This window comes from Cyprinus carpio, chromosome B19, assembly GCF_018340385.1.
Source record: "Cyprinus carpio isolate SPL01 chromosome B19, ASM1834038v1, whole genome shotgun sequence".
Taxonomy (NCBI): Eukaryota; Metazoa; Chordata; class Actinopteri; order Cypriniformes; family Cyprinidae; genus Cyprinus; species Cyprinus carpio.
In genome coordinates, this window is record NC_056615.1 from 25,289,147 (window position 1) to 25,350,094 (window position 60,948).

The following is a 60,948-nucleotide window of genomic DNA, read 5'->3' on the forward strand; positions in this document are numbered from 1 at the left end:
ATTTGTTTTTCAATTTTTTACCAAATCTGTCTTTGAACCAATTCTGTAGAATGGCCCATATACTACATAGGGCAACAAAATAGTACTCAGTCTATTTTCTCAGTTACACCATGTGACTTTCTAGCAATGCCCCAGCTACCAGTCCTGTTTGTTGGCACTCTGCCTGGCAGCACCTTTTTGTTATTGAAGTAGTTACACTGATTTGAATAAATGCCTATGTCAATGCAAAACACATGTAACACATACAAAATATATGTAAATGTTATTTAAAGTTCTTAATATGTGTTTTGGTCAAAACACAACTTTATATAATCATAAAATAAAAATGATTAATTTAATATTAATAATAATCTTGAGAATTTTAGTGCATAGATTTTAACTGATAGCAATTCTACAGATTAGCAACCCAACATAAGCTCTTCCTGCTTTATTTGAAAAAAAAAAATAAGGTCATAAAAAAAAACAATCTGACCTCATTTTATCATCATCACCAAAGTCAACGGTGCCCCATAAAATTAAAGTTTAAACACCACAAAGGCAGAAGGCTAAAGACTTCTGTTTTCTTACCTAACACAAGGATGCTATAAAATTAATGAAAGGGTGGAGGGTTAGTTTGTCTTGAAAACAAAAAAGAAAGCGAATGGCCATGAATGAGTTAAGCATTGGCACATTGTACATGCCAGTGAAGGCACACAATTGGTGGTTTCATGAAACCACATGACTTTCATGAAATGCCCAGGTTGCCAGTCCAGATTATCTGCACCATTTTGTGATTGTCGGCCATTTTGTGAACTGAAAAAAAAGATGCTGAGCTCAGGGCCTGGTTGCATGAAAGGGGTCATATGATGCTGCTAAAAAGAACATTATTTTGTGTATTTGGTGTAATGCAATTTGTTTATGCGGTTTAAGGTAAAAAACCTTATTTCCACATAATGTACATTATTGTTGCTCCTCTATGCCCAGCCTTTCTGAAACGCTTCAATTTTAACAAAGCTCATCGTTCTGAAAAGCGAGGTGTACTCTGATTGGCCAGCTATCCAGAGTGTTGTGATTGGCTGAATACCTCAAGCGTGTGATGGAAATGTTATGCCCCTTAACACAGTGGTTAAACCTCAAACCTCTCCAAGAAGTAGCCCCAGCATTGCACATTTTGTATGTCTCCCTATATCTGACACACCCACTTCAGGTCCTGCAGTCTCCACTAATGAGCTGATGAGATGAATCAGGTGTGATAGATGAGGGAGACATACAAAATGTGCAGGGCAGGGGGTACTCGCCATCTCCCGGCACGACAAGACAAAACCAATAAAACCCATTACAAACGAGGCATTTGTTACATCCAGTGGGGACATAATCACTGATTATAATGACTTGTACTGTGTTTTTACGCATTGCGTTGCGTATCGCGCCACGTAAACATAAAACCATGTCTGGAGAAATGACAAACAACAAGCGCTACTCTACTCTGCTCAAAACTCGCGTTTGAATCCTCAGTGGCAAATTCTTTAAATATAAAAAATGTACTTACAGACTGTGAGTCAGAAGCGCCAGACTGTCCTTGCAAAGTTGTAACTGCCGAACTTTATAGAAACAGACACCAGCCTTGTAGGCTACTCTCACATGAAACAGTCCTTGTCCTCCGCAAAATGCGCTGCACACATCTGAATATTTGAACTGAACTGTTCAGGAACAGTGTTGTAAATACAACTTAACCACTGAATTGTAGTTGTGTCCTCTTTTCAATTCAATTCAATTCAATTCAAGTTTATTTGTATAGCGCTTTTTATGATACAAATCATTGCAAAGCAACTTTACAGAAAATTAAGTTTCTACAATATTTAGTAGTAGCTTATCAGTGATGACTGACAGTTTATGTGCATACGGCAGAAATGTTCGGAAAAATCAATAAAAGATGTAAACAAACAGATGATTAACACTATTAACAGCAATTATGCAATCAAACTTATAGCAAAATGTGGTAGTTCTGTATGTTGTCTCTGGATTAGCATCATCTGAGGTCCTCTAAGGGGTTGGCATCATCTCTTCTCAGGTGTTCTGGATCCAGACTGGAGCTTGTGTAAAACAGAGAAACAAATAGAGACATAATTAGCGTAGCTGCTGTTCCAGCCAAGTAAAATTAATTAGTTTAACCCAAGCTAAAGAATAATAATGTACATTTGATCAGATATAACTGCAATCCAAAATTATGAGATGCATTATTTGAATGCTTGGCCAAAAAGGTGTGTTTTTAATCTAGATTTAAACAGAGAAAGTGTGTCTGAACCCTGAACATTATCAGGAACGCTATACCAGAGTTTGGGAGCCAAATGCGAAAAGGCTCTACCTCCTTTAGTGGACTTTGCTATCCTAGGTACAACCAAAAGTCCAGCGTTTTGTGACCTTAGGGAGCGTGATGGATTGTAGCGTGGTAGAAGACTAGTTAGGTACGCAGGAGCTAAACCATTAAGGGCCTTATAAGTAAGTAATAATATTTTGTAACTGATACGAACTTAATAGGTAGCCAGTGCAGAGACTGTAAATTTGGGATAATATGATCAATTTTTATTGACCTGGTAAGGACTCTGGCCGCTGCATTTTGGACTACCTGTAGCTTGTTTATTGAGGATGCAGGACAACCAGCTAGCAGTGCATTACAATAGTCCAGTCTAGAGGTCATGAATGCATGAACTAGCTTTTCTGCATCAGAAACAGGTAACATGTTTCGTAGCTTGGCAATGTTTCTAAGATGGAAGAATGCAGTTTTTGTAACATGGGAAATGTGATTTTCAAAAGACACGTTACTGTCTAATATAACACCCAGATTTTTGACAGTAGAGGAAGTAACAGTACATCCGTCTAATTGCAAATTGTAATCTATGAGATTCTGTGTAATGTTTTTTGGTCCAATAAGTAATATCTCTGTCTTATCTGAATTTAATAGGAGAAAATTATTGGTCATCCAATATTTTACATTTTTAACACTCTGTTAGCTTAGATAATTTAGAAGTTTCATCTGATCTCGTTGAGATATATAGTTGAGTGTCATCAGCATAACAGTGGAAACTAATCCCATATTTTCTAATGATATTACCAAGGGGCAACATGTATATTGAAAATAGCAGAGGACCTAGGACAGATCCTTGTGGCACTCCATATTTCACTGGTGATAAATGAGATGACTCCCCATTTAAATAAACAAAGTGGTAGCGATCGGACAGGTAGGATCTAAACCATCTTAAAGCCTGCCCTTGAATACCTGTATAGTTTTGTAATCTATCTATGAGTATGTCGTGATCTATGGTGTCGAACGCAGCACTAAGATGAAGTAAAACTAGCAATGAGATGCAGCCTTGGTCTGACGCAAGAAGCAAGTCATTTGTAATTTTAACAAGTGCAGTTTCTGTGCTATGATGGGGTCTGAAACCCAACTGAAATTCTTCATAGAGATAATTTTTTTGCAGGAAGGAGCACAATTGAGCAGACACAACTTTTTCTAAAATTTTAGACACAAATGGAAAATTTGAAATGGGTCTGTAATTTGCCAGTTCACTAGGATGTAGTTGTGGTATCTTAATAAGAAGCTTAATAACCGCCAACTTGAATGGTTTTGGGACGTGACCTAAAGATAACAACGAGTTAATAATATTGAGAAGCGGTTCTTCTGCTACAGGTAACAACTCTTTCAGTAATTTATTGGGTACAGGATCTAATAAACATGTTGTTGGTTTAGATGCAGTGATAAGTTTATTTAGCTCTTCCTGTCCTATAGTTGTAAAGCACTGCAGTTTATCTTTGGGTGCGATGGATAAAACTGAAGTATTAGACGCTTTAGAATCTACATTTATTATTGTATTTCTGATGTTATCTATTTTATCAGTGAAGAAATTCATAAAGTCATTACTATTTAACTGTGAGGGAATATTTAGATCGGGTGGCATCTGGTTATTTGTTAATCTAGCCACTGTGCTAAATAAAAACCTTGGATTGTTTTGGTTATTTTCTATGAGTTTGTGGATATGCTCGGCCCTGGCAGTTTTTAGAGCCTGTCTATAGCTAGACATACTTTTTTTCCCTCGCAAATCTAAAAACTTCCAAGTTAGTTTTTCTCCATTTGCGCTCAAGTCTACGCGTTTCTTTTGGAAGGCCAAACAAAGTAGTTTCACTTTCACAACGAAACACACAGCATCACACTGTGGCCTAGAGTGAGGAACGGCCAGCGGTCTTGAGAATGGCGCGACTGACAGATTTGACGAAGGAGCGGCCGGCGGGTTTGCAGCAACCACATGTGATGACCCCGGGCTGGACTCTGCTTCGTCCACAGTGAAAGCCGATCTGGCGATCCACAGCGCAAAATTGATGTATTTCCTCAGCGACCAGCACGGATCAGCTCTAGGCATGACGAAGCGGATATCATCCTCTTTTGGACGGCCAAACAAAGTAGTTTCACTTTCACAATGAAACACACAGCATCTCCACATCATGGCAGGGGCAGCAACAATACTACAGTGAGAATAAAAGTTATGCCTTCTTTGCGTGAACATTTGGGCGGCGTTATGCAAATCTTCCCACATCATGAGCCGTTTTAGGGGGGTGTGGTTGACTCTTAACTTTTCTAAAGAATATCTCTTTGGATTTGAGGCTTTTGTCTTTGCAACTTTACAGATCTTCTTTATACACCAAGAGCTTGTAACACTCCAAAGAGAAAGGAAAAATTTAAATCGCATCATATGACCCCTTTAAAGTGGATTTGTTTTTGATTTTTCCAGGACGATATGATCTAAGCATGCCTGAGTTGAGATGTGAGGCATGCCAAGCCACTTGGGCTGCTGCAGTGGTCGACCTAAATCGAAGTGACTACTGGCCTGCGACCCTTCAGTTTGCCACAATTTATGCCACAGATGTCTTTTTTTTTTTTTTTGAAGAAATGAAGATGGCAGCACCAGGACTGTCCTGCCAAGCATTTTTAAGATAGCTGGATCAGCATACTGTCCGCTTTGGTCGTATGAGTATTGAATTTATTTATCCTACAGTGTTGTTAATCTCTTTGTATTGTGGGTTAAAAAGCTGTTTGATGCTAATGTATTTGTTGTACATTATTAGCTGTTGGTTTCCTTAATTTTAATAGACTGGCAAGATCTCCACAGATAGTTTTCAGAAAAGTTTTTTTGAGTGGGAGGCTGTGCGATATGAGGTGGACAAAATCTGCATGGAAGAGCCCTTCATCTGTCCTGTGTGCAACCCAGTTATGCTGGCAGTTTCAGTAGATGGAAACCGCAAGCATTACCATTTCAAGAATGCAGCTAGGTATTCCAAATTCTGTATATTGTCACACTGTTGAAATCATATTAATAAAAAAAAAATCTCTTTAATGTGCACCAAGTAAAATAAGATTGCAAGGTATCATAAACTTTTGTGTACCTGTTCTGTACGTTTTTTTTTTTTTTTTTTTTTTAGATCTGAGGAACAGGCCATCTTTGAAGACATCTTTATGGCTAAGAATGAAGATGTGACCAGATTTGTGGACTACATTCACAAGACATCCAAACATGTAAATGGGGTTTAAGGGTTTGCCTATCCCCTGTACCTGCAAGAAAAGCTGGCCATTAGGCAAATCACTTTTTGTATGGCTGTGACCTGCAAATATTGGCCCTACCTCCAAAGAGTTGCAAAAAGACTCCAGCACCTTCTTAACATTAAGCCCTTCCTTTCAATATTCCATACCAAAGCACATGATTTTAAATGCGAGGTAGGTGAAATTTGCTATGTGATTATCAGAACTGAACATCTGCAAATGAATGTCAAAACTTTCTCAGCATTATTATTTTATTTTATTTTTTTATTTCTAATCAGGTGAAATGGAGTGGGGCATATCAGGATGGGGCTGGTATAACACTATGGGAGGAAGTGCTCTCTAGGATTGCAGTGACCACAAAACACATGTCCAAAGCAGGTAAAATGACCACATACTGCACTACTTACATCATTACATAATAAGTAGGGGGAATATGGTAACATGATATTTTCTGTGTTTGCAGGACGCACAGACATGCTGACTCTTATGGCCATGCACTGGAATCAGCAAAAGTTTAATAATTTGGCCACTGCACTGACCCGCCAATATCAGAAGGTAATGACACCAGTAGAATTTGTTTTAGATGATCAGAAATGTATGTTATTAGTGTTTGAATCTGTGCATTGAACATTTGGTTCTTGTTTTTGTACTATCTGTGATTGCTTGTCATTGTGGACCACAAACGCTCTGCAAAGCCTGTTTTAAATTTGATATTGGTTGTGCAACTTGGTACTTGCAAGATGGTGCTGGTGTGTGCGGCTAGTCGTCTGCGACTTACTTGGCTGTTTGTTATTGTACTGTTTTATGTACAGTGGTGTGAAAAAGATTTCTTATTTTTTTGCATGTTTTTCACACTTTAATGTTTCAGATCATCAAACAAATTTAAATATTAGTCAAAGATAACACAAGTAAACACAACATGCAGTTTTTAAATGAAGGTTTTTATTATTAAGGGAAAACAAAATCCAATACTACATGGCCCTGTGTGAAGAAGTGTTTGCCCCCCTGTTAAAACTGTGGTTTATCACACCTGAGTTCAATTTCTCTAGCCACACCCAGGCCTGATTACTGCCATACCTGTTCGCAATCAAGAAATCTCTTAAATAGGACCTGCCTGACAAAGTGAAGTAGACCAAAATATCCTCTAAAGCTAGACATCATGCCGAGATCCAAAGAAATTCAGAAACAAAATGAGAAAGAAAGTAATTGAGATCTATCAGTCTGGAAAAGGTTATAAAGACATTTCTAAAGCTTTGGGACTCCAGCGAACCACAGTGAGAGCCATTATTCATAAAACATGGAACAGTGGAGAACCTTCCCAGGAGTGGCCAGCCGACCAAAATTACCCCAAGAGCACAGCGACGACTCATGCAAGAGGTCACAAAAGACCCCACAACAGCATCCAAAGAACTGCAGGCCTCAATTGCCTCAGTTAAGGTCAGCGCTGGGATTCGCAACAGACTGAGAAAAAGAGCACACAGCCCTCCTCTGCTGAGCATTCTGCTCGCCAATGTCCAGTCTCTGGAGAATAAGATGGACGATCTTAGAGCCAGGATACAGTGGGTACGGAAAGTATTCAGACCCCCTTAAATTTTTCACTCTTTGTTATATTGCAGCCATTTGCTAAAATCATTTAAGTTCATTTTTTTCCTCAATAATGTACACACAGCACCCCATATTGACAGAAAAACACAGAATTGTTGACATTTTTGCAGATTTATTAAAAAAGAAAAACTGAAATATCACATGGTCCTAAGTATTCAGACCCTTTGCTGTGACATATATTTAACTCAGGTGCTGTCCATTTCTTCTGATCATCCTTGAGATGGTTCTACACCTTCATTTGAGTCCAGCTGTGTTTGATTATACTGACTGGACTTGATTAGGAAAGCCACACACCTGTCTATATAAGACCTTACAGCTCACAGTGCATGTCAGAGCAAATGAGAATCATGAGGTCAAAGGAACTGCCTGAAGAGCTCAGAGACAGAATTATGGCAAGGCACAGATCTGGCCAAGGTTACAAAAAAATTTGAATGTGGCCAAGTACAGGGATATCCTGGACGAAAACCTTCTCCAGAGTGCTCAGGACCTCAGACTGGGCCGAAGATGTCAACAATTCTGTGTTTTTCTGTCAATATGGGGTGCTGTGTGTACATTAATGAGGAAAAAAGATGAACTTAAATGATTTTAGCAAATGGCTGCAATGTAACAAAGAGTGAAAAATTTAAGGGGGTCTGAATACTTTCCGTACCCACTGTAAGTTTCCAACGGGACATAAGGGACTGTAACATCCTTTGTTTGTCTGAAACATGGCTCACGCCCTCGGTCCTGGACACTGCTGTAACGCCGTCTGATAACTTCTCTGTTTTACAGATGGACAGAACAGCTGAGGCCTGTAAATCCAAAGGTGGAGGAGTGTGTTTCATGATTAACAAGAAATGGTGTGACCCCAGGAATATCTCCACTCTGTCGTGCTCCTGCTCGCCTCATCTGGAACAATCATCCATAATTCTCTTCACATCCCACCACAACCTGAAGTTTTCATCGATCATTGTTACTGCTGTTTACATCCCACCACAAGCTGACACCGGCTTGGCTTTGTCTAAGCTCCACGATGTGCTCAGCGGCTACATCCTGACGCTGCTCTTGTCATCATTAACAAAGCCAACTTTAGGCAGGTCATGCCGAACTTATGTATCCTGTCCAACCAGAGGACCGAATACACTGGATCATTGCTACTCTCAGTTTAAGAATGCCTACAAAGCTCGCTCACTACCAGCTTTCGGCAAATCGGATCATGCTGCCATTTTCCTCACACCGAAATATTAACAAAGGCTTGTTCAAGAACCCCCGGTGCAGAGGGTAGTGACACGTTGGTCCACCCACTCTGAAGCCATGCTACAGACGGCTCTTGATGACGTAGACTGGGACATGTTTCGAACGAGTTCCTCTGAAGTCAGCAAGTTCACGGAAGTAGCATTAAGCTTTGTAAACATGCTAACCGAACAAGCTACGGATACAATAATTATAAGGACATTCTCAAATCAGAAACCGTGGGTGGGCAGAACAATCCGTGCAGCAGTAAACAAACGCACTGCTGCGTACAACGCCAGTCTCTCGTCGGGGAACATGAGTGAGTACAAAACATCGTGCTATGCTCTCCGACACGCGGTAAGAGCCGCCAAACACCGATACAGGGAACGCATAGGGTCACACTTCCAACAAAATGACTCCCGACACATGTGGCAAGGACTAAGAACCATCTGTGCCTTTGGAAACAAATCCTCTGCAGCTGTGAGAGCAGAACCGTCGCTGGCTGACGAGCTAAACTCTTTCTACGGTGCTTTGAATGCAACCGCGACAATGCGAGTCTGCCGATCAGCGCGTCAGGAGGCAGCAGTCAGAGCAGCGGTAATCATGTTCGACGAGGTTCGGAGGGCCCTAAAGCGAGTGAATGTCAGGAAAGCAGCAGGTCCTGATGGGATTTCTGGCCGTGTTCTGAGGACCTGTGCTGATCAGCTCGCTGGTTTGTTTACATCTATTTTTAATGAGTCCCAATAACCCCTCTTGTCTGAATGACTATCGTCCGGTTGCCCTCACGTCAACAGTCATGAAGGTCTTCGAGAAACTTATAAAGAACAACATCTACTCCTCCATCCCTGATACTTTGGACCCTCTTCAGTTTGCCTATCGCCCCAATAGATCCTCTGATGATGCCATCTCTCACATCCTGCACTCTTCTCTCATGCACATTAATAGCAACAATGGGAACTATGTAAGGCTGCTATTTATCGACTATAGCTCAGCTTTCAATACTATAGTCCCCATCAAGCTAGCTTCTAAACTCATGGACCTCGGCCTGAATTCCTCACTATGCAACTGGATTCTTGATTTCCTCACCGGCAGACCTCAAGTGGTGATAGTTGGCCAGTTAATCTCCAGCTCCATCACCCTGAACGTGGGAGCCCCACAGGGCTGTGTCCTGAGTCCCCTGCTCTACTCTCTACACACATGACTGCGTGTCTTCCCACAGCTCCACATCTATTATCAAATTTGCTGATGATACTGTGGTTCTGGGCATCATTTCCAACAACAGTGAAGCCGCATACTTGGATGAGGTAGAGAAACTCACATCATGGTGCCAGGACAATTGTCTCTCTATGAATGTGGGTAAAACTAAAGAGCTGATTGCGGACTTCAGGAAGAGACAGCAGAAGCCTAACACTCCTCTTATGATCAGAGGGTGAGCAGCTTCAAGTACCTTGGTGTAAACATCTCCGAGGACCTGACTTGGATTACCCACATTCAAACTCAGGTTAAGAAAGCCAGGCAAAGACTGTACCATCTGCGTCAGCTGAGAAAATTCAGGGTCTCACCAGCAATCCTGAAAACGTTCTATTAACTCACCATAGAAAGTGAACAGCTCCAGTGTGTATCTCAGTGTGGTATGGGAACAGCTCCAGTCAAGACTGCAAAGCCCTGCAGAGAGTTGTGCGCTTAGCTGAGCGCATCTCAGGGTCTGCTCTCCCCTCTCTGCAGGACATCTACCTCAAACGCTGCAAAAGCAGAGCTGTTAAAATCATTAAGGACACAAATCACCCTGGTAACTCTCTTTTCATTTTGCTGCCATCTGGTAAGCGCTTCCATAGCCTGATGGCAAAAACTGAGAGACTTAGGAGGAGCTTCTTCCCCCAGGCCATCAGGCTCCTAAACTCAAACCCAGTCTCTTAACCTCTACATGACTTCACTTAATTATCAGTAAGATACTGAATATACTGACATTGACACTTGCACACAGCAATTTCTATAATTTTTATTTTTATTTATTTACTTTTTTAACATCTATTGCTGCTATGTAAACACCTTGTACAACCTGTTTGCACATTCTCCTCTTGTACATTCCTGCTCATCTTAATAATTATTAAGTCTAAAGTACACTGTCCTGCACATTTTATTTTATAAGCTTTTTATTTTATTCTTATTTTTTTTATCTTTTCCATATCTTATTATTTTGTATAATTTTCTTGTGTTTGTATTCTTTAATAATTGCACTGTCCATGGAGCGGACCTGACTTACATTTCACTGCTGGTCATATGCTCTCCATATAACCATGTATGTGACAAATAAAAATCTTGAATCTTGAATCTTGTGTTCATGACTCCACCATAAGAAAGAGACTGGGCAAAAGTGGTCTGCATGGCAGAGTTCCAAGACGAAAAACGCTGCTGAGCAAAAAGAACATAAAGGCTCATATCAGTTTTGCCAGAAAACATCTTGATGATCCCTAAGACTTTTGGGAAAATACTCTGTGGACTGACGAGATAAAAGTTGAACTTTTTGGAAGGTGTTTGTCCCATTACGTCTGGCGTAAAAGTAACACAGCATTTCAGAAAAAGAATATCATACCAACAGTTAAATATGGTGGTGGTAGTGTGATGGTCTGGGGCTGTTTTACTGCTTCAGGACCTGGAAGACTTGCTGTGATTAAATGGAACCATGAATTCTGCTGTTTACCAAAAAATCCTGAAGGAGAATGTCCAGCCATCTGTTCGTGACCTCAAGCTGAAGTGAACTTGGGTTCTGCAGCAGGACAACGATCCAAAACACACCAGCAAGTCCACCTCTGAATGGCTGAAGAAAAACAAAATGAAGACTTTGGAGTGGTCTAGTCAAAGTCCTGACCTTAATCCTATTGAGATGCTGTGGCATGACCTTAAAAAGGCGGTTCATGCTCGAAAACCCCTTCAATGTGGCTAAATTACAACAATTCTGCATAGATGAGTGGACCAAAATTCCTCCACAGCGCTGTAACATCATTGCAAGTTATCGCAAATGCTTGATTGCAGTTGTTGCTGCTAAGGGTGGCCCAACCAGTTATGAGGTTTAGGGGGGAAACACTTTTTCACACAGGGCCATGTAGTTTTGGATTTTGTTTTCCCTTAATAATAAAAACTTTAATTTAAAAACTGCATTATTTACTTGTGTTATCTTTTCCTAATATTTACATTTGTTTGATGATCCAAAACATTGAAGTGTGACAAACATGCAAAAAAATAAGAAATCAGGAAGGGGGCCAACACTTTTTCACAGCACTGTATGATTATTCAACATGCTTCTACTGGACTTATCTACGATAGACAAACACTCTTTGACATTTGAATTTCTGTTGAGGAGTTGATTAAGCAGGATCTAAGTAAATCAAGCACCTGTCTTCCTCCATTTGTGTCTTCTATACTGGAAAGTTTGCGCCGACTGCTCTGTGCCTTTTCCAGAAGAAGACAGTGCCGTAGACGTGGGAAGCGACTTGGTGCACATCACAGTCAGCTCATGATTCAATCTTGGTCAGAATAGCTCTGGTTAATTCAAGATCATTAGTTAATAAGACCTTCATAATGAATGACTTTCTCACTTCACGAGATCTGGATTTTTTATTTGTGACTGAGACTTGGCTTAATGTTGGAGACCTTAGCTCTTTTACTGCGCTTGTACCACCGGATTGTACCTTTTTTAATTCCCCCTGCACTACTGGTCGTGGTGGTGGACTTGCATCAGTTTTTTAAAAAAAAAATTGATGACCTGAGCTTGCAGCCTGATGTCTATTCTAGTTTTGAATTACAATTGATGCATGTTAACTCAACAAATCGTGTGCTATGTGCGTTGGTTTACAGACCACCCAAAATAAACAAGAAGTTTATTACTGAATTTACCGAATTTTTAGGAGGAATTATGACTACTTATGACAGAATACTCATTCTAGGAGATTTTAACATACATGTTTGCTGTCCCTCGAACGCACTGGCTAAAGACTTTTTAAATCTTATTGACTTATTTAATCTCGTTCAGTCTGTGACAGGTCCAACACATGAACATGGCCACACACTGGATCTTATCCTATGATTTATCTGTATGTGAGGTTGAAATTACTGATAATGGCTTCTCCGATCACAAGTCTGTTGTTTTTGGAGTTTCCTTTCCAAGACCTGATGTTAAACCATGTATACCTGCACGCCGGCTCCGTACAGTGAATTCTGTGACTGTTCTTGATTTTTGTAATTTGTACAGTAATGGTACTTTTTTAATGTGATTCATGGAAGCTCTCCTTCTCACTTAAGTGCTGAAGAGTTACTTTCTTCTAACTCTGCATGTACCGGTATTCTTGACTCTATTGCACCACTAAAGGTTAGGCGCATTAAATCTAAATCAGAACCATGGTTAAATGATTCTACTCGTGCACTCTGACGGGTCTGTAGGCGCGCGGAGCGCAAATGTAAGAAGGACAAGCTTCAAGCTTCTTATGATATTTTTAGGGGTTCGCTGTCAGAATATCAGATAATGGTCAAAAGAGCGAGGGCCAATTATTTTTCTGATATTATTGAAGAAAATCGTTGCAACCCCAGAGTTTTATTTAGTACCTTGAACTCTGCCATTAATCCTCCTGAATCTGACTGTACTGATGTCTCTCTGCAGACATGTGAAAACGTTCGTAATCACTTTATTGAGAAGATTGCCAATACTAGATCTTCTATTCAGTTACCTGATTATGATCCATCGGTCTCAACTGTTTCATGCTCTGCTCTTTTTTTATCAGTTTCTCTCACAATGTTAGCTGAGATTGCTGAAAATTTGAAGTCTACAAACAGTCCTCAAGACATTATTCCTACACGCATTTGTAAACAGGTTTTTAATGTTATTGGCCCAAGGATTTTGGCTATAATAAATTGTTGCCTGTCTACGGGCTTTGTACCATCTTATTTTAAACATGCTATAGTGCCTGTTTTGAAAAAAAACTAATTTGGACCCTACAGAGTTTTCTCATTTCAGACCGATTTCAAAACTACCTTTCCTTTTGTTCTGGAGAAGGTAGATTTTATCCAATTACAGACCTTCTTGATGAGAAATTCAGTGTTTGAAGTTTTTCAGTCAGGTTTTTGAGCACAACACAGCACTGAATCAGCAATTTTAAGTATATAATAATATTTTATTAAGCATTGATTCTGGAGTCTCAGCAATCTTGGTATTATTAGATATTAGTGCGGCATTTGATACCATAGATCATAGTATCTTGGTTTCTCGTCTGGAGCATTATGTTGGCTTTCGAGGAGTTGCCCTTCAGTGGATTAAGTCTTACTTATCTAACAGAAGCTTTGCAGTTAATCTGGGTGAATTTTTCTCAACTCCAGCTCCACTAACTTGTGGGGTTCCTCAAGGGTCCATTCTTGCTCCTCTCTTGTTTTCATTATATATGCTTCCTTTGGGATCTATTTTCAAGAAACATGGTGTCTACTTTCATTGCTATGCTGACGAAATGCAAATTTATCTACAACTGCAACAAAATAATATGAGTGCTTTAACTCCCTTTATAGCCTGTCTGAATGACATAAAAAGCTGAATGTCCCTAAATTTTTTAAAACTTAATGATAAAAAAACAGAGAACATCATGTTTGGGCCATCTGATAATTTTGTGCCTCCTAACCTCAATCTTGGTCCACTGGGCCCATATAATTAAGCAGTTGTGAGGAATCTGGGTGTATTATTTGACAAAACTTTTAAATTTGATAAACAAATAAACGCTGTTGTCAAATCCAGCTTTTTTAATCTGAGACTTTTGGCGAAAGTAAAGACTTTTCTTTCTATTAAATGATCTCAAGAAAGTCATTCATGCCTTCATTTTTTCACGGCTTGACTATTTTAACACTCTTTATGTAGGAGTCATTCAGACAGCACTGCAGGTTTGCAGGCAGTCCAGAACGCAGCCGCTAGACTCCTGACAAGTACACGCAAACATGAGCATATTACACCAATTTTATTGTCGCTTGAGTGGTTGCCGGTATGTTTCAGAATTGAATACAAACTTTTATTATTTGTTTTTAAATCATTAAATGGCCTGGCTCCAACATACTTTGCTGGCTTATTAAAATGGCATACATCTGCTAGATCTCTTTGGTCCTCTGATCAACTGCTCTTGACAATTCCCAAATCCAGACTATAACTTAGGGGTGATCGGGCTTTCTCAGTTGCTGCACCTAAACTGTGGAACACATTACCTCTGCACATCAGAATGGCTCCATCAATATCTACTTTTAAAGCTCAGTTAAAATCTCATTTATTATCCCGTGCTTTTAATCTCGATTAGGTCCGGAGGCATGTTTTATTTTGAACTTGGACTAATTGTGTATGTATGTTATTTTTGTATTATTTGTTTTATGTATGATTTATGTATGATTTTATGTAAAGTTAAGAATGTTATTGATGATATTGCTCCAATAATAGTCAGTAAGAAAACAAACAGAGAGAAATCAGTTTGGAGAAGATCAACAGCAGTTCAGACTATGAAAAGACAATGCAGAAAAGCCGAGCGGATGTGGCGGAAGACGAAACTTGAAATTCACTATAGCATCTATAAAGACAGCCTTCATGCTTTTATGTGAAACTAGCAACAGCTAGACAGAATTTCTTCTCAAACCTTATAAACAGTAACTTAAACAACACTCGTACTCTTTTTGCCACTGTTGAGAGACTGTCAAGCCCCCCAAGTCAGATTCCCAGTGAAATGCTCTCAGTTAGCAAATGCAATGAGTTTGCTTCCTTCTTTTCTGAGAAGATCCTCAATATCAGGAAGGAGATTAGCACATCCTCAAGCAATGCAGAGGTCAGATGGATTCGACCGCAATATCAAAAAGATACTATGTCTATTTTTGAAGCAATTGATAGCAAAATTTTGGAAGAAATAGTGCAGCACCTAAAATCGTATCTTTTTTCAAAAGTGTGCTTAACTGTTTAGAAGCAGATCTCTTAGAAGTGGTGAACGCCTCACTTCTTTCTGGGACATTTCCAAACGCCCTGAAAACAGCAGTTGTTAAGCCCCTCCTGAAAAAGAGCAATCTCGATAACACCATTTTGAGCAGTTATAGACCAATATCTAATCTTCCTTTTATAGGCAAAATTATAGAAAAGGTCGTTTTTAATCAAATACTTAAACTCAAATGGATACCTGGACAATTTTCAATCTGGTTTCCGACTGCATCACAGCACAGAGACAGCACTCATTAAGATAATAAATGATATTCACTTAAATTCTGACTCTGGCAAAATATCAGTGCTGGTATTGCTAGATCTCAGTGCTGCGTTTGAAACTGTTGATCATAACATATTACTAGAGAGACTGGAAAACTGGGTCGGGCTTTCTGGGATGGTACTCAAATGGTTCACGTCATACTTAGAAGGGAGAGGCTATTATGTGAGTCTAGGAGAGCATAAGTCTAAGTGGACGTCCATGACATGCGGAGTCCCACAAGGCTCAATTCTTGCACCGCTCTTGTTTAGCCTGTAAATGCTCCCACTAAGTCAAATAATGAAAAAGAACCAAATTGCCTATCACAGCTATGCTGATGATACACAGATTTACCTAGCCTTATCGCCAAATGACTACAGCCCCATTGACTCCCTCTGCCAATGTATTGATGAAATTAATAGTTGGATGTGCCAGAACTTTCTTCAGTTAAACAAGGAAACAAAGATTAAGTTTTCAAGGTGAATGCATACGTTGACTCTAGGGGACAAACAACTAAAAATCAAGACAGGAATCTTGGTGTGATTCTGGAGACAGACCTTAGTTTCAGTAGTCATGTCAAAGCAGTAACTAAATCAGCATACTATCATCTCAAAAATATTGCAAGTATTAGATGTTTAGTTTCCAGTCAAGACTTGGAGAAACTTGTTCATGTCTTTATCACCAGCAGGGTGGACTACTGTAATGGTCTCCTCACCGGCCTTCCCAAAAAGACCATCTGCAGCTTATCCAGAATGCTGCTGCCAGAATTCTGACTAGAACCAGAAAATCTGAGCATATCACACCAGTCCTCAGGTCCTTAAATTGGTTTCCAGTTACATTTAGGATTGATTGATTTTAAAGTACTTTTACTAGTTTATAAATCACTCAATGACCTAGGACCAAAATATATTGCAGATATGTTCACTGAATATAAACCTAACAGACCACTCAGATCAATAGGATCGAGTCAGTTAGAAATACCAAGGGTTCACACAAAACAAGGGGAGTCCGCCTTTAGTTACTATGCCTCCCGCAGTTGGAACCAGCTTCCAGAAGAGATCAGATGTGCTAAAACATTAGTCACATTTAAATCTAGATTCAAAACTCATCTGTTTAGCTGTGCATTTATTGAATGAGCATTGTGCGATGTCCGAACTGATTGCACTGTATTTTACATATTCACTGTATTTTATGTAAAATCATTTTCTGTTTTTAACTGTTTTAAATTCAATTTAAATAAGTCAATTTTTAAATCATTTCCAAAGTTTTAAAATTGCTTGTTTTATTTTTGTTATTATTTTACTTCATGATTATTTTTACTTTCTTTTATGTAAAGCACTTTGAATTACCATTGTGTACGAAATGTGCTATATAAATAAACTTGCCTTGCCTATGATTGGTATTAGATTTGTTGTACAGCACTTTGGGCAACTGCTGTTGTATTAAATTGTGCTTTATAAATAAAATAAACAAACAAACAAACAAAGCCTAGAGTCCATGAAAGTCGAACTGGCAGTGACAGCGAGCCAATTAGAAGATTGGGTCAATGATGTAAAGGAGTGGGCAGACGATGAGGAAATGACTAATATATTAACATTACTAGTAATACATTTAGTCATGAATAATTGTAATTGTTAATGTTATTGTAATTTTGTCCTACCTATTTCTTCTCAGCAACAACAACAACAACCACAAATGATGTTGATGCCTTGGCCAGCAGAATTGAGGTGCTGGTGGCGAGTATCAAGAGACGTTCCCAGCGTCTCTATAAAAATACAGATGGCAACAAAGGTCATGCCAGGATCCGCCACAATATCAGGGAGGAGAAGGGGATCCTGACATCAGTTGTATAGAAATACAACAAAATGGTTCCAAACACAGAAACTCTCTGCTGGGAAACCATTTTGTCTGGTGAGACAGCTTGGCCATGGTAGCTATGCAACTTCAGAACCAATCCAAATTAGTCCAACTATGACTTTTCTGTTGCATTACTAGGACAGCCCTAATAAACATAGACAACAATGATGACTGTTTATAAAGTTTTTAAGGGAGGCTTAATGTTATTTTGTTATTTTATTCTTCTTTTAAGATTCGCGATGTGGCCTAAGTGAAGAGGGTTAGAAAGGTCTGCAGAGCATCATCCACAGAAAGCAATGTAAAATCAGAGATATGAGGGTGCAAGCAAGAGACTGTTACCTGCAAGTTTTGTCTGGAGCAGAGAACATCAACTTCTTAAACAAATCGTCAGCTGATGACTATGACAGTGACTACGAAATTTCTGATGACGAACTGTAATCCACAAGACTGACATCCTTTTTTTTTTTACAGTGACCTTGACCTTAACCCTGAATCTAAAGCGTGTAATTAAATCTGCTGTTCATTACCTTATAAATATAACCAAAGTGTAGTGACTTTTTTTTCCACATACATAAAAATGAATGTATGCATGCCTCTACAACCAGTCAGTGGTGGAAATTATGTGCATTATTGTAAGGCTAAGTACTGTACTGTACTAAAGTACAGATTTGAGGTACTTGTACTCTAGATAATTTGTTTCTTCTCATGCCACTGTTTAGTTGTACTGTACTAATAAAAAAAAATACTTTTTACCAAACTTAACAGCACATGAAGAGCTTATAAAATATGACATTTTGGTATAAATAAAACTACTCAGTAGTTTATACTTACTGTATAAGTACAGCCAAAACAATTAGTCAATTGGAAAAAAAAAAAATTGGCCACTAATTTGTAAGTTAGCTTGTTGATCATTCTAATGCAAAAACATTTCATGGTTCCAGCTTAGAAAATTGTAAGATTAGCATTTTTTTAAACATTATAATTTGCTTAATTGCTATGTATTTTTTACTAATTTTGAGGTTTGAACTGTTCACAGCATTTGTAACAGTATTTTTTGGGTAATGTGTAATTTCTCAATATTTTCATAATTCTTACAAACCAAACAATCAGTTGAGTATTGGAAAAAATAATTAGCAGATTAACTCATATTGAAAATAATCATTACATTATTACAGTTGTCTACAAAATAGTTCAAAATGATCTCCACCTCATCCAACTACAAGACTAAACAATCATGAGTTTTATGAGTAATAATAATCAAACAAAAAATGCTTCACAGGGGAAAATGGAATTTAGGTCTTCAGCCCTGGGCTGAGATAAGGCAGTGACATAACTTTTGTGTTTTGCCAATTTATCATATCAAGCCAATTTTCACGACTCCCCGGTTTATCATATCTTGTCAAGTTTCTAATCATTTAAAAATGCCCTGTATGAATGACACAGTACACATTAACTTTGCTCTACTACCCGAGCAAAATCTAACACGAGTAAAAGATTATAATTATTTGTGATGTTATTTTCTAAATATGATTACACATGAAATGTATGCATTATTCTGGGAACCCTTTGGATCGAGCACTTGTGTATATGACTTCATCTAACCATTTTTAGTTTAGTATTAGTCTCTGATGGGTTTTGATAAGTTGTCATCACTGAACTTAAATTTACAGATATTTTAGGGATTCCTTGTGTGTAACTAGTTTTGGGGGGTCCAACACAGTATCTCAAATATTTTTTGAGTTCAAACCTCAGACAATATAGTAAAATGCTACGTCTAATCATCACAATGATCAATATTTTCTAGAATCTTGTGCCTTGCTGCACTCTTTGGGCATGGTTTTATGTGAGCCAGAGATCTCAATTCAGCTTTATTGTGGCCTGCTGAGCAAAATGGAAGTGCCTGACATGAAAATAAAGTCTTTGTAATTCTATTCTATTCTATGGCAGAGGAATGAAATTTGTTGTTCAGATTGTGTGCATCAAGTCATCATAGCAAATCACTCCTGTAAAAGATAAACTAAGCGCACAAAGATGAATGCTAGCCTGTAAGTAATTGTAATCTTACCTGTGACGGATTTGGGTTGGGTCTCTCAGCCTCTGGTCCTTGCATGGTCTGGTGCTCTCCTATATCAACCACATCGTCCTCAGCAGCTGATCCATTCTGAAGTTGGCACAAAGTGTGTGGCAAGTTAGTCACTGAATCTGGTGTTATTTTGGTATTGAGTGGTATCTTAAAACACTAGAAGTAAAGCAACTTGCTCCAACTGCTCCACTCTGAAATTAGAAAAATGTGTGAGCTAGTTTGTTACGTTGTAGGAGTCAGTTCCTCTAAATACAAAATACCAATAAACTAGCATAGTGAACAAATGTGTATTACCTGTGTCCTGACCTGCATGTTTTTTTTAATTCTGCACACTATTGCCACTAACCTATAGGTTACTACTACTAGATATTTTGTTGTACTACACTCTGCCCCATATTGTATTGCACACACAAACACATATAGACAGAAACCCACTTTTCTTGGCCATCCTGAACAATTTGGTGTATGATTTATGTGAATATCATACATTGTTCCATCATGAAGACTGCAGAACTCAAAAAATTTAAGGCAATCGATTGCCTCAATTTTTTTAAGTTTTGAAATTCAAAGTTTAAGTAAGCAGATCTGGTAGATTTTAAGTTTGTACTTAAACATTTCAAGTTAAGAACAATTAAAATCAGAATACACTATTTCATACAATTAACTTAAAACCTTCATATAATCTCCATGTGAACACTTTCATTAGTATTAACTTATAGATTTAACAAGCTAGTTTGCTAACATACTATTATGTTATCATGCTAACAATAGTATGTTATACAGCACTTGCTGTATGAGTGCAACAATATAAAGATTTTATTTGCTCTCAAATCAAGCCGCATGCACCATGATGGTAACTATCCTAAAACCAACATTAACAGAAATTCTTCTAAATTAGCATAACAAAACATTAATCAATACTCAACATCCCACTTAACAATAATCTTGCACAAAAAAAAACATTATATTACACTTAATTTTAGCATTTACTCTCCCATTCAAGTGCCATCGACAAAGCATGCTGGGAAATAGACATCACAGCCGTTTCAGTTAAACTTAAGTTTGTTTAAATTAAAATAAATCATTTCATAAAACTCAAAACAATGAAACAGTTCAGTTTACTTAAAATATATCAGTTCTGTGAACTTGAAAGAAAAAGAAATTGCTAAATACTCATAAAAGTTAATTTGACTGAACTAATTCGTTTAATTTAAGTTTGTCCTACTCAAACCAATTGATTATTTTGAGCGTTAGGGTTTACAGTAAGTTTCCACACAGACATCCGGTACAGACATGGGTAGTTACAGGGTAGATCATTACATTAGCCTATAGACTGGCACACAGGCCTACTAATGTCTACAGGAAACCATCCAAATGTAAGTAATTCAGCAATTGTTGGTCACATTGTTACAAAGTAAAAAAGTAAAGAATAGACAATTAGGCTATAAGGAATGAATTATGCATTGTCAGTGTCCTGACCTTACTGTCAGCTCTCTTCCGTTTTTTTCCTGCTGTTGGCTGCAGTGGTGCATCATGGTGAGCTGGAGGCTGTAAGCAAAACAATTGTCACCATCCATGTCAGTGCACAAAATAAAATCTAACCAAGTGTAATTAATCTTATATTAAGATGAAAACATAATTTTGGTATTGTTTTTAGTATGAAGAGACTTTTTTTTTTTTTTTATTAATAATGTTTATTACAAACTCTCGTGGAGACAACAGCATAAGAAAAAAACAGGCAAGGCATCAACAAAATGCAGATTTGACAATGAAAAAAATAAATAAATAAATAAAAATAAATAAAATAAAGCATTCTCAAAAAAAATAATATGTGTTACAGGATCAAAAATATTTCAGCAGCATAACAAATAGCTTATACAGTTTGTTTAGAATTTTTTACAAGGTTCAAGGAGGATAATAACATAAGAAATTCATTTTTAAAACAGTTTACATTTGGCAATTGTTTTTTCCATTTTCTTTTGTGAATGTGGTATTTACCCATAATGATGATAAGGTTAATCAAAAGTGAAAGATAGTATGAAGAGACTTACCGTGCTCTCTTGAAAGATAATTTTGACTTAATTTAAGAAGACTTTGACTTATTTGAAGGAGTCTTATCAAGACCAATTTGCTCAACCCACCAGTCGGTTCCCACATCCAATCACTATGTAGAAGTTTGCGCGGCAATTAGCTACAGTAGCCAAATAGTAACGGTTAATGTTTGAAATTCATGATACTCAGGCGGTAACAGGGTAAAGTCAGCACAATGTATGGGTTGTTTTATTTCGTAGACGGGTCCGTTATTGCAGAGAGTACATCTATTATACAGGATGCATATATAAATGCTGGTGTTACAGTCACCTGCAAGGAAGACATCCAGTCCCAGGAAGGCTGGATAGAGGTGATTTTGCCAGCTAAACGCAGGGCAGGCAAGATCCGAAGCCGGTTGCAGCCAAACTGCTGTTCATGGCGGGTAAGTTCTAAAACATTGGAAATATTCTGAATACTCTTGTAACATTAACTAACCGACTACTGTCATGTAATTTAACGTTACTGATGATGAAGTGCTTGAAACATATGGCGTTTTTCCATTACATGGTACCTGCTCGACTCGCCTCGACTCTTACGGAAAAAAAGTACCTGGTACCTGCTAACAGGTACTTTTTTAGTACCACCTCAGCTAGGTTCCAAGCGAGCTGAGCCGATACCAAAAGGTGCTTCATTTGAAACAAAATGTGTCTTCTGGCTGTGGCAACAACAACACACCTTCGACGTTCTGTGTGTGTGTCGCGTTAGGTCACGGCAGTTACTGCGGCGCCGCTTGCTTTACAGTTCTGCGGAGGCTCCAGGCATATGGCGTGCGGGCCGGTCCAAAAATAAGGCTACCGACTTGTCGCAGGAATTCACTATACAATTGCCAGTAGCCACTGAGTTTACCACTGATAGGCCGGCGGTGCATCAATATACACACTCACCTCACGCAGCGAACGACTCACTTTCCTCACGCAGCGAACGACTCACTTTCCTCAGCTGGCGACTCACTTTCCTCACGCAGCGAACGACTCATTTTCCTCAGCGAACGACTCACTTTCCGCAGCCGGTGACTCACTTTCCTCACGCAACGAACGACTCACTTTCCTCAGCGAACGACTCATTTTCCTCAGCTGGCGACTCACTTTCCTCACGCAGCGAACGACTCACTTTCCTCAGCGAACGACTCATTTTTCCTCAGCTGGCGACTCACTTTCCTCACGCTCCTCAGCGAACGACTCACTCACGCAGCGAACGACTCACTTTCCTCACGCAGCGAACGACTCACTTTCCTCAGCTGGCGACTCACTTTCCTCACGCAGCGAACGACTCATTTTCCTCAGCGAACGACTCACTTTCCGCAGCCGGTGACTCACTTTCCTCACGCAGCGAACGACTCATTTTCCTCAGCGAACGACTCATTTTCCTCAGCTGGCGACTCACTTTCCTCACGCAGCGAACGAATCACTTTCCTCAGCGAATGACTCACTTTCCGCAGCCGGTGACTCACTTTAATCACGCAACGAACGACTCATTTTCCTCAGCGAACGACTCACTTTCCTCAGCGAACGACTCACTTTCCTCACGACTCACGCAGCGAACGACTCACTTTCCTCACCCAGCGAGCGACTCACTTTCCTCAGCGAACGACTCACTTTCCGCGGCCGGTGACTCACTTTCCTCACGCAGCGAACGAATCACTTTCCGCAGCGAACGAATCACTTTCCGCACGCAGCGAACGAATCACTTTCCTCACGCAGCGAACAAATCACTTTCCTCAGCTGGCGACTCACTTTCCTCACGCAGCGAACGACTCATTTTCCTCAGCTGGCGACCACTCACTTTCCTCACGCAGCGAACGACTCATTTTCCTCAGCTGGCGACTCACTTTCCTCACGCAGCGAACGACTCACTTTCCGCAGCCGGTGACTCACTTTCCTCACGCAGCGAAAGAATCACTTTCCTCACGCAGCGAACAACTCACTTTCCGCAGCCGGAGACTCACTCACTTTCCTCACGCAGCGAACGACTCACTTTCCTCACGCAGCGAACAAATCACTTTCCTCAGCTGGCGACTCACTTTCCTCACGCAGCGAACGACTCACTTTCCGCAGCCGGTGACTCACTTTCCTCACGCAGCGAACGAATCACTTTCCTCACGCAGCGAACGACTCACTTTCCTCACGCAGCGAACGAATCACTTTCCTCACGCAGCGAACGACTCACTTTCCGCAGCCGGCGACTCACTTTCCTCACGCAGCAGACCACTGACTCTCGCTTCATGTAGGGACCGAATATTATAATTAAAGTGACTTCTATAATGTATCCAAAAGAATATTTAGATATGATATATAAAATATTCAGAAATGTGTACAATTTTTTTTTTTTTTTTTTTACTTTCATTAAAATATTTCAATAAAATTATAAATAATTGCCTATTGCAAATTTATGAATGCTTGGTTAACTTTTTTCTGCAGTCACTAGGCTATATGTATTGAGACATTTTAAAATCTATATTTTGTAAAAAATAATGAAAAATAAACCTGAATTATAATGTAAACATCTGTATTTTCATATATTATATTAGTATATATAATATATAAGTATATATAACATAAATAAGTAGGCTAATAAATATATAATGTTTAAAAAAATATGATATAAAGTATTTGTTCTCCACCACATCACTAAAATTTAACTGTGTTAAGGAAAAAATTGCTCTTGTTGTTTTTGATTGCTTCCATTGTCCTCATACGCTGTTTGTGACTGATTAAGAGACGATAGTTGAGCTGACATTTGTAGTCACCGACTTTGCAAAAACCAAACATAAACACGTCCTGAGAGTACAAAACCATTCACTGTGCAATGAAGCCTGTTAGAATTAATAAATACAGTTAGAATGTCCTTATAATTTAAGCAATTAAAAAAAAAAAAAATGTTTTACGTTTTTATATTCATTGCACATTAAGCAATGCTTGAGTGTCAGCACATGTGCGCGAGCACAAATGTGTTATTAATTTTATAGCTACAACAGTGCATAGCAACACGGTGTTTCATTCCTTGAATTAATCAGATTTTGAATGAATCAAGTGAGCCAGTGATTCAACAGTCCATTCAGATGGACTCACTTCTTTCGTTTCTAATGGAATCAGCCGTTTTGAACGAAAAGTTTGATTTGAACGATTCAATAAATACTTAAACCATGGATTTGCTGTCACCTACTGGCGGTTTTATTGTCATTATTATTTATCCATGACAGGCCTAAACCAGACAAGGTGCCAGCACTAGCCTACTACCAGCACAAAAACACATTTAGCAAAATATTGACCAAAATTCATCCATTTCAGGCCCCAGAAGGAAAAAAATCGTATAAATAATAGTTCATTTAATAAGGCAAATTTTTCAATAAAACCTTTTTAAAAATTATGATTTTGTAATTTGTAATCATTATGTGAAATTAGCTACAGGACCAACCCCCCGCCCCCCGAAAAAGAAACTGTCACTATTCCACCTAAAACAATTTTACAATTCGACCACTGTATAAATACATTTGAATATATAATATTAATATACATATAAATATAAAATAAATTAAAGTGAAGATTAATAGCTTAATAATTTATTTTTTAATTAATGTTTCCTGTCGCCAATTACGTTTCCTGGGGTCGACAGCTTATAAAAACGTAGTACTGGGGTTTTAGCTGTTTGCTGTACACCTTGACCTGACCTGTGCCTTTTTATTTATTTATTTTATTTTTTTATTGCTTAGCTTAGCTCTCACTTTAATAGTTTATATCATATTTTTTAAACATTATATATTTATTAGCCTACTTATTTATGAAATTGTATGAAAATACAGATGTTTAGATTATAATTCAGGTTTATTTTTTATTTTTACAAAATATAGATAAATGTCTCAATACAGATAGCCTAGTGACTGCAGAAAAAAATCATAAATTTGCAATAGGCAATTATTTATCATTTTATTGAAATATTTTAATGAAAGTTAAAAAAAAAACATCGTACACATTTCTGAATATTTAAATATCATATCTAAATATTCTTTTGGATACATTATAGAAGTCACTTTAATTATAATATTCGGTCCCTACATGAAGCGAGAGTCAGTGGTCTGCTGCGTGAGGAAAGTGAGTCACCGGCTGCGGAAATTGATTCGCCTTCTTTTTAAATTTATTCGTTCGCTGAGGAAAGTGAGTCGTTCGCTGCGTGAGGAAAGTGAGTCGCCAGCATAGGAAAGTGATTCGTTCGCTGCGTGAGGAAAGTGATTCGTTCGCTATGTGAGGAAAGTGAGTCGCCAGCTGAGGAAAGTGATTCGTTCGCTGCGTGAGGAAAGTGATTCGTTCGCTGCGTGAGGAAAGTGAGTCGTTCGCTGCGTGAGGAAAGTGATTCGTTCGCTGCGTGAGGAAAGTGAGTCGCCAGCTGAGGAAAGTGATTCGTTCGCTGCGTGAGGAAAGTGATTCGCCAGCTGAGGAAAGTGATTCGTTCGCTGCGTGAGGAAAGTGATTCGTTCGCTGCGTGAGGAAAGTGAGTCATTCGCTGCGTGAGGTGAGTGTGTATATTGATGCACCGCCGGCCTATCAGTGGTAAACTCAGTGGCTACTGGCAATTGTATAGTGAATTCCCGCGACAAGTCGGTAGCCTTATTTTTGGACCGGACCGCACGCCATACAGGCAGAGCTTTCGCCGTAGCCTACGTACACACACACACACACACACACATGCTGGCTCGACGCAAACACCAGCGCACAAGTATAAACATCAGGCCACTTACATAGGCTACGGCGAAAGCTCTGCGTGGAGCCTCCGCAGAACTGTAAAGCAAGCTCAAGTGGCCTGATGTTTATACTTGTGCGCTGGTGTGTCCGTCGAGCCGGCATATAAGACGACCAGCCACGCTGACGCCTGTTTCACACATACTCCGTCTGCAGTGCGTATGCAGTCCGTTTGCGTTCCGTATGCGATGCAGAAACAGCACCTACACACCGCTACTTAACACAGGACTCTTACCAAAAACACAACTGATCCGCGGCTTTTTACCACAAACACAACATTTCTCCATTATTTTGATTTAAAATCATGTAAAAAAAAAAATAAATTAAAAAAGCTTTTTCAGCATTGTGATACTCTATCACAGTACAGTAACAATCTTTCATAGACATTAGTTTAAACTCAAATATAAACAAGGTATTATTTATGCATTTGACTTCTAGGTTTGTATAATAAGTTGCTCAAGCAGGCGGCAACACATTTAAACACAACATTTAGCCTACTTTTCTTGTTAGGCTATCACAAACATTTAAAATTAAAACTCACCACTGACAGAAACAGTCGACTCTCCTGCCTTTTGCATTTAAATCTTTATTACAAGCAATCCCACGGGTCTTAAAGAACTTTGTTTTTCTGCCTCCATAAAAGTGCATATATTGTTGCCTTGTTTATCTAAAAGTGCCCTTTTGTCTTGTTTTAAAAATAGCCAAAAAGCCACGTGTTGACTGTGAAACACAGTAGACTTTAATTGTATCAATTAAATAATAAATTACTTCATTTCCTAAACAATCCATGTTCATTTTTAGCGCAAACAATGCGCTGTCACATTAATTCAGCGCGTGCAGCACAGCAAAAATAGACTCGGTACGTAAACGATCGCTGCACTGCTGCAGACGCACCGCTCCTGGAACGCACTGACGGACCGCGACCGCGTGCAGTGTGAACGCTCTAATCCGTTAACATGGGTGCGTAAAAAAATACGCAACGCATACCAAACGCAGAATGAGTAAAAATAAAAGCAGACGTGAGGCGGTACTAAAAAATCTGCAATGGAAAACGGACGCACAGTGTGGCGAGTAGAGTCGAGGCGAGTCGAGCAGGTACCATCTAATGGAAAAACGCCATAATAAGTCCTCCTGTAGAGAACGCTCCAACACTAGCGTTTACAGACCCATAGCTTATCTTTGAAGTGTTTGGCTTAGGTTCTAGTGAAGGTTTAGCTAGTAACGTTAGTATTATGAAATTCGTCGTCGCTATGCAGCATGTCCATTTAATGAAAATTCAGATAATTAGTTAAGTCAAAGTTAATAAAGTCATTCGGTTGTTGGGGACAACATATTTATCACGAAGGTGCAACTGGCGAAAATATAGAACAAATACAGTTGTGTCAAGGAGACATTTTCAATGTACAGAGGGGATGGACTCCCGCCGTAACGTGGTATGGACATTAGTGCCCAATACTGATGAAAGTAATAAAGTACAAATAAATTAAATGACAGTGACATTGCTGTCTTGAAATTATTATTTTTTATTATTAAAAGGTCACATTGAATTTGTTTTCTTCTTCACAGAAAACTACAAAGAAGTAGTCCAGAAGCGTGTCACTTTCCTCAAAGGGGGGGATATATGGTCTTCCTTCAGTCAGTCTGGCCAGGAGAAGGGGGTGGTGAAGCAAGGAATGACCGTAAGCTTGATTTATGACTTAACAGTTATGGAACATTGTGATTCCAGTTTACAAATAATGCTATGTCATCGTAGAATATGTTTGCCGTGGGAGTTACATTGTGAATTTTTGCAGACTTTTCCAAGCTGGGTGTACAAGCATTTAGCAAATTTAGCCAGCAAATATCTACTCGAAATCATAAAAATTACTTAAAAAACCAAAAAACAGCGGTGTCTACAAATTTTGTAATGCCAGGCATGTTAAGTCAAGATTCAGTCTCCTGTTTCAAATACTGCCAGAGTGATGGATGGATGGATGGAGGTGGATTCTTGGAAAGTGTGCTGTAGTCGCAATATGAAGAAATACACTTGTAGAAGCTATTAAAAAATGAGTCTCTGCAGTTACTTAAAGTGGTGGTGTGGACATTTTCAAAATCATTCTCTTAAACAAGATGTACGTTGTCAGTCTGGTTCACAGATGGCCAAGATAGGCGAACAGCTCAAGAGGGACCTCAAACGGCAACCTACAAGACAACTCAGTTCTACTCCTGCTAGATAAGTCTGATTCTGACGACACATGTTGTGATATTTTTGATCCACCCAAAAAACGAAAAATGGTAAGTTTAAAAATGTAACTGACTTCATCAAATAATGTGCAGTGTTCCCCAGATAATTTTACAGAGTTTACAGTGGTGGATTATAGCCTATTTGTGCTGAAATGCATGCACTATCGCACTTTGCGCTTGAATTGAATTATGTCCCAGTACCAAAGTCCAAACCCAACCTACAAACCTATGCCCTTGGTGCTCAGGGTAAAGCTTGTGATGTAGCAGAACTGCATTTTTGTGAAAATGAGTTACTATTCAAGAGTGTATGAGCTCTGTTAATTTCTACACACTCACACCATGAAAATTGTGTTTTGGCGTGTGTATGATTAGGAGTGTATAGCTGCCATTGTTGTTTAAGGTAATTAGGTTGATGTTTTCTGCATAGGTGATTAACACCAGTGAGGAGGAGGAGGACGCCATCCCTCAGGCGGAGTCTCAGCGGCCAGGGACAGTGCCTGCAGTTTTTGTTGAAATGGATGAGGACAGTTTGAAGGCTCTGAAAGGTGGGTGGGTGTATATGTATGCTAGTGATGCCAGGGTTATCTCTGCCACCACCTGAACCCTCCCATACACCTGCATCATTGTCATTGAGGTCATGAAGTCAACTTTATGAATTCAAGACATGCATCCCACTGTTAATTTGAAGAACATGCATGTTACGTGTTATGTCTTAGAATACAGACCTGACTTCCCACATTACAAATTTAAAAATAATCCACTTAACGCTGCCATTTTTGCCGTCATTGACTACTGTTAATACTCCTCGTTTGAATTTCACTGATTAAGCAATATGGCAAAAGTGACAGTGGGTTGGTACGGATTAGGGCTGGGATAAACGATTATTATTATTTTTTTAGCGATTAATCTAGCGATTATTTTTTTCGATGCATCGATTAATCTAACGATTCATTTTTTCAGTCTGATTCGATTTCGATTCGATTATCGATGATCCTCCCCTTTAATTGACTAATAGCAATTTATACATGTTGATTTACATGTCTGAATGAAAAAAACGTGAATTTTTTAACATTGTAATATATGTTTATTGCTCTTAAAAGTCCAAAATAAAAGACTATACAAGTGCAAAGTAATGCATTCTTAGTCAGAGGTAGCATTCGATAAAACCTTGAAGCCTTAAACACACAGGCCTAGCTTACTAAAAAAAAAGTGCATCTTGTAATTCTTCTTTCAGATGAAAATAACAACAAATTGATGTCTAGCATTCAATAAAAAAATAAAAAGGTCACCCAAAATACTTGTTTAGAGCAATTGAAAGAATACAGTAACCAATGTAAACTTGAGGGCTTTAAGCTAACACAGAGAGTGCTTTTCCAACAAAAAATAAATAAAAATTAACAGCGACAGTGGGAGCCAGCAGCCTGTCATGGCGTCCTTCCTGAACCAACAGAATTGAACATTTGTTGAAAACACATAGTCCTAGCTTACTGAAAAAAGTGCATCTTTTAATTCTTCATTCACATAAAAATAACAACAACATATAGTAATACACTCTGCCACTCACCTTTTTCTTAAAAAAAAATACTAATGTAGTTAACTAGAATTTAATAAATGGAACATTATTGTTAAGTGTTACCGATTTGTCTCGTGAGTTCAGTGTTGGACAGATCAGTTGTTTTAACCATTCATTTAAGTGAATCGGTTCAAATGAGTCATTAGTTCGCGAATCAGACGTGTCATTAGTGGACGTGTAGCCTACGGCAAGCGTTGTGTGATTATCCCGGCAGTTTATTTTTTAGCACAATTCACACTCCGCGGTAATTCATCAGAAAAAAAATCTCAGAATGCTCCACGTGAAAATTTGTTCTTCCGCCCTTTTTCTATCGTGTCTAATGATTTTGATTAATATGCACGAGGGAGAGAGAGAAAGACAAGCGCTCATGTTGTTTGAAAACGGTGAGTGCGTGCGCGCGGCCGGGACTCTCTCTCGTACTTATATATGCGCCCTGTCAAGCGCAGCAGCAGTCATTCTATTCTACATCACTCACCGATCAAATAAGGCAAAATTCAATGCAGGAAAACCCCTGGATTGGTTATATAACGTTGGATAGAATGATGGTCCGGCCATCGCGTATCAGCGCTCATAAGGTACACACTGTGAAGTAATTTGCAAACATTTTTTAGAGAAATGAAAACAGGTCGCACCACAACAATTATTTGCACTCGCACAAATGCTCCAAAATATATTTTTAGGTCACACAGGTTAAATTTCAGGAGAATACGTGACCAAAACGGTCACAATTTCGAGCCTTGCATGAAGTACTCTGTCACTCTCAGAGTAACGAGTGCGTGCCGCCTTGCACTTCTTAAAGTCTGAGGAGCCACTTGTGTTGCTACTACTCTCTGGCGCTACCATCTTTGTTTTGGGTCTGACGAATCGACGCGCATATTTTGCGTCAACGTATTTGTGCGTCAACGTCATCGATGACGTCGACGCGTTGTCCCAGCCCTAGTACGGATATAACTACAAGGCCTCTGGCAAAGTGGCGCAGGTACCAATACTGTGACCACAAGTGTCATATTGCTTTTATACATCTGTTCCCCCTCCATCGCGATTAAAGATATAAAATTGTGTTTTCAATCATTTATGTAAACTTATTTATTTATTTATTTCATCCACTCCAAGAAATAGTTATTTATTTATTTCATCCACTCCAAGAAATAGTTCTAATCTTCTATCTCTGTTGCCAAGCATCGCAACATATCAGTCAAGAGAAGGGTCCAGTGAGACAGGCTATATGGTCTTATTCACATAAGAATTTGCAGCAGTTGCTTGCAGGGTTCCCACAGGTCAGTGTTTCCCAACCGGGGGTACGTGTACCCCTAGGGGTACGTGAGCAGTCCCCAGGGGGTACGTGGGATGATTCTCAAAACATTATAATAATCATGTTATAATATGGAAACCATTCAGTTAAGTCACCCTGTCCTTCCCCCCAACTGATTCTCAGCTCACTTGTCCGTGGCCGCGCGCGCGCTCTGCCGCCGGCGGGCGTAGTGTAACCATAGCAACAGGCAGAGAGTCTAGCTTTGAGTAAAACAGAAACACTAGCTAGCTATGGATCAATGGCTAAAAAAACACGCCGCTCCAAACAGCAGCAGTGCTAGCGGCAGCTCAAGTGAACCAATGGAAAAAAAGAAAAGAAAGCTGATAAGTCAAAGTACCGTCAATTTCATGAACAGTATGTCGTTTTCGGTTTTACGTCCACATCTACTGAACCGCCTCAGCCGCTGTGTTTCCTCTGCGGGGATGTGCTCTCTAATAATAGCATGAAACCAGCCCATTTACAACGACACCTAAATACCAAGCATCTTTCCTGTGTCGGTAAGACAGCAGAGTTTTTTCAAAGAAAACTATCGGAATTTAAGGGAAGTCAAGAAAAATTAAAAAAAGCGACTGCAGTGTCAACCAAAGCATTGGAGGCTTCATATGCTGTGTCGCTACTTGTGGCTAAATCCAAAAAACCATTTACTGTTGCTGAGGAGCTAATTTTGCCTGCTGCTGTAATTCTTGCAGAAACAATGATTGATAAGAAAGCAGCTGATGCACTGAAAACGGTACCATTGTCCAATAACACAGTGTGCCGGAGGATTGATGACATGGCCGTTGATATTGTCGATCAAGTAGTGGAAAAGTTAAAACTGTCTGGTTCATTCGCGCTGCAGTTGACGAATCAACAGATGTTAGCGGGGAAGCCCAGCTTATTGCGTTTGTGCGATACAGAGACATTTCTGAAATTAACGAGCACATTCTATTCTGCAAGAAGCTAACGGGGAGCACTACCGGTAAAGATGTGTTACACGTTAACGACACCTTTTTCTCAGAGCACAATCTGGATTGGAAGTCCTGTATTCATGTGTGCACGGATGGTGCTGCATCAATGACTGGGAGGGTGAAAGGATTAATAGCGCAGATTAAGAAAGTAAACCCCGACGTTCAGTGGAATCACTGCATCATCCACAGAGAGGCACTGGCCAGTAAGAGAATGAGTCCCGAGTTACATGAAGTTTTGAATGACGCAGTGAAAGTGATAAACTTTGTCGAATCGCGGCCTCTGAATCACAGACTGTTTGAAAGGCTCTGTCATGACAGTGGCGCTGAGCACCAACAGCTACTTCTTCACACCGATGTACGTTGGTTATCGAAAGGGAAAGCACTACAGAGGCTTTTGGAGCTGCGCAACGAAGTAAGCGCTTTTCTGGCAGAACACTCACATCCCCTTGTTTTTATGTTGGAGAACACAGACTGGGTAGCCCGCCTTGCATATCTCGCTGATTTTTTTTAGCAAACTGAACAACCTGAATTTAACTTTGCAGGGTAAAGACACACACATCCTAAACATGTATGATAAAGTGTGTGGATTCATGAAGAAGATCAAACTTTGGGAGAGTAAATGTGAAGATGGGGACACAAGTTGTTTCCAGCAGCTCAACAGCTACCTTTCTGCAGGTGATGTTGACAGAGCTCCTATAGTGCAACTAGTAAGCACACATTTATCCAGACTCAACAGTGAGTTCAACCACTACTTCCCTGATATTGAAAGCAAGTCTGCCAAACTTGACTGGGTCCGTAATCCTTTCATGACTGAAAGTACGGATAACAACATTTCAACCAGACTACAGGAAAATCTGCTGGATGTGTCCTCAGACCGTGGACTGAAGATGAGGTACTCAGAAACAAACCTGTCACAGTTCTGGTGTGATGTGGAGAAGGAATATCCTGATTTGGGGAAACATGCACTGAATGAACTCCTGCCATTTGGATCTACATATTTATGTGAAGTGACATTTTCATCCATGGCCGTAATCAAGTCCAAGCACAGGAACAGACTCAACTTGGAGAAAAGCCTGATAGCTGCTGTTGCCACACTGCCCCCAAGACTGACCAAGCTTATGAGTGAGAGACAGGGTCAAGTTTCTCATTAATTGGTGAGTCCTTTTTTGTCATAGACAGGTCTAAACATATTTAGAATAGGCTGCTACTATGTAAATAAAATGTAATCTTTGTTTTTGTATAATTGGTCTGGACATGTGAAGATGTGAAAATAAAAGTCATACAAATATTGAACGAAGACAATTATGAGTTATTATAGGAAGTAAAAATATTATTATTTACAGGTAAATTAGATGTTACACTGTGCAAACCTAAAATTTACACCAAATCTAAAAATCACACCGATCACATGCGCTTGTGGGGGTACTTCAGGAAGGATAAAGTGTTTTGGGGGTACAGTCTCCTAAAAAGGTTGGGAACCACTGCCACAGGTCATGGAATTTTTGGAATATCATGGATTTTCAGGAAAAGTCAGGAAATTGGATAAATTTGGGGCAAAGTCATGGAATATCAGGGAATTTTGTTTTAGCAGTTTAAAATTGTCTTGCCAAAATACATTAATACAAATATATTTCCACACAAAATTGGTGTATATCTGGTTAATAGCTTTACTGCTTGCTTGAGCAGTTGTGGTTAACCCAACTTCAATTCAAATTTCAATGACCATTTATTCATCTCCCGCTCTAAAAAGTAAAAGATGCTTGAACGCTACGAGGGTGCTTTGAAATCCTTGGTCAGTTAGTTTATTGCACCATTCATAGTTGGTCATGGAAGTTCAATTTGTTTTTCTGGGAAAGTCATGCAATTTTACATTTGACTTAACTTGGGAACCCTGTGCTTCTCTATGCTTCACAAGCTAAACTGAACATTCGCCCTACTCCATCTTCACACTCAATAATGGAATTACTGCCCTGTGGAACATTCATGTCAGACATGCATGCTAGTGGTGAAAAGTATGCGTAAGGATCCTCATCCAGTCATAAATAAATAAAAGTTAAACCAGATGTAGCTGTTGTAAAATGAAATTTATATAGGTGCTATTTTGTGTCACAATGTGATACTTATTCTTTGTGTCATAATGTGATACTGACCCTTTTTATACTATATCCTTATTTTAGAGCTGCCAGGACTGGTGTCTTCACTCAAAACAGTCCTAAACAAAATGGAAGATTCACCTTTGTCTTCCATGATTTCCAGCCAAAGCAAATCACCGCGCACTGGCAGTCACGCTGGCAGTGAAGAAGACATGGTATGACTAAAGGACCTTAAACCAATCCTTGTTATGTTTTTATGATTGGGTGCAAAAAGCATACACAAAAAAAAAATCTTACAAGATCGTGGAGGTACTGTTTGTGTTAAAACCATAGACTGTAAAAAACATGGACGTAGTGTCCGTGACATCACCCATAGGTTTCCAAAGAGCGTTTTTGAAGCCTAGAGTATGCTGAGCCGACCGTCGCCATCTTGGCAGCGCAGCACCGCGCAACACTCCCGGATAATCGAAAATGGGCAAAAAGGCGGGAGCTGGTTGCTGAAACCACACCCACCTATCGCGACGGTGGTGACAGCAGCGGCAATCCACCTGTCACTCAAGTGGCCACGCCCTTAATTATGCAGAACTTTAAGACTTAATATAATTAAAACGGATGAGTTATAAAAAAAAAATCACCCCCCTCACAGTTGTCATGAAGGGCAAAATTAGCTATATAGACCAAAATAATTTTTTTGAACCAGGCTGTAAACATGTTTTTTTTTCCTGCTGTAATGTTGGGCATTTTAACATGGGGAGTCTATGGGACTTACTCCCTTTTGCAGCCAGCCTCAAGCGGCCAGTCGATGAATTACAGTTTAAGTCACTTCCGTATGGGCTTCACGAGAGAGAGCGGGAGGTTGCCACTTGGTTAAAACACTTGAAGCCAAGACACGTGCCAACCTGCCCTATTGAGAAGTGTTTGTAATTTACCTTTTGTGTTAATCTGCTTGTGTGTTTTCACAGTTGTCATTCGGCAACTCATTAGTGCAAGTCCCAAAACGCCTCTATCAGAGGCTGAGTGGGAGGAGGATGTCCCTCTTCACACAGGAACTGGCCACATTGGTGTTTGGCAGGGAAACTTTGGCCAAGGCAACCCTCACAGGGAAAGGAAAAAAAGGGGAGCTGAAGGAGCAGCTTGAGCCAGAAAAAACCAACGCAATTATAGGTACAGTAATGTCATAGTTATGAATCCAAATCCATTGTCATGATTGATTGACAAATCCATTATCATCAATGATTGTATTTCAAAGTTATACATTGTCTATCCTGTTTTAATTCATGCCCATGTCTCTTTCCTGTTTTCACAGATGCAGTGAGGGAGCGATTCCCCAACACCGAGGTGGCAGAGATCCGCAACAATGAGAGCTACAAGGCCTCTAGTAATTCAAGTCAGAGCTAGATATGCATGTGTAGTAAGTTGTTCGCCATTGTTCTGTTCCCGGCATTTCAGAGAAAGTCGACTGTTCAAGGTTCCTCCTTTTGCCAATATCTGCTTTTGTGTTACTTTTGTGTCAATAATAAAGATCCTTTTCTGAAATGCAATTTGTAATCTGTTGATTTAATGCACTTGAACTGAATTGTAATATAATACACTTGTAGTGTAATAGCAACATTCATGCTTAAGTATAACAAAATGGGGATAAAAGTACAGATGAAATATACTTCAAACAATTTGTTTCTACCTTACACTATAATAACTGCACTGAAAGTATGTGTCTATGATGTTTAGGTTGTAATTGAACTTCACTTCAAAAACATTATTATTGTCATAGTGGGACACTTTAAAAGCACTAAATATAGTTAGGAAGTGCATTTGTAGATCACTTGAAATATTACAGAGGCATACTAAATTAACATAGTTTATAGTAATTATAAGTATGATAGCAGTATGCACAAAATGTACTTAAACACAACTATAATTTGCGCTGCAATGCCTTTTTAAGTGTATTTCCATTAGAATGGCGATACAATGCAATTGTACTGTAAGTGTGCTTAATTGCTCATGAATCTTGATTTTCATTAGTGTATTTTAGTGCACTTGAAGTTTAAAAAAAAGTTGTTCCATTTTAGTATACTATTTACACTAGAAGTGTAGTCAAATAGATGTTAAGTTGAAGTTAATACATAATTGAATACACTTAACTATACTTGGATTTGACGAAAATAGTACAAAATGTAGAAAATATACTTAGTACACTTTATTAAAGTATATTTTTAATAGAATTCTTTTTCACCTGGGTATATAAAATAAGTGTTGAAACGTTGTAATCAGATCAGGTTTCTATTAGATGCTTCTCTAATCACCAAAGCAAATGTAATATGATATACAGTACAACCTGCTTCCCTGAATTCTACCTAGCAACCGCTGGTAAACAGTAATATGATTGGCCAAGCATGCTGGCATGCCACATTCTTCATCCACAGAATGTCATCTTGAGAGTCATAAGAACATGGATATCAGGGTTTTTTTTTAATGATTGAATTTAATAATTACAATTGATCTGAGATCCATCTCAGAACATGTTGTCTGCAAAATACAAAAATAATTACAGCTCCAGTAATTTTACTATTTTAAGAAAGGGAAGGGACACACTAGTGCAAATGATGATGGACATATGGAATTATATTTGCTTCAAAAAAAATGAACGAAACTTTATAAAACTGAACGTAACTTTTTCACAAACTATCAAATATATGCAATTACAAAAGAAGAAAACACAATGAAAATGAAAAAAATGAACTCAGTCGCACAAATTTAACAGGCTCTTCAAATATGCTTAATTCTTTGTTAATGTTTTTCAAAGATTCGTTTTCGCTAATCGTGGATTCTGAATGCATTGCCACAGATTCAGACGTCACTCAGAGGCGCTTTCGTTTGGTGTTTTGACACAAACTTCTCGTGGGGGCGGGCTTAACAGTGATCTACTCTGATTGGATAGTGAGCTTTTGATGGACAGGTGCTCTCTGACCGGGAAGTACAGACGTCACTCAGTGGCGCGCATATTGGAAAGCTCTCGCGGTGCTTTGTATTAAATAATATTTGACCTTCGATCGTCTCAGTCTGTAAAGATGAGCTCTCAGTCTCAGGAGAGACACGGAGCGGTATCATCTTCCTCCTCCGCTTGTCCTTCAAGGCAGCTTGAAGTAAGCTTGTGTAACTGAAGTAACCAACAACATCGATACAAGTTTTATTCATGTTACAGTGTGCAGCAGTTCGTTGTGGGTTATTATTGTCATTCAGTAACACAAGCTTACTTCAAGCTGCCTTGAAGGACAAGCGGAGGAGGAAGATGCTGCTCCGTGTCTCTCCTGAGAGCTCATCTTTACAGACTGAGACGATCGAAGGTCAAATATTATTTACATATTTAGTAATACAAAGCACGACGTATTGCATACAAATCACCGCGAGAAGCTTTTTTTTATTATTATTAATGCAGAGAACAAAAACATACAAAAGTATAAACATAAATCACATAATATCAACCACAAAAAAAACAATAAAGAATAAAATAGAACTAAAGAAAAGAATACCCAAAGCCAATTTAATTTGTGATGAATCATTCAAGAATAAAGCTGTATCATCCGCTAATTGACTAATTTTTATTTTAGTGTTACCAATTGTGATACCCTTTAATTGACTATTGTTTATATGTGTGCTAAGGAAATGTTGCAATTAGAAACAGGTAAGGGGAAACTGGACATCCTTGCCGAACTCCTCGTTTTAAAAAGAATCTAGGTGAAGTAGCATTACTTAATTTGATAGAGCTGTTTCCGTTTATGTAAAGCATTTGGACCATCCTGCAAAAAGCATCGCCAAAGCCAATTTATCGTAGAGCCTGAAATAAAAATTCATGTTCCAATGTGTCGAAAACTTTGTAATAATCTAAAAAGAAAATGAAACCATCACTGTCTATTAAATCTGAATAATCTAACACATCTAGAACTAACCGTATATTATTAGTAATGTGCCTTTTCTGCATAAATCCTGATTGTGTTTTCACCGCGAGAGCTTTTTTTTTTTTTTTTTTTTTTTTTTTTTTTTTTAATCTTTATTAAATCTTTACGATACAAACAATAAGAACACACAAATAGAGTCATTAATACAGAAACAAAAAATATATATAAAAGAACAGATCCAGGGGGAGTTTCAAATAAATACATTAAAGATAGAGCATAACTGAATGGTTTTAGCAGCCTTCTTATTTTTTGAATCATGGATGGAATTGATGTACTGTTCCGTCTCCTTACCAAACGCAATAAAAGAAGGTTTAGAATTACTAAATTTCGCTTTGTGAATAAGATATTTCCCTAAAATGATCAATAGATTAACTAGGTATATTTCTTTCTGTTTTTTACTCTTGTTATCATGGAAACCAAACAGTACATTTTTCCAAAACAAAGAAAAATCAGCAATAAGATTAACAGAAATGTATCGGGACAGATCTTTCCAGAAAGTGATGGCATAGGGACATTGCCAGAACAGATGCACCATTGTTTCTGGACATATTCCACAAAAAGAACAGTTAACACATATGTCAAGCTTAAACCTAAGGAGATAATGCTTAGCAGGATAATACCTATGTATGATTTTGAAAGAGACCTCTCTTACTTTATTCGTAAGGAGATATTTGTAAGGAAGGTTCCATATATTCCCCCAATTCAGGTTGTTAACAAAGTTAGACCAATAAGAAACAACATTAGGTATGCTGGTAACATCTTTCTGGAATAAAGAGCGAATATTACGATTATTATTCCTCATTGTGGTTGCGAAACATATTTTACCAACTGAAGTCAACTTAGGGTCCAAATCTGGTAGGCAATCTGGTTTTCCAGCCCCTTTTAAGAGAATTAAAATACCAGATGGGATGGCATCCATAACAATTGCAAACTCTCTTGGGGTGACTGGAATGCCAAAAGTGTTAAGGAATTCAGAATAATTCATCAATGATCCATTATCATTTATGAGTTGGGAAACTAGAATTATGTTATTATTGAACCAAGTCTTAAAAAATAAAGATTTATTCTTGAATTTAATAAGCTGATTATTCCAGATGAAGCACCTATGTGGGGAGAAATTATGTTTGTAAATTAATGACCATGCTAAGAGCATTTGTTTATGGAATTTAGATAAAATTAAGGGAATTTTTTCTATTTTATAATCACATAAAAGTAAGAATTCTAGACCACCAACCTTAGAGAAGATATAGTTAGGTATAAAATTCCATGTAGATGTGGGATTTTTTAGAAAATGCTTTATCCAATTAATTTTAAAGGTATTATTAAGGGTTGTAAAATCAAGAAAATTAAGACCACCACGTTCAAAGGTGTTCATGATAACAGATTTTTTTCACATAATGAGTCTTGTTTTTCCAAATAAAATTCGAAAAGTGACTTGTCAATAGAATTAGACAAATTTTTGTTGACAAACAAGGGGATAGCTGCATATGTAAGACGGGATAAACCTTCTGCCTTTGTCAACAATACTCGTCCTTTCAAGGATAAATCCCTCTGCAGCCACTGATTTAGCTTTTTCTTTGTCTTATCACTAATCAAATTAAAGTTTACAGAGCATCTCTCCTCCTCATTTTTCATTATAGTAATCCCTAGATAAGTAATCTTATCTTTGATTGGGATGCCACAAATCTGGGAGGTGTCGCTTTCTTTAAGGGAGAAAAGTTCACACTTCTTCAGATTTAAGCAGAGTCCAGAAGCTGCTGAAAATAATTCTATTGTTTTGATAGCAATTGGCACTTGGCTGGCATCTTTTAAAAATAGTGTAGTATCGTCTGCTAGCTGGGTGAGGATAACTTCTCTTTCCGCAATTGAAATTCCTTTTAAAGTACTATTTTTAATATGGTTGGAAAGAAGTTGAGAACATAAAATGAATAGATATGGGGAGGCAGGGCAGCCCTGTCGGATGCCTCTTTGCAGCTCAAATCTAGGTGATGTCCCATTTTTAAGTCTGATAGAGCTATTGCCTTTGCAGTACATTGTTCTAACAGCTTTACAGAAAAAATCACCAAAACCAAATTTCTCAATAGTTTGAAATATAAAGTTATGTTCTACTGTGTCAAAGGCTTTATAGAAGTCCAAGAAAAATATATAACTATCATCAGGACATAAAAATGAATAATCAATTATATCTAAGACAAGCCGAATATTGTTTGAGATGTGTCTTTTTCTCATGAATCCTGATTGGACTTCATCAATAATAGGGTCTAAAACATTTTTTAATCGTTTTGCAATAATTGAGGCAAAAATTTTGTAGTCGGTGTTCAGTAATGAAATAGGTCGCCAATTATCTATAAACAGTGGATCTTTATTGGCTTTGGGGATTAACGTAATTAAACCTTGGGTCAGCGAGGGGGGTAAAGAGCCTTTTTCAACACTTTCTAATATTACTTCAAGTAGAAAAGGAGCTAATTCTTGTGTAAAAGCCTGATAAAACTCTGCAGAGAGGCCATCAACACCAGGAGATTTGTTAGTTTTACAATGTTCAATTGCAAATGTAATTTCCTGCAAGGTAATAAGGTCATCGCAGAGTTTCCTATCATCTTGAGAGATTGGAGTGATGATGAGAGAGTTCAAGAATGTAGTGGATGATTGATGGCAATATTGAGATTTATATAAATTACTATAGAAGTCCGCACAGAAAACAGCTATGCTCTTCGGATTATCAGTTACAGTATTATTGATATTAAGTTGCTGGATTAAATTAAATTTCCCATGATATCTTTCTAAGCCAAAAAAATAGGCAGAGTTCTGCTCCCCTTCTTCAATCCACCTTTTCCTTGACCTTATAAAGGCACCTTTTGATTTGTTAGAGAAGATCTCATTTAGTTTAAGTTGTTCTGAAATTAAAGATAGTCGTTCCTCTTCTGATATATCCGCAGGGTCCTTCTGGTACAAGGAAATTATTTTAGAGACCACTCTTTCTTCCTCCAGTTTACGTTTTTTTGATAAGATACTACCATAATTCCTCAAATATTGGCCAGTTTTAAATTTTAAAAGTTCCCAATTGCTACCAAAAGCATTCTCGGACTTTGCTTTATTCCAGAATTTCACTATTAGATTCTTTATATCTGATTTTACTACATCGTGTTGCAGGAGTGAACTGTTTAGTTTCCAGTAAGCATTCCTACATCTTGTGGAGGGGGCAGAGTGCAAAGGGATAAAGATGGAGACTGCATTATGATCGGTTAATGGGGTTGTGATGATATTAACTGATACTTTATCAATATTCAAATTATCTGAAATTAACCAATAGTCCAATCGTGAACGTCTGGTGGCACTTCTATTACTCCAAGTAAAAGCACTTATGTTAGGGTTGTTAAATCTCCATACATCAATCAAGTTAAATTTTTCCATAAATAATTTTAAGTTATCATTTACTGCAGTGGAAACACGTGGAGGCCAACAGTCAATATTGTGATCCAGAATCATGTTAAAATCCCCACCTATTACAATACCTGAATTTGGAAAGTTATTAAGTGTATTTTGTATATGCTTCTCTAAGGTTTCAAGCAGTATGTCGTTCTCATGGTTAGAGTTATATCCATATATATTAATAACTATCAAAGTAAACTTTTCAATGGTTAATACTTGAAAAATAAAATGACCTGATGTATCACTGACAGATAAAAGAACAGTCCCTGAAAAATTATATTTTAGAGTCGCAACACCAGCAGAATGTTCAGATCCGTGAGCCTGCCACAGCTCATTCCCCCATTGGGATCTCCAAAATCTACCATCGTCCGGAACAGAGTGTGACTCTTGAATAAAACATAAATCAGATTTGTGCTGCTTGACAAACAAAAATAACGCCTTGCGTTTAACAATATTCCTTATCCCCCTGGCATTGAGAGTAATGATAGATAAAGACGTATTAACAACAACTGATAGAACAATATGAGGTAAAGTTCGAGAGAGAAAAAAATAAAATAAAATAGACTTTAACCTTACTGTAAGGAGCTGCACCAATAAACTTGAAGGTACATAGCAAAACTTAGTGAAACACTGAAAACTAATGAGATACCTAGGTTTTCGGTTGACAACTTAATAAATACCAGATATTTGCAACTAATAGCCATAAAATGCTATATAGAGCACTGCAAATAATTGAACATGATGTAATAGACGTTGTCTTATAAACAAACAGTTGAGTGTCATTAAAGAGCTCAACAACCTTTATAAAAACATTTGAAAAATAAAGTGTATCTCAGAACATAAAAATATACACCCATTAAATAATGAGCATTTAGGATATTATAACTTAACTCGACTTAAGGCACATATTGACAGGTGTGACGTTTACCACAGTCAGGACTCTGGAAACAGTTCAGCCCCATTAGCAAAGGCTCGACCTCCAACGAAATAAGCAGCTTTCCCTTGTTCTCGTGCTTTAGCCACCAGTGGCCACAGCTGCATCCTTCGCTCTCTGACTGCTGGGGACAAATCTTCGGCAAAACGAAGCTTGTTGTTTTGCAGGAAAGTAGACTTCTTTGCGGCCTTCCAAACAGCGTCGCGGTAAATGCGAGCACTGAACTGCATAATTATCCCTCGAGGCTTGGTGGCGCCTTTCTTTAGTTGGCCAAGACGATGCACTGAGTCAATAACATCAGGGAGTTTGTCCTTGTGTTCAGGCAGGATGGACTGACAGATGTGTATAACCTCTTGGCGGACGTTCTGGTCTTTGTTTTCAGCCACACCGAAGAGTCGCAGGTTCCACCGTCGCGAATAGTTTTCCAGCTCAGTAACCCGTTGTTCCAGTAGGCTCGTCTTTTTCTCCGCCACGCTGACACGGTTATCAATGTGTGTCACTTTACCTTTCACTTCACTGATCTCAGCGCAGGCAAAATCAACAGTCTTCTTTAGCCCCTCAATCTTCAGTGTATTGTTGGAAATCATTTTCTCCACACTTTTTTCCAGGGAGTCAATTCTCGTGTTGAAGATGACTGAGATTCTTTGCACAATACCTTCACTGTCTATATCCACAGAGCGCTGCGGCTTTATTTTTTTTGGTGCAGGAGGTTTGGAGGGAGTTGTGGAAGGAGTTATGGGGAGAGGGGGAAAATCAGAGTCCCCGAGGGAGATCACAGGTACATCTGCCATACAGTAGTCGTGTAGGTTGTTCACAATCGGATTGTCCGTCGATACCTGCATGCTGCCGTAGTTATGAGATGCTAGCTTGTGATGCTGTTAGCCGAGGTAGTTCTCCACGTGCGTCGTTAAAAAGTGAAAATTCTATACAATACCAATAAGATGACACGGTACACTTAACTCTGCATTACGGCATCTCCAAAAATATACTTTACGTGACCATGAATCACTAGTATGCAAGTCTGAAGGTGAACAGCTCCGAAACTTACGCGCGCTTACTCCGCCATCTTGCGCGAACCGCTTCACCGCGAGAGCTTTCCAATATGCGCGCCACTGAGTGACGTCTGTACTTCCCGGTCAGAGAGCACCTGTCCATCAAAAGCTCACTATCCAATCAGAGTAGATCACTGTTAAGACCGCCCCCACGAGAGGTTTGTGTCAAAACACCAAACGAAAAACTGCGAAGCGTAAGCGAAATCTGTGGCAATGCATTCAGAATCCACGATTAGCGAAAACGAATCTTTGAAAAACATCAACAAAGAATGAAGCATATTTGAAGAGCCTGTTAAATTTTTGCGACTGAGTTCATTTTTTTTCATTTTCATTGTGTTTTTCTTCTTTTGTAATGGCATATTTTTGATAGTTTCTGAAAAAGTTACGTTCAGTTTTATAAAGTTACTCTTTTTTTTTTAAGCAGATATAATTCCATATGGACAGACCCATCAATGTATGGTATTGCAAAGCTGCTAGCTAAATGAATGAATCAATCAAAATACATACATAAATGTAAAAACAAAATAAATGAGTATTTTTACTTTTTATGTATTTTGTATTTTTTCACATTTTTCACATTTTTTCATTCATTTATACAAACCCGATTCCAAAAAAGTTGGGACACTGTACAAATTGTGAATAAAAACAGAATGCAATGATGTGGAAGTTTCACATTTCAATATTTTATTCAGAATACAACATAGATGATATATCAAATGTTTAAACTTAGAAAATGTATCATTTTAAGGGAAAAATAAGTTGATTTTAAATTTCATGGCATCAACACATCTCAAAAAAGTTGGGACAAGGCCATGTTTACCACTGTGTAGCATCCACTCTTCTTTTTATAACAGTCTGCAAACGTCTGGAGACTTAGGAGACAAGTTGCTCAAGTTTAGGAATAGGAATGTTGTCCCATTCTTGTCTAATACAAGCTTCTAGTTGCTCAACTGTCTTAGGTCTTCTTTGTCGCATCTTCCTCTTTATGATGAAACAAATGTTGTCTATGGGTGAAAGATCTGGACTGCAGGCTGGCCATTTCAGTACCCGGATCCTTCTTCTACGCAGCCATGATGTTGTAATTGATGCAGTATGTGGTCTGGCATTGTCATGTTGGAAACTGCAAGGTCTTCCCCGAAAGAGACGACGTCCGGATGGGAGCATATGTTGTTCTAGAACTTGGATATACCTTTCAGCATTGATGGTGCTTTTCCAGATGTGTAAGCTGCCCATGCCACACACACTCATGCAACCCCATACCATCACAGATGCAGGCTTCTGAACTGAGCGCTGATAACAACTTGGGTTGTCCTTGTCCTCTTTAGTCCGGATGACATGGCGTCCCAGTTTTCCAAAAAGAACTTCAAATTTTGATTCGTCTGACCACAGAACAGTTTTCCACTTTGCCACAGTCCATTTTAAATGAGTCTTGGCCCAGAGAAAACGCCTGCGCTTCTGAATCATGTTTAGATATGGCTTCTTTTTTGACCTATAGAGTTTTAGCCGGCAACGGTGAATGGCACGGTGGATTGTGTTTACCGACAGTGTTTTCTGGAAGTATTCCTGAGCCCATGTTGTGATTTCCACTACAGTAGCATTCCTGTATGTGATGCAGTGCCCATCTAAGGTCCCGAAGATCACGGGCATCCAGTATGGTTTTCCGGCCTTGACCCTTACGCACAGAGATTGTTCCAGATTCTCTGAATCTTTGGATGATATTATGCACTGTAGATGATGATAACTTCAAACTCTTTGCAATTTTTCTCTGAGAAACTCCTTTCTGATATTGCTCCACTATTTTTCGCTGCAGCATTGGGGGAATTGGTGATCCTCTGCCCATCTTGACTTCTGAGAGACACTGCCACTCTGAGAGGCTCTTTTTATACCCAATCATGTTGCCAATTGACCTAATAAGTTGCAAATTGGTCCTCCAACTGTTCCTTATATGTGCATTTAACTTTTCCGGCCTCTTATTGCTACCTGTCCCAACTTTTTTTGGGAATGTGTAGCTCTCATGAAATCCAAAAATGAGCCAATATTTGGCATGACATTTCAAAATGTCTCACTTTTAACATTTGATATGTTATCTATATTCTATTGTGAATAAAATATAAGATTATGAGATTTGTAAATTATTCCATTCCTTTTTTACTCACAATTTGTACAGTGTCCCAACGTTTTTGGAATCGGGTTTGTACATTTATTTCCACTTATATTTATTTTAACATTTATTTACTTATTATTTTCTTTGTCCTTAAGGTAATGAGGGGGGCGTGTTCTGGCTAAGGCAAGGAAGAATCTTTCAGAAATGGAAGCGTCAGCGCAAGTTCTACTAGGAAGACTTAATGCCACGTCACACATTACAATTAGATCTAGCCAATCAGCACTCAACACGAGGAATATTAAAGCCCTCTACTCACCCTTCATTGTGTTTGCAGATACTGCCGCAACATTTCCCTCCATCTTCCCCACCACCACCAGGTTGGCCCCGTCCATGCGGGGGTATGCTCCGCCCTGCCTTCGTCTTCAGCAGGAATAGCTGGAATCTACAACGTCTGATTCAAGCTACAGATGGGGCCTACGCCAAAATAATTCTGTTCTTTGTATTGGTTTTGTAAATAAATACTTTTGTGTTTTATCTTCACCTCCTGAGTCTTTCTGGTAGAACTTTGAAAAGTGCAAGTCATAATGAATGTCTTAGAGGTGGGTGATATGGCCAATATCTTCTATCATGGTTTAAGTCATTTAATATCATCGTCAGGCCTCAAAGCTTCTTCCTTGCCTTAGTGAGAACGCTGAATTTTCACTGGAGTTAAAGAAAAAAAAATTATTGCTTGAAATTAAGAGTTTGACTAAAAATAACATTCATGACTTGCATGACTTTTTGTTCCATTGTTACTGAGCTTCCACAATTCTGTATTGTAATGATGCCTAGACCAGTTTTGTGTCTTATATATGTACAGTACATGGGCCTAAATCAAAAATCATTTCAAATACAGGGGCTACATTTGTCATTAAGTTCATTAAGTGCATTATGTTAATTTTTATTCACCTAAAGACTTCTTACAGAAAATACAAATATATTACAAAGAATGCACCAAACACGTGTTTGATTTGAGAGTTTAATGTTTACTGCGTCAGGTATAATAATAAAAGAGTGAGTATTGAATGAATGAGAGATCAGATGCGATCAGAGCATTCCCTTCTTATATTTGTGAATTAACTCTGACACGTCCTCCTTACACACCTTGATCCAGCCGTCCTCCTGCATGTGGTAAACTAAAAGGTGCAAACACATGAAAACATACCATCTTAAGTACAGCATGCAAACACAGTGTTCAACAACAACGTACATTAAGGAATTAAGAAAACAAACATGTAGAACAGAAATTCAAAGGTATTACTGAAGACAAAAAAGACATTTCTCACATCAAGTTAATATTATTAAAAGACCAAATGTATATATTTACTTTCAGTCTCAGGTTTATTGCTAGCCAGTTTGTAATACACTGCTGTACTTACGGTTGACCACACCACCAGAGTAAGCGTCTCTGTGTGTGGCATGAGCAATACCACGCCGGCCCAGCTCATACGCCTCCTCCACAGTCATATCCTCACGATAACCACTGTCCACGACACCATACGCATAACTGTTCCCACAGCCAGTGGAGAACATCCGGCCGGAGAGACGAGTACCATTATCATCCACATAGTACAGGCCTGGACCCTGATGTGAGGGAAAACATAATATGAACATAAGTTACGCATAAAGAATATGTGACACCAGATCTTACTGAGAGCATTACAATATTATTTTATAATTTTATTAAATACTATTAATATTATACACTAATAAGCAAAAAACACAAAAACAGTGCTATATAAACACATATCACCTGTTTGTCCCAGCCGCAGATCATACTCCCCATAGACAGACCCATGCCTCTGTATCCCAGCATCATGTTGGACAGCAGCTTGGAGGCTGCAGACACTGAGATCCTCTGCTTGTTACGTAGTTTGTAAAGTCTGTTTTTAAATCACTTAATTACTAACATTAATATATTAACGAAGAATATCGGCAAATATACACTCTCAGAAAAAAAGGTAAAAACTGTCATTGGGGTGGTACCCAATAAACAAAAGCTAAAAGGTACATCTTTTCTACCGTATTTACCCTATAAGGTACATACAGTACCTTAAAAGTACATATTAGTACAGGAGTGTCAAACAGCCCTGCAGAGTTTAGTTACACCTCTGCTACAACTCACATACCATGTAGTTTTCAAATAAGCCTAAATGATCAGATTAGCTGGATCAGATGTGTTTAATTAGGGTTATATCTAAACTATGCAGGGTTGTGGCCCTCCAGGAACTGAGTTTGACACCCTTGCATTAGTACTTAAAAAGTACATAGTGCATGAAGTGTACCTTTGAAAGGGTACAGTTTGTACCTTTTTTTCTGAGAGTGTAGGAATCAACATAATGGGCTTCTGCACACAGATAAAATCACAACAGTAATGGATGAATATATTCACATGAGAATTTTAAATTGAAAAAAGAAAAACAGGTGACAGGTGTTTTAATGACATGATCACTTTTTTATAATGAACAGATTGAAATTTAAGCCTTTATTCGGTAAATCAAATTAAAACATTTACAGACTGCATCAGATATGATGACACAATCCTTAAACATCATGTTTGATCACATCATGACATGTGAGAACCAATGATATTAGGCAGTTGATATTTGAGGTTTGTTTCACCATATTTAATGTAGTCTGTGTACATGTGCATTGATCTATGTTTTGATTTAGGCTTAAATTTCACTCTGTTCATCTTAAAAAGTGTTGCTTTGCCTTTATGCAGTGCAAAAGTTCATGGGTTCAATTCCCAGGGAACGCACATACTGGTTAAAAAAAAAGAAAAATGTATAGCCTGAACGCACTGTAAGTCGCTTTGAAAAAAAGCGTCTGCTAAATGCATAAATGTAAACTATAACATTGATCATTCTTTTGTGTTCACCAGAAGAAAGTAAGACATACAGGTTTGGAATGACATGAGGGTGAACTATCCCTTTTAATCTTCGCTGATGCATTGATTATTTTCACATGATGCGAATAGTAATTTTTTAAAGTCTGTACTTCTAATAATCTTTTACCAAAGAATTTTACTGAATACATTTCCTGACACAGCTGAACACTGGCAACTTCATCCTGTGATTAGATGCTTCATGACTCTCAGAAGCATGCTTAGACAGACCTGCACTCTTTAGCCAGCAGTCTCTCCCAGTACTGACAGTCTGCAGCGCTGCCGGACATTGTGCCCAGCAGGTAAGGGTTGATCTCTATCACTTTATTGGCCTCCTTTGATGCTGCAACACAATGGGAGAAACATCACGATATAGAAAAAATACAGTTTGACAATTGTGTGTTTTTCTGAATGCTGTTTTCAGTATGAATGACATGCTTTGTACTATGGTGTAGTTGTCAAATCAGCTTGCTTTCATGGAAGTGTTTACCTACTCTAAACTTGTATGGATGCTTGCTTACCAATGTATTTTCCAGCTGATGCTCTGGAGTCAACGGCCACAATACGGCCACGAAACTTAAACGCCAGGGTTGTGGTGCCATGATTCAGATCTATGGAAACGCCATCCTCACAACTGCATGACTTCAGAAACTTGGATGGCTGATGGGAACACAGAATATGTTACAAGGCAGCCTAATTTATATTTACATGTTTTTTGCTTAAATGTTAGTTTTTGCTGTTGCTGAGGCTCTGCTCCTTGTGTTTCAGTAAGCAAATTAACCCTAGATACAGACAGATTCTCAATATTCTTGCCATAGTAAATCAAAAACTTTAAAATGCTATTTTAATAACATATTACATGCTCTACAATTGCTTAAGATATTCTACAAAACTGGAAAATTAAAGGTTTATGTATCAAGGGATGATTTTTTATTAATCTGTTCAACATGTTTGGGTGCGAGCATTCTTCCATTTTCTCACAAAATGTGTGTTTTTATGCTGTCTATCACTTAACACCGTAATAATGTGTCTCTAAGATTTAATTAAGAATTGATACTGATAAAGTTACTTACGTCAACTCCGACAGGTACCGCGAACTCCTGGCATTTGGTCCCAAAACTGTAGTGATTCGACCGATCGAGAAGATGCGTTTGCTTAAAACCAAACTGTGACGCCGAATTGTGTTTATATCCACTTACATCCAAAAGAGCCATTCTTTATATAAAGAAAGTACAATTAAAGTAATTCAAGTTGGCCTAAGTGTATTTTACATGAAGGAAATACGATCCCTGAGCGGAAGACAATAATTTCGAAACCGAAAGCTTTAGTAGAATAGTTAGTTTCGATTTCGACCAGAAAACATCTTTTAAAAATTATAATCTATAACTTCGAATAACAGTTGTAAATTAATTTCTTCTATGCGTCTATCTCATGTTGTGTAAGAGTATTTGCGATAAACATGATCATTTTGAGATTCTCAGAGGAAAAAGTTCTGTACAGTGCTGGTTGTCCAATAGGAGCGAGAGTCTCTGCGCGTCTTCAGTATCTGGGTAGATTTACCCGATGCAGGTTAAGACCACTGATCTATAATATAGAACTGGATTGCTCATGACGTCATGAAAGCATAGACAGTAAAAGAAATGGACACAGCGACCCCGTTGGATTCAACGGAGACAAGTGAAGTCAATTAGAAGCACGCACTTCCTGGGGGTCCAGCGTACTGCGCAAACTCAAACGCAGCTTGATGACGTAAATGTCACGTGAGCAACCTGTCTGACAATTGTAAGTCTTCTAATCGCTGTGCCAAGAGAAATCTGAATCACCCACCGAATATTGCAGACGTTGTTGAATAATTTTGTCCCGTTGCTTTTATGGACTCTCTATGGGCTTCTCCCTTGACTTCATGCCTCCACGTCCCCCCGATAGCCTCATAGACAGTAAAAGATTGCCTGCGAGCTTCTCCTCCTGTCCATACGGTAATTTCTCTACTGTGCGACAGAGAGTCGCAGGTTATGACGCAATCGTTAGCCTATTTTTACAAAAAACTGCTTCTACGGGGCCATAACGTAAGATACAAGGTAATGGGGCCTTTTATACATTTTCGTGTTTCTTTAGAAATAATGAATGGACAAATGGAGTCTTTAAACGCCTCAGATGTAAAGTTATTCGCTGTCAAAGTGACGCCAAAATGAATGGGAGTCAATGGAATGCTAACAGCAGGTGGGGGTCCGCTAATCAATGGCGGCGCCCAGGGATGCTTCAATAAAATATGAAACCCTGCCCCCCTGCATGAAAGTGAAGCCGCCGCGCCGCCATATTGGTAATCCCTAGTGTGCGTAAACGTTCTATTGAATTAATAGGAAATTGTATGATTTTAATGAGAAAACATCACCTAACAAGTAAGCGTTTATAAATCTTAAGTATTTCTGTACATTGTAACAATGCAAACACCCTCGGCATGTAAACGGTTATTTTTGTAAAATTTCCCCTACTTATTAAAAAGCTACGTTCATTACAGTAGCGAACATCATGAACATGATAAACATCAGACGGACATGACCTCAGCATATAAAACAAACGATAAAGTGCTCATTCTGAAATCTGAATTTATTCAGAGAAAAAACTGACTATGTACAGTACGGATTTAAAGACATAAAGCTTTATTTTCAAGATAGTAAGTTAACCTTTTCATTTCATTATAGAGCATTAACAACATAATTGTATTATTCATTGTAATATATTCAAATCCATTTCTGATACTAATACGTTCATGTTTAATAATTCCTGAATAATTATGTTCATAAAGAAATAAGCTATATTTTGTGTTGGATCGTTACCTGTGTCATCAGTGCGCAGCAGACACACCCACCTAAACGGTTTAAATATATCACTTATACTGCCCCAAAAGACCGTAAACACTGCAGATAACATCTGAAGTAAACATTAATTTACAAACCCATAACATAAAAACTAGTCCTGTTTGACTGATTTGCTTCAAATCGGGTAATTTTAGGACAGCGGTATGAATGTGACTCAATGGTGCTCTCTGCCGGTAGGAATTAGTAAGATGGCGGATCGAACACTCCCGGTGGCTTCACTGCCTGCTGGCAGTTTAGAACGCGATGAGCGATCCAGTCATATATAGATCAGTGGTTAAGACCAGGTGAAACATTGGTAAGCAGGCGCAATCAGAAATAAAAAATAAAATAAAATACTACTCTGTATAGTTAAACATGGATACTACTTTATGTGGTGTATTTTATCTATAACATGTTACAAATAGCCTGTAATTGAGACATTAATTCAAGAATTTGATTAAAAGCAGAAAGACATAGGCCGCGGAAACATATAGGTCCTATAGTGGGTTCGTTTGTACGCACTTCAATCCACACCCGACGTTCTTGGTTTGCTTCTTATTTATTAAATCGAGGCAATTGTTCGATTAAACATTGATTAAAATTAAGATACAATTTATACAAAACGAAATTCACTTTAAAGAAAGTCTTTCTACAAAACAAACCTATGAAGTGGTCATAATCATGTCTGACCATGTCATATTGCGCCTCTTAGTAATGCTGTTCAGTGTTCACTTTTCATAATCAAAATAAATTAAATAAAAAAACAATAATATTATAATATTGAACATATATATGAACCTAAGTACGTTTTCTTTGAGAGGGGGTTCGGCGAAAAATCGGCAGCTGTCAGCAGGAAGTGGCTGCCACTAAAACCGTGAGGCAGCTGTCGCTAAAAAACCGAAAATCGGAGGAGGCTGCCAGCGGCATCAAGACAAATAAATAATTATATAAATTTATAATTATTTTTAATAGGTATAAATGTCAGTGTTGTATATTATTTGATTGAAAAAGTTTATCAAACAAAGAAAAAATTTAATTTGGCTAAACGTTCATTTCCAGCTGAATGTTTATGTATGAATGCATGCGTGTTCATCAGTGTTTGTGTGAAATAATGAAAGATATGCACACAAACACACACACACACACACACACACACACACACACACTCACACACACACACACACACACACACAAAAACACAAATATATATATATATATATATATATATATATGAGAGAGGCACTTACTAGGTGTATGTTGTATATTTATTATAAAGGCTATATACACACACCTGCCTAAATGATCAAAAAGCGAGGTCTCATCAATGACCTCTATTTAAAATCATATTTTGCTGTTATATTTTTTTTACATTTGTAGTATTTCAAAAAACAACTTTATATATATATATATATATATATATATATATATATATATATATATATATAGTTTAAAGTAGCTGTTAAATTTGTAACAGGCTTGGCATGTTGTCAAAGTCAGTGCTATACAATGTAAACAGTATAAAATACATCCAGTAAGCAAGCAGACAAAAATATCAATCAGAATCACTAGCAACAATCCTGAGGTATTTACAAGACTCTCAGATCGGAACTGATGAGTTATACAGAGTTACTCCTCCAGCATCTTGCACCAATCACTGCAAAACCCTGGATGGGTGTGCATCTCTCCTCGTTTTCCTCTTCCCACACAGTCAAGCCTCCTTTATTTATATTGTGCTTTTAATAATACAGATTGTGTCAAGGCAACTGAACAGTATTAAACAGGAAAATAGTGTGTCAATAATGCAGAAGGACAATAGTAAACACTCATTTTTTTAGTTAAAGGCAGTTTATCATTGAATTCAGTGATTTATCATCCAGCTCAGTTCAGTTTAAATAGCATCTGTGCAATCAAGACGATATCGCTGTAAATGAAGTGTCCCCAACTAAGCAAGCAAGAGGCAACAGCGGCAAGGAACCAAAACTCCATCGGTGACAGAATGGAGAAAAAACCTTGGGAGAAACCAGGCTCAGTCGAGGGGCCAGTTCTCCTCTGACCAGACGAAACCAGCAGTTCAATTCTCTAGTTGGGCTCTAGTTGTCCTGGTCTCCGCTGTCTTTCAGGGCTGTAGAGGTCCTTTCTAGGTGCTGATCCACCATCTGGGCTGGATACATACTGGATCCGGGTGACTGCAGTGACCCTCTGATCTGGATACAGACTGGATCTGGTGGCTACAGTGACCTCGGAATAAGAGAGAAACAGATTAATATAATTTAAGATTTTAATATCTATACGATGTTTAATAGGTAGCCAGTGGAGTGTTGACAGAACCGGGCTAATATGGTCATACTTCCTGGTTCTAGAAAGAACTATAGCTTCTGCATTTTATTATTCATAAGAAAATGGTGACATTAATACCTAAATTGCTTTATTAACAGTAGACATGCATGCACAGCCATATTAATGATTATTCCCATTGCATTTTGTCATCATGTACCTAGCAGTGACCACATTTTCATGCATAATTTGCACACCTGGTAAGCAGTTCTTGTAAACCTCATCGCAGTGTCTGCAGGGCTGCAGTGTGTACATTTTGAAGTATTCCTGGCATGGCTCAGACTTGTTCTCCATTTTGTTACACCTGTATATTTAGATGAGGAGCATAAAAACAGCATAATTACAAAGATAAACATTCAGACATGGCAAGTGAGAAATTGAATGGTATGGCACCATTTTAAACCTCTAATCAAATATGTAAAAGAAAATACATACCCTCAAGGCAGCAGAAGTGTGCCCTCTTTCGAAATTAACATCTTAACATTTGACATCACCCCAGCTGTTCAGTGTAGGACAACTGCCTGTCCCAGAATACACGTCATCTATTCCAAAAGCAAGTGTTACACCTGCACATGCATTGTATTAGAGAAAACAACACACCTAAAAATAGCAAAACAAAAAGACACACACAGAGAGAGAGAGAGAGAGAGAGAGAAGTTCTTAAAAGAAGAATCAATAAGTTAATGGATATCAGACAATCTCCTGAAAGACTAAACTCACAAAAAATATATGGTTAGTGTTGCAAGTGTATCTTCTATAATTCCAGTCAAACAACATTCGTTTTATATTATTCAATAGACTCTGTTAACACGATAATATTTAATGGTACGTTAAATGTAATATTTGAAGTTAATGGTAGTAGCCCCCTAACATACTAACAGCAACAATTATACATGATGTAACATGGTACACAAACTACGTTTCTACCACTAATTAGATTACATTTAACAATTAAACTGAAGTAGGCAAAGTTACACTGTCGTTCACTAAGATAACAATTAAAATCAAACTTACAACGCAAAAATTATTCATTACTCCGATCACCAATTTCCGAATTTACCGCTCGATCAATCGCCGCCATTACTGAAGAATTTGGCTGCTGTTGTAGTTATATGTGATTGGTTGCGTCCATGTTGGTCGATACTGATTGGCTGCCACCGAGTGGCAGGTCCCGCCTACCTTCCGGCTGCCAGTAAGTAACTGCCTTCCGGCTGTCAATGGCAGCCACTTCCTGCTGCCAGCTGCCGATTTTTTATCTGAATCCCTGCTGTTTTCTTTAATGGCTACAGCACCTAGTAAGGTCAGAGGACTCAAGGCTACGTTTCCCGAAACCTTCTTATTTAGGCTACACTTTTTTTTTTTTTTTTTTTTTTTTTTTTTTACTGAAATGCTGGAAAATATTTACAAGAACAATATTTCATCGCAGCATCACCGCAGCAAACAAAAAATGGGAACGAGAAGAAAGCACGTAAAAAATTGAAATGGTTATTGTGGCAGCAATATATGATTCAATTTTAAAATATGTAGGCTAGGCTATTATAGTTTGGATTACTTTTTATAATATCCCACGTGTCCTAATACATGCAATTTCAACTATTTCTGAAGTGATTATTTTATAAAGAACACCGCTTTCTCTCATAACGCAGTGAAGCAGCCCGTGCATGAGAGAATAATTGATTCTCGAGCCGTCGATATCAACAGATTCAGCACCGTATTGTTCGAGGGAACACGCCTAGAAATGGTATACCTTTTTAGTTAAGTTATACCTTAAAGCGTTAGTTCACCCAAAAATGAAAATTATGTCATTAATGACTCACCCTCATGTCGTTCCAAACTCGTAAGACCTCCGTTCATCTTCGGAACACAGTTTAAGATATTTTAGATTAAGTCCGAGAGCTTTCTGTCCCTCCATTGAAAATGTATGTACGGTATACTGTCCATGTCCAGAAAGGTAATAAAAACATTATCAAAGTAGTCCATGTGACATCAAAGGGTCCGTTAGAATTTGTTGAAGCATCGAATATACATTTTGCTCCAAAAATAACAAAAATTAAGACTTTATTCAGCATTGTCTTCTCTTCCGGGTCTGTTGTGAGTGCGTTCACGACGCTGCTGACGTGTTTTCTGGTGCGCCCAATAACAAAGATAACACATCAGCAGCGTCATACGTCACCAGCGTCAATGCAGCGTCGTGAACCTGTCTTTAAGCATGCATACAGTCGTGAGTTTCTGCTCGATGTCGGCAGAACCACTTTTTTAGAGTTAAACTCCGTGCACGCCGAAGAGCTGCAGGATCTCGGTCTGCTCTAGAGACCTTCACCATCACCGACCCCCACTGCTGCGTCTCGCCCACAGCAGAGGCGCCGCAATCGGCGTGAGAGGAAGCAGAAGAGGGGTAAGCGCGGAGGTAACCGGGCTAGGCTAACGGCTAACCCAAACAAGACAGCTATCCCCACCATCGTACTGGCTAACGTATGCTCTTTGGACAATAAACTGGACTACATCCGATTACTACGCTCAACTCAGAGGACTTTAAGAGACTGTTCTGTTTTTGTGTTCACGGAAACATGGCTCAGCAACAGCATTCCAGACTGCGCCATTCAGCTCGATCAGCTGACATGCTATCGAGAGGACAGAGTTCTCATCGCGGGAGGTAAATCACGCGGCGGCGGGCTTTGTGTTTACATCAATGATGTGTGGTGTCGCGATGCTGTTGTGGGTCTGCAAACACTGCTCACCCCTGGTGGAGTTTATGATTATTAAGTGCCGGCCGTTCTATCTACCGAGGGAATATACAGCCATACTGCTCGTTGCTGTTTACATTCCTCCCTGCTCCAACATCAACAACAGGAGTGAGGCACTGAATGAACTGTACCAGCACATCAATTAGCAGCAGACAGCCCACCCTGATGCTTTTCTCATCTTGGCTGGGGATTTCAACTTAAAGAGTGTGTTCCCAAAAATATACCAACACATTAACTTTCCAACACAAGGTAAAAAACATTTTGGATTTTGTTTACACCACCCAGAAAGGAGCTTACAAAGCCTCCCCCTCCCCCACCTTGGTGCCTCAGACCACATCACTGTCATGCTAATGCCTGCATACAGACCGCTTGTTAAAGTCGCCAAACCAGTTCACAAACAGATACAAGTGTGGCCTGAAGGGTCATCAGAGGCTCTTCAAGACTGTTTTGACACCACTGACTGGAATATGTTTAAGCAGGCTGCCACATACAATAACTCCACAGACCTCCAAGAGTACTCAGAGACTGTCACTGACTACATCACCAAGTGTATTGATGATGTAACAGTCACAAAGACCATCACTGTCCGGGCCTACCAGAAGCCGTGGATGACAGGGGAGGTCTACAGACTCCTAAAGACGTGGAATGCTGCTTTCAGAGCTGGAGATGAGGGGGGTCTGAGGACAGCCAGGGCCAACCTATCCCGTGGCAACAGAGAGGCTAAGAGACAATACTCCAGGAGGATAGCCCATCGATTCAGCGACAGCAGAATCAGGCAGAGGATACAGACCATTACGGACTACAAGCCCCCACCGCGGACCTGTGACAGCACCATCTCCCTGCTGAACGAGCTGAACGCCTTCTTCACTCGCTTTGAGGCACAAAACAGCACCACTGCACAGAAGACTCCACCTCCTCCCAGCGACCAGGTGATGACACTGTCCCAGGACAGCGTGAGAAGATCCTTCAGCAGGATCAACACAAGCAAAGCTCCAGGTCCTGACAACATTCCTGGGCGTGTACTGAGAGACTGTGCAGTGAAACTCACTGATGTCTTCACAGACATTTTCAACATCTCAGTCAGGCTGTTGTTCCCACATGCTTCGAAGCTACCACCATCATTCCAGTCCCGAAGAAGCCGTCTCCATCCTGCTTCAATGACTACCATCCAGTTGCACTTACCCCTATTCTCATGAAGTGCTTTGAACGGTTAGTCATGCACCACATCAAGTCTGCCCTCCCCCCTCCCTGGACCCCTTCAAATTTGCATATTGGTCCAACCGCTCGACCGATGATGCCATCACCACTATCCTCCACTCAGCACTCACACATCTAGAGAAAAAAGACTCATACGTCAGAATGCTTTTCATAGACTTCAGTTCAGCATTCAACACAATCATCCCTCAACAGCTCATTAACAAACTGGTCCAGCTGGGGCTCAACGCTTCGCTGTGTATCTGGCTGTTAGACTTTCTGACTGGAAGACCTCAGGCAGTATGGGTCGGCAGCAACACATCCAGCACCATCAGACTGAACACTGGGGCCCCCCAAGGATGTGTGCTGAGCCCCCTCCTCTTCACTCTGCTGACCCATGACTGCTCACCTTTACACAACTCCAACATCTTTATTAAGTTTGCGGATGACATGACTGTGGTGGGTCTCATTAGCAACAGAGATGAGACAAACTACAGGGGTGAGGTGAGCTGCCTGGCCGGGTGGTGCAGTGACAATAATCTCTTTCTGAACGTGGAAAAGACGAAGGAGATTGTTGTTGACTTCAGGAGAGTGCACACTCAGCATGCTCCTCTGACCATCAAAGGTGTGACTGTGGAGAGAGTGAGCATCATCAAGTTCCTGGGTGTGCACATCACAGAGGACCTCTCCTGGACCGACAACACCGCAGCACTGGCGACAAAGAAGACCTAAGACAGTTGAGCAACTAGAAGCCTGTATTAGACAAGAATGGGACAACATTCCTATTCCTAAACTTGAGCAACTTGTCTCCTCAGTCCCCAGACGTTTGCAGACTTATATAAAAAGAAGAATTTTATAAAAAGAAATTTAAAATCAACTTATTTTTCCCTTAAAATGATACATTTTCTCAGTTTAAACATTTGATATGTCATCTATGTTGTATTCTGAATAAAATATTGAAATTTGAAACTTCCACATCATTGCATTCTATTTTTATTCACAATTTGTACAGTGTCCCAACTTTTTTGGAATCGGGTTTGTACAACCATCTAATGCAATGCAAAGAACATATACTGTAAATAATCTCTCTCAGATAGTGATGGTGGGTCAGGAGCCTGTACTTTTCTCCGGCACCGTACGAGACAACATTGCCTATGGTCTGCCAGGCTGCTCAATGGAGAGAGTAAAGGAGGCTGCCAGCAAAGCCAATGCCCATGCCTTAATCTCCAAACTAGAAAATGGCTACGAAACAGGTAAATGAAGTGCTGTCACTGTCCACAGTCATTCTTGTGTCAGCGGCTAGAAAGATTGTGACTGGACATAAAAAATAATTTAAAGTAAATATCTTGATTATTTTCTACTCTTCATATCTGTGAACATCAGAATTGCCAGCATTCATAGGCTTTTATTATTATCAGCAATTCTGGATTTTTGTTGCCACTCTATTACTTATATGAGAAGGAAGGTTTTAGCAGCTTGGTCCATTTGCTAGACCAACATAAACCAGCCTTTTATTCCACTCCATTTTTTATTGGATAAGGAAGGTTTTAGATTTAAGCATGGTACTATTGTTTTATTAAATGCTACAGTGATCAAATCCTGCTTTCTTTGTCAGATGTGGGAGAGCGTGGTAATCTGCTCTCAGGAGGTCAGAAGCAGCGCATCGCTATCGCCAGAGCTCTGATCAGACAACTGCAGGTGCTCATACTGGATGAAGTGACCAGCTCTTTAGACACTGAAAGTGAACAAATGGTAAAATATGGCTATTCAGTGTGAACACAATGTCATATGCACTGTATGCATTCACAAATCCCTGCTTCCTTTAGTGCTACTATCAGAAGAATTCTTGCATGTTTTGTTATTCCACAGGTTCAACAGGCCCTGGCCTGCTGCCCCACTCAGACCTTCCTTGTGATTGCTCATAGGCTGAAGACCATCGAGAGGGCGGATCAGATCATGGTGATTGACAGCGGCGAGGTGGTGGAGCTCGGTACACATCAGGAACTGATTCCCTGATTAGTTCCCATAGTTCCATCATTAGTGTCTTATTTGTGTCAGGTGTGTTTACCCATTAGGCTCGTCTGTGTTTCCTATTTAAAAGACTGTCCCTGAGTTGCTTTCGCTGTTCAGTCACTGTTATGTTATGCTTCGTTCAATGCCTGTACTCCTGTGTTTGGATTAAAGTTTGAATCGTATTGGATCTCCTGTGATTCTGTCTTTTCCTGTGTCCCTAAGCGTGACAACATTGTAATGGATGTTTGTTTTACTTTATAACTGTACTAAATGAATGTATCAGCTTTTGTCATGTGCTTAAATCATTTTAAACTATTACACTGTACAAAACAACAAAATATTGCTCAATCTGCTGCTGTAGTGATTTATAGTTTTGAATTTATTAAAAACTCTGTTCAGAGTTAGAATAAAATTGTGTTCAGAATCAAGGTCAAAAATGGTGCACAATTGGTTTGTGAAATCATGTGACTTTCTTGCAGTGCCAAAGTTGCCAGTCCTGTCCAGCACTGTTTTGTTATTGAAATAGTTACCTTGATTTGAATATAGGTCAGTGCAAAATGCATAACACACACACACACAAATATGTAAATGTTATTTTATGTTCTTCATATGTGTTTGGGTCAAAATACAGCTTTATATAATCATAGAAATAACAATTCTACAGAATAACAACCCAACATAAGGTCTTCCTGTTTTATAAAAAAAAGTCTGACCACATTTCATCATCATCAAAGCCAACAGTGATCCATAAAATTAGTTTAATTGCTGTTATGACCCTTATGCAGTTGCACATTACTATATATCGATAGGCAGGTGAGAACTGAATGTTAGATTTTGACAAACACAAATTAATTTTACACAAGCT

General features: G+C 38.9%; 2 protein-coding genes across 2 annotated transcripts; one reads left to right on the top strand and one right to left on the bottom strand.

Annotated features, from left to right (window-relative positions):
• Positions 1 to 47,018: 47,018 nt before the first annotated feature.
• LOC122140870 (proteasome subunit beta type-8-like) lies at positions 47,019 to 50,246 on the bottom strand. Its single transcript, XM_042746040.1, has 6 exons — positions 50,014 to 50,246; positions 49,462 to 49,600; positions 49,172 to 49,283; positions 47,807 to 47,936; positions 47,433 to 47,637; positions 47,019 to 47,189 (listed from the first exon to the last, which is right to left on the bottom strand). The coding sequence occupies exons 1-6, from the start codon at positions 50,152 to 50,154 to the stop codon at positions 47,101 to 47,103; spliced, it is 816 nt and encodes a 271-aa protein (XP_042601974.1). The 5' UTR covers positions 50,155 to 50,246; the 3' UTR covers positions 47,019 to 47,100.
• An 8,881-nt stretch (positions 50,247 to 59,127) lies between these two features.
• Positions 59,128 to 60,270, top strand: LOC122140871 (ABC-type oligopeptide transporter ABCB9-like). The gene is made up of 3 exons (XM_042746041.1): positions 59,128 to 59,323; positions 59,686 to 59,822; positions 59,940 to 60,270. Exons 1-3 carry the CDS (start codon positions 59,128 to 59,130, stop codon positions 60,084 to 60,086), a joined length of 480 nt encoding a protein of 159 aa, XP_042601975.1. The 3' UTR covers positions 60,087 to 60,270.
• Positions 60,271 to 60,948: the final 678 nt, after the last annotated feature.

What these genes read in the sequence shown, in the direction of transcription:
- LOC122140870 (XM_042746040.1), bottom strand. Translation starts at nt 50,154, where the DNA reads ATGGCTCTTTTGGATGTAAGTGGATATAAACACAATTCGGCGTCACAG. An exon ending in ATCAGCTGGAAAATACATTG is followed by an intron (nt 49,284 to 49,461) that starts GTAAGCAAGCAT and finishes ATTGTGTTGCAG; the next exon opens with CATCAAAGGAGGCCAATAAA. An exon ending in CTGCTGGCTAAAGAGTGCAG is followed by an intron (nt 47,937 to 49,171) that starts GTCTGTCTAAGC and finishes ATTTAAAAACAG; the next exon opens with ACTTTACAAACTACGTAACA.
- LOC122140871 (XM_042746041.1), top strand. Translation starts at nt 59,128, where the DNA reads ATGCAAAGAACATATACTGTAAATAATCTCTCTCAGATAGTGATGGTG. An exon ending in AGAAAATGGCTACGAAACAG is followed by an intron (nt 59,324 to 59,685) that starts GTAAATGAAGTG and finishes TTTCTTTGTCAG; the next exon opens with ATGTGGGAGAGCGTGGTAAT. An exon ending in ACACTGAAAGTGAACAAATG is followed by an intron (nt 59,823 to 59,939) that starts GTAAAATATGGC and finishes GTTATTCCACAG; the next exon opens with GTTCAACAGGCCCTGGCCTG.